General features: G+C 41.3%; 2 protein-coding genes across 2 annotated transcripts; both read right to left on the reverse strand.

Moving 5' to 3' along the window:
* Nucleotides 1-7,228: 7,228 nt before the first annotated feature.
* Nucleotides 7,229-11,052, reverse strand: LOC124737854 (proline-rich extensin-like protein EPR1). The gene is made up of 2 exons (XM_047248598.1): nt 10,949-11,052; nt 7,229-9,038 (listed from the first exon to the last, which is right to left on the reverse strand). The coding sequence occupies exons 1-2, from the start codon at nt 11,050-11,052 to the stop codon at nt 7,229-7,231; spliced, it is 1,914 nt and encodes a 637-aa protein (XP_047104554.1).
* Nucleotides 11,053-11,174: 122 nt separating this feature from the next.
* On the reverse strand, nt 11,175-45,725 carry LOC124785129. Its single transcript, XM_047254154.1, has 7 exons — nt 45,364-45,725; nt 38,690-38,818; nt 28,693-28,748; nt 13,187-13,265; nt 12,976-13,104; nt 12,570-12,771; nt 11,175-12,333 (listed from the first exon to the last, which is right to left on the reverse strand). The coding sequence occupies exons 1-6, from the start codon at nt 45,589-45,591 to the stop codon at nt 12,574-12,576; spliced, it is 819 nt and encodes a 272-aa protein (XP_047110110.1). The 5' UTR covers nt 45,592-45,725; the 3' UTR covers nt 11,175-12,333; nt 12,570-12,573.
* Nucleotides 45,726-72,089: the final 26,364 nt, after the last annotated feature.

Raw genomic sequence — 72,089 nt, forward strand, 5'->3', positions numbered from 1 at the left:
CACTGGTTGGCTTTACTAGATATACAGGGAGTGATACCGCACAATAAACAGTTTCGGTGCGGCCAGTGGCGGGTCAGACCTAAGCTGTTTTAGCGTCCCTGTTAAAAACTAATCAATCAGTACCTCATAGGGTTAATCCTAGGCTCTGCTCTGCTCTGAAAATACGAAGTTACTTCAAACCTAGTCTCCTAGTGGGTGGCAATGAAGCACACTATTGTAATATTTTGGACAAAAATGCTGTCATTGGCATAAAGTGATTTTGCTTACATAAATTTTACACACACATTTTAATATAATTAATGCTGCACTTGTCTTTACGCTCAAGACACTTACCTCTACATCACTTGCACATACAGCATAGGATTGCTCAAGCAAAACAGAACTTTTCCTCTACAAACTGTCGCAGTCAGCAGTGCTACCAGTTTGTACATACTGCCTTGCCTATAATTCTGGGGGGTATGACCTTGAAAGAAAGTTAAATGTGCAATCACTGCGTGCAGCAGTGTCTGTTGGGTTTGAAATGGTTCTTACTGATAATTTGACACACACTGGTCCCTGGCACTTGGGACCTTTTTGTAGCGGTTTTGGACCACTTCACATGGCTGCAAGTATAACATTTCCTTGAGACATGCTGGACAATGTGTTGATTCACCAATGAATCTTACAACTTCCTTCGAGGTGTGGCACGTCCAAGGGGCAAATGAGAAATATGGGCCTTGGAATGAACATGTGATGCCACATCAGTCGGCTTGTCAGCCGCACTTCACAAATGCTCAGCTCCATGCAGGGGCCATGCAATAGCATTACATAATTGAATCTGTATCCACTAAAGGTCTTAACTTTGTCATGTGCTATCAAGAGCTTGCATTCATTTAAACGTGCAGTCAAAAATTATTAATCCCATCTGAAATAGTTACTCGCTCCCCATCGAAGAAGGTTGCTGGCACTGTTAAGACCTGCACCAAAAACGACAGTTTCATTCTGCCATATCTTACTGTGCTGATTTGATGTGACCAACTAGTACACAAACACCACTTCACTGCCATGACTAACAGCAGTGCGGAAGACTGTCTACAATGCTCCAAGGGGTTGGGGGCTTTATATAATATTTTGTCCAGTGCTATGTTCTGCACACTTCAAAAGCAATAATATTATTAGGATATAGTTCGCAAATTTTTTTCACTTGACATAAAGTGCTCACTTTCAGACACTTTAAGGTTTAATCTTACATTAGGTTTTCCATGGATTTCCTAAACTAAGATGAACACTAAGATGGCTCCTTTGAGGACACATCAAGTTTCCTTCAGTGTCCTTGCCCTAACTGAAGTAATGCTCTGTCTGTAATTAGGTTATTGTTGATGGCGAAGAGTTTAGCTACAATAGTCTAGAAACTTACTTTTTATACAGGGTGGTTCTTAAGTAATTGCACAATTTGTGAGGTAATTGTATACATGAATATAAACCAAGAGGTCCTATGTACATGTGTCCAATTTTTGATCATTACAGAACTGGAGCGGATTGAAGGAATGAATATGAAGACAAGTGTGCATATTACTTAGGTGAAATGCCGTGCAGGACAGTGGTGGGACAGATGCCTGACAAATACTACAAGAGGTATAAGAGTTCACCAACAGACGGCCAGAGCACGAAGTTGGGCCGAGGCAACAGCTGCAAGGTATCCAGTGTACAGTCGTGGGCTGATCAGTGAGCACTTATGAGATCGTATGCGTGTTTTAGTCGAGTATTGTTTGATTCAGCAAATTCATTCTGTCAGTGAAGGTGAACATGCTATTTAAGGCTATTCGCAGATGATGCAGTTGTTTATATCAAAGTAGCAATGCCAGAAGATAGTAAGAATTTGCAGAACGACCTGCAGAGAATTGATAAATGGTGCAGACTCTGGCAGTTGACCCTGAACGTAAATAAATGTAACATATTGCGCATACATAGGAAAAGAAATCCACTAATGTACAGCTACACTATTTATGACAAACAGCAGGAGACCGCGTTTGCCATAAAATATCTAGGCGTAACTATCCAGAGTGACTTAAATGGAATGACCATATAAAACAGATAGTGGGAAAAGTAGACACAAGACTCAGATTAATCAGAAGAATCTTAAGGAAATGTAACTCATCCACAAAGGAAATTGCTTATGAGGCACTTTTTTTGCCTAGTTCTTGAGTATTGTTCATCTATCTGGGATCCCTATCAGGTAGGGCTGATAGAGGAAATAGAGAAGATCCAACAAAGAGTGGCGTGTTTCATCATGGGCTCATTTAGATGGCGAGAGTGTGTTATGGAGATGCTAAACAAACTCCAATGACAGTCATTTCAAGAGAGACGTTGTGCATCACAGAGAGATATACTATTGAAATTTCGGGACAGCACTTTTCGGGAGGAGTCAAACGACATATTACTTCCCCCACACACATCTCGTGTATTGACCATGAGGAGAAAATTTGAGAAATTAGAGCCAATACAGAGGCTTACTGACAATCATTCTTCCCACACACTATTCGTGAGTGGAACAGTGATGGAGGGATCGCATAGTGGTACCAAAAGTATCCTCCGCCACACACCATTAGGTGGCTTGTGGAGTATGATGTAGATGCCCATGCAGAATAAGCAGACATGTTTGCATATTTGGGTACTGTAACAGCAGTGCCCATGCAGCTGTGATATAATGCCAGAGCTGTTTTCCCTGATGAATGAACCCTGTGCTAGGGTTTTTCAAACATTACATGAATCCAGAATACTATCCAGTGTACACGAAACATCAGAGCATGAGGCCATCCAGTCATTTGAGGAAAAGGATGACATTATTGCAATGGTGCAACAGAGTCCCAAAACCAGTACACAGCGCATTAGCCATCAGCTTAATATTCCATAAATGCTAGTTTGGTGTATGTTACATTCCGAAGGCTTGTACCCGTTCCACATGCATCTGCATGCAGGTGACACAGCAACCAGACAATTTTGTGAATGGTTGGCTGTACACAGAGACGCCATGCAGAACACTATTTACAGACAACGCTACATTTACACACAATGGTAGCATGAACACACACAATGGTAGCATGAACACACACAATGGTAGCATGAACACACACAATGGTAGCATGAACACACACAATGGTAGCATGAACACACACAATGGTAGCATGAACACACACAATGGTAGCATGAACACACACAATGGTAGCATGAACACACACAATGGTAGCATGAACACACACAATGGTAGCATGAACACACACAATGGTAGCATGAACACACACAATGGTAGCATGAACACACACAATGGTAGCATGAACACACACAATGGTAGCATGAACACACACAATGGTAGCATGAACACACACAATGGTAGCATGAACACACACAATGGTAGCATGAACACACACAATGGTAGCATGAACACACACAATGGTAGCATGAACACACACAATGGTAGCATGAACACACACAATGGTAGCATGAACACACACAATGGTAGCATGAACACACACAATGGTAGCATGAACACACACAATGGTAGCATGAACACACACAATGGTAGCATGAACACACACAATGGTAGCATGAACACACACAATGGTAGCATGAACACACACAATGGTAGCATGAACACACACAATGGTAGCATGAACACACACAATGGTAGCATGAACACACACAATGGTAGCATGAACACACACAATGGTAGCATGAACACACACAATGGTAGCATGAACACACACAATGGTAGCATGAACACACACAATGGTAGCATGAACACACACAATGGTAGCATGAACACACACAATGGTAGCATGAACACACACAATGGTAGCATGAACACACACAATGGTAGCATGAACACACACAATGGTAGCATGAACACACACAATGGTAGCATGAACACACACAATGGTAGCATGAACACACACAATGGTAGCATGAACACACACAATGGTAGCATGAACACACACAATGGTAGCATGAACACACACAATGGTAGCATGAACACACACAATGGTAGCATGAACACACACAATGGTAGCATGAACACACACAATGGTAGCATGAACACACACAATGGTAGCATGAACACACACAATGGTAGCATGAACACACACAATGGTAGCATGAACACACACAATGGTAGCATGAACACACACAATGGTAGCATGAACACACACAATGGTAGCATGAACACACACAATGGTAGCATGAACACACACAATGGTAGCATGAACACACACAATGGTAGCATGAACACACACAATGGTAGCATGAACACACACAATGGTAGCATGAACACACACAATGGTAGCATGAACACACACAATGGTAGCATGAACACACACAATGGTAGCATGAACACACACAATGGTAGCATGAACACACACAATGGTAGCATGAACACACACAATGGTAGCATGAACACACACAATGGTAGCATGAACACACACAATGGTAGCATGAACACACACAATGGTAGCATGAACACACACAATGGTAGCATGAACACACACAATGGTAGCATGAACACACACAATGGTAGCATGAACACACACAATGGTAGCATGAACACACACAATGGTAGCATGAACACACACAATGGTAGCATGAACACACACAATGGTAGCATGAACACACACAATGGTAGCATGAACACACACAATGGTAGCATGAACACACACAATGGTAGCATGAACACACACAATGGTAGCATGAACACACACAATGGTAGCATGAACACACACAATGGTAGCATGAACACACACAATGGTAGCATGAACACACACAATGGTAGCATGAACACACACAATGGTAGCATGAACACACACAATGGTAGCATGAACACACACAATGGTAGCATGAACACACACAATGGTAGCATGAACACACACAATGGTAGCATGAACACACACAATGGTAGCATGAACACACACAATGGTAGCATGAACACACACAATGGTAGCATGAACACACACAATGGTAGCATGAACACACACAATGGTAGCATGAACACACACAATGGTAGCATGAACACACACAATGGTAGCATGAACACACACAATGGTAGCATGAACACACACAATGGTAGCATGAACACACACAATGGTAGCATGAACACACACAATGGTAGCATGAACACACACAATGGTAGCATGAACACACACAATGGTAGCATGAACACACACAATGGTAGCATGAACACACACAATGGTAGCATGAACACACACAATGGTAGCATGAACACACACAATGGTAGCATGAACACACACAATGGTAGCATGAACACACACAATGGTAGCATGAACACACACAATGGTAGCATGAACACACACAATGGTAGCATGAACACACACAATGGTAGCATGAACACACACAATGGTAGCATGAACACACACAATGGTAGCATGAACACACACAATGGTAGCATGAACACACACAATGGTAGCATGAACACACACAATGGTAGCATGAACACACACAATGGTAGCATGAACACACACAATGGTAGCATGAACACACACAATGGTAGCATGAACACACACAATGGTAGCATGAACACACACAATGGTAGCATGAACACACACAATGGTAGCATGAACACACACAATGGTAGCATGAACACACACAATGGTAGCATGAACACACACAATGGTAGCATGAATACACACAATGGTAGCATGAACACACACAATGGTAGCATGAACACACACAATGGTAGCATGAACACACACAATTCTCATACATGGGCAATAGAGAACCCATAAGACACTAGAGAAACAAGATTCCAAGTTAGGTTCTCAGTGAAAGTCACGTGGTGCAATTGATAACCTGGTGATAGGGCCACTGTTCCTGCTAAATCTCATGCAAACCACAGCATTTGCACATTTCCTGATAGAAAACCTATGTGACAGTACAGCAATGTCAGCAAACATATCTGCAACATGATTGATCACTGATTCACTGTACCAGATAAGTATCCCAGTATCTGAATAACACATTTTCTCAATGGTGGATTGGCCTTGGCAGACCCATTAACTGGCCTGCAAGATTACGTGACGTAATCCCATTAGACTTCTGTTTATGGCACTGTTTATAGAAGGATGTTACGCTATGAAGGTGGATACATGTGAATAACTTGTTTGTCACATCACTAATCGTGTCGCCCACAGAGATGATCGATGTGCAACAACACACTGTCCAATGTGTTGACAAGTGTACTGGGATGAGCAGGGACATTTTGCACACCTCTTGCAGAACAGATTCGACATCTGACCCACCATTATTCTGTCCACCACAGTGCCTACACAGCATTGACGGTAAGTAATATTCACACTTAATTCACAGTTGTGTGTAGTCTCCAGTTCCATAACAATCGAAAATTGGACAGATGTTCATAGGACTTTTTTGGTCGATTTTCACATGTAGAATCACATCACAAATTATGTGACAATCCTCTTGAATCACCCTGTAAAAATCTAGATTAACTGATGCTTTTTATACTGCTTCAACAACTCAACCAAATGTCACTTTTCAACCTAAACTACATCTTGGGATGGGCTACAAATCCATCTGTCATGACAACCTACGTGACAACTTACACTCCAAAAGATATTCACACACGTACGTCACATGCTACAAAAGCAGTAAAAAAAAATTAAAATTTATTAGATGTGGAGGAGGAGATTTTTGCCTTAAGTGATTTAGAGAAATCACAAAAAACCTAAATCAGGATAGCCAGTCACGTATTTGAACCGTCGTCCTCACAAATTTAAGTACAGAGTGCTAACCACTGTGCAACCCTGCTCGATAAAATTTATCATACATCTCAATAAGAATCTGTGAAATGATCATTAAATCTAAGCAAATAAATTGTATGAAATATGTATCATGCTTAAAATTCTGTGATTTGTTTCATTTTGAAAAGTATTTTCTGTATGTATACAAAATGAACAATGTTTCTAACCTACTGAAGTAATTGCACCATTGTAACATATTGTCTGCCAAGGCCTGGCTTACCTGTGACTCAGCATCTCTGCTATATGGTGAACAGCAGTTTTTCCTTGTCACAATATCGATAGCATTGAAAGTAAAATTTATGTGGAAACTGTCAGGAAATTTTGAAATAAAATCAGGAATAAGACAAGGGGTGGTCCATCATCCCTACTTTTTAACTGAAAGTGTTATGAAATGGAAGAATGCCATAAATATTAAGGATATACAACTAGGGAGGAGATAGAGCAGGGGTGGGGGTGGGGCGGAGGAGATAGAGCAGGGGTGGGGGTGGGGCGGAGGAGATAGAGCAGGGGTGGGGGTGGGGCGGAGGAGATAGAGCAGGGGTGGGGGTGGGGCGGAGGAGATAGAGCAGGGGTGGGGGTGGGGCGGAGGAGATAGAGCAGGGGTGGGGGTGGGGCGGAGGAGATAGAGCAGGGGTGGGGGTGGGGCGGAGGAGATAGAGCAGGGGTGGGGGTGGGGCGGAGGAGATAGAGCAGGGGTGGGGGTGGGGCGGAGGAGATAGAGCAGGGGTGGGGGTGGGGCGGAGGAGATAGAGCAGGGGTGGGGGTGGGGCGGAGGAGATAGAGCAGGGGTGGGGGTGGGGCGGAGGAGATAGAGCAGGGGTGGGGGTGGGGCGGAGGAGATAGAGCAGGGGTGGGGGTGGGGCGGAGGAGATAGAGCAGGGGTGGGGGTGGGGCGGAGGAGATAGAGCAGGGGTGGGGGTGGGGCGGAGGAGATAGAGCAGGGGTGGGGGTGGGGCGGAGGAGATAGAGCAGGGGTGGGGGTGGGGCGGAGGAGATAGAGCAGGGGTGGGGGTGGGGCGGAGGAGATAGAGCAGGGGTGGGGGTGGGGCGGAGGAGATAGAGCAGGGGTGGGGGTGGGGCGGAGGAGATAGAGCAGGGGTGGGGGTGGGGCGGAGGAGATAGAGCAGGGGTGGGGGTGGGGCGGAGGAGATAGAGCAGGGGTGGGGGTGGGGCGGAGGAGATAGAGCAGGGGTGGGGGTGGGGCGGAGGAGATAGAGCAGGGGTGGGGGTGGGGCGGAGGAGATAGAGCAGGGGTGGGGGTGGGGCGGAGGAGATAGAGCAGGGGTGGGGGTGGGGCGGAGGAGATAGAGCAGGGGTGGGGGTGGGGCGGAGGAGATAGAGCAGGGGTGGGGGTGGGGCGGAGGAGATAGAGCAGGGGTGGGGGTGGGGCGGAGGAGATAGAGCAGGGGTGGGGGTGGGGCGGAGGAGATAGAGCAGGGGTGGGGGTGGGGCGGAGGAGATAGAGCAGGGGTGGGGGTGGGGCGGAGGAGATAGAGCAGGGGTGGGGGTGGGGCGGAGGAGATAGAGCAGGGGTGGGGGTGGGGCGGAGGAGATAGAGCAGGGGTGGGGGTGGGGCGGAGGAGATAGAGCAGGGGTGGGGGTGGGGCGGAGGAGATAGAGCAGGGGTGGGGGTGGGGCGGAGGAGATAGAGCAGGGGTGGGGGTGGGGCGGAGGAGATAGAGCAGGGGTGGGGGTGGGGCGGAGGAGATAGAGCAGGGGTGGGGGTGGGGCGGAGGAGATAGAGCAGGGGTGGGGGTGGGGCGGAGGAGATAGAGCAGGGGTGGGGGTGGGGCGGAGGAGATAGAGCAGGGGTGGGGGTGGGGCGGAGGAGATAGAGCAGGGGTGGGGGTGGGGCGGAGGAGATAGAGCAGGGGTGGGGGTGGGGCGGAGGAGATAGAGCAGGGGTGGGGGTGGGGCGGAGGAGATAGAGCAGGGGTGGGGGTGGGGCGGAGGAGATAGAGCAGGGGTGGGGGTGGGGCGGAGGAGATAGAGCAGGGGTGGGGCGGAGGAGATAGAGCAGGGGTGGGGCGGAGGAGATAGAGCAGGGGTGGGGCGGAGGAGATAGAGCAGGGGTGGGGCGGAGGAGATAGAGCAGGGGTGGGGCGGAGGAGATAGAGCAGGGGTGGGGCGGAGGAGATAGAGCAGGGGTGGGGCGGAGGAGATAGAGCAGGGGTGGGGCGGAGGAGATAGAGCAGGGGTGGGGCGGAGGAGAAAACTGAACTACCACAGTAGTTTCTGCCTTAGTTATGCACACATCTGTTACTCTCAGTGAAACCTTTTTCAGTGAAAAAATGAAAATTTGTCAGATGTAATGACATTGAGACCAACTAATTTTCTATTCTGCTCCTATCGATCTCTTCCATATGGTTGCACTGCTGTGAACATAAAACGAGAACACTAATATAAAAGATTTAATAACAAAGAATTTATTCGTAAGATGCTGGAATCTTTCGATTCCAATACTAGTCAATTCTTGGACAATCCACAATTGCTGGAATTGGAATCTAAATGACAATCTTAACTAAAATAATTATGCATAACCTTTTTTTACTCTTAGGTCCAGTTATTCTAAGGAAATATTAATACTACTGCTATTATTGCAAATAGGTAGGAGATGAAATTTTCGAGCGAGTGGCTGGCAATTTCAGGTAAGTCATGCAATTCTGTGGGTAATTTAGTTAACCAGAATTGCCCATCTTTCATGTTTATGTGGATGAGTGAGCCGCAACATAACCTTGTCTTTGTGTTATTTACAGTTTTATAGACGATAGGTCACTGAACAGCTGCAAGAAGGTTAAGAGAAAGGTACCTGTTAGGAGCTTTTTTAATTTACATTGGAAATGAGTATCTTGTAAATATTATTTAAAGGAATACAGTCACATTCAAACAACATGGGAAAGCGTATAAAAAGTATTTCAAGAGCCCTCAGAGTTCGAAAACAGTGCTCGAGTTAGGTACAGTGATTGAGAACAACCTTTTAGTTTTTTGCAGTGCTATAGTATAAGTAGAAGTACTACCTAAAGACTAACTATTTAACATAAAGTATACTTTATTTCAAAAATTACTTTTATACTTTAGTGTCTTCTTATGCACTACCCCAAGAATCAAATATGTAAGAATCCAATTTATTACTCCCAATAACTCTCACCTAAGTCTCAAGCAGATTTTTCGAATCTCTAAAATGCATAAATGCCTGGGAATTTTGAGCATTTGCCCCAACTTTTAAATGCCCAGGTGTTTTACACCACTACAAGTGGCTATAAAGAATTTTCAATCCTTGAAACTAGGTAAGTAAATTGTAGGATAAGCTAATGTTTATTTTGTTAAAGGGATGCTTGAATGCCTTTGCACTGGGATATATACATCCACTATTAAGCCAAGACATGGAGGCACTGTACATGAAAATTCTTTGTTTCCTGAATTGCAATCAAGTCAGATTTAAACTCTGAAGAGTACCAGTATGTGCGAAATGTGTAATAACATGAGCAATAATTCCCAGATCCTAAGAGCCCTCTGCAAAATATGCTGTTCTTTGCTTTCCACAACATTCTTCCTATTCACTCCTGCTGCATATACATTTTATGTGCACTGGCCCAGAGTAACTGGTGTAAAGATTTGTAAAATAAGCAACACTATGTCCAGTCTTATGCCAACAAAAGAGCAAAACACACACACACACACACACACACACACACACACACACACACACACACACACACACAGAACTGAATACAAATGAAAGGGTTGCAGTGGGCAAACAGACAATGTGGTTAGCTTTTGAAGTGGTGTTCGAGCGTTGCAACGTGTATTAGATGGGCAGGATATCCGATGAACAAAAGGGTGAAAACTGAACTACCACAGTAGTTTCTGCCTTAGTTGTGCACACATGTTACTCTCAGTTCAGTTAAGTGGTGCCCTTGCTCATAACATATTCTACCAGTGCTCTTATTTTATTAAATACTGATTATTAGACTTCAAGAATGAAGGTTTAATTTTAACATGACACTGCCACTGAGGTCACTAGAGAAAATCCTGGACTGGACTGATTTTGAGGTACTAAACTGCAACTGCTCTGGCAGTCACCTTAAATGATTTAGGGATGGCAAAGAAATCATAAATAAAGGTAACTGAATGGAGAATGGTACGTAACGACATAGCTCTCGAATAAGAATCTTGTTCCATTAACTGTGATATCACTAAGCTGTTCAGATGGTTCTCTCTCCTTTAAAGCAATACTGCTCATGTCCATGACCAATTCTTTCGCTTTTATAGTGTGATGTGTAGAAGATTACCTGGTATTGCAAGTATTAGTTTATAGAAGGGAAATTGGCAAATAAAAAAATGTTATTAATCAGATTAAGTTCCAAATTCTAGATTAGTAACATGTTTAATGATAAAAGCATAGGCCACATAAATGAAGTACAGACATACAGAACAGAATGTACATGGAATGATTTGCCAGAAAAAAATTGTTGCTTATGTTCCAGTAAATAATATGCTGTAACACTGACTATTCACAAATATATCAGAATGAAAGTAAAACAGTAAGATACAGGAACACATCACTGAAAACACAGGGTGTACCATATTTCCAATTTTACACATTTAGAAGTTCCAGAGGGGACATTGCAGATAAAATGTTATCCAGTGACGTGTGAAATTTCCAACACCATATGTCCAGTGATACTGCCTTAGTTTGTACGTAGATGCCATTCTGATCATTGTTATTGTTGATGTAACATCTGAAGATTTCCTGGACTCACATGAAGTGCTCAGACAGATTTCAGCACACTTTCAGCTTCAATGTATGGACAAGTATCTTCAATGAGTGTATGGGCCATAGATCTCTCCGTCTAATGATCCAAAAGCACTTTATTCTCCTGCAGGAAGTTCTAGTAGAGCTCTTGGATGGTATGTTACTGAATATTCAACTTTGAAGTATGCACATATATTTTGCAGAACCTGTGCAAAAAATCTATGCTGTGTTCAAGGGACGCCAAGTTCATGTGAACCTTATGCTTGGCCACCATGGAACCTACTTTTGATTTTGTCTATTTTTTTGTGTATGGGTACATCAGCAAATGTTTTACAAAAACTCCTAGTCAACTGAAAATAGCTGGACAGGCTTTGAATATGGCAGAAATGATTCACTTTACACCTGACTGTAGAAGAAGTTTGTGCGTATTTTATTTGGGCAGCAAACATGGAGGTCATATTTAGCAGTTTTTGTAATTAACTACCTAAAGAAATATCAGTAGCAGTGCAAGGGTTAAAACCACACAGGTCAGTTACTAATTACAGAATAGTTCCTATGCTTAACTGTAACGCCTACATCAACCCATAGAATTATTTAATAGGAATTTTGGAACACCCTGTTTATATTTTCATCTCATTTAGGAGATAAAATTTCATTACGACTCTTCTTTAAAGTATGGGGCACCTAGTTACAAAGCATATCAACTCAAAAGTGATGCTTTATATAAGCTGACTAGCACAAATTGTCAAATCTGCAGAAACAGAGGGGGCAGTCCTGAAAAATAAAAAGTTACAGTTTTTACAGTAAGCAATATCAGTACAATACATCACACTTAACAAAAAACCTTGAGACCAACAAAAGGGAAATTTCTAGACTGGGGAAAGAAAATCTCAAATGCAAGCAACATAATTTTAAGCCATAAAAAATTTCTAGTGTGTAAATGAAAATGTAACATTTTTCATAAAACCTAACAGGATACTGGTAAAACTTACTGCAGTATTTCTACCTACCATCTCACTGATTCGGGCAGAGATCACTGTCTTCAAAATCTGATACAACTTCTGCCATGTTTTCCAAAAGTGCATCATACTGGCCTTCTGTAGCAATACGTTCAGGGCCTTTGAGAGCGTGCATTTTAATGAATCTTTGAACAATTTGTGGTTGCACTGCAGAAAACGTCATTCGCCATCCCCAAGCAAGTAAAGCCAATGGCTATAAACATTTTAACCACACAAATGAATTATACAAATATGTAATCAGTATCATATGTTTAAATACAGTGTAAACAAATTTAACACTAATCGACAAAAGCATATGGATTATTACCCAACTACGCAACATATTTTATTCCTTTAACAGTTACTACTAATGACCGAAAATTAGTGAATTTAAGTTAAGCCAGAATTATGTACTTACACGTTTGGAATCCAACAAGTTATATGGAGAAATAATATGTCTTCGAAGACAGTTCTTTACCAACTGTTTAAGTGCTTCTACCTCTGATGGATCAGCACAAGGGTGGTAAAGCATTACAATACCACCATGCTGACAAGAAAGCAATAAGCCAATTATAAGAACAACAAATGTTAATTGCTAGATAGAACCACTACCTTGGTAGCATATTTACCTCCAAGCTATGCAACCACCTCTGCCTTGGAACAAACTTATATTCTCCATAGATTGGCCAGAGTGGACGATGTGGACCACTGATAAGTTAAAACAAGAAGGATACTGATTGAGTGGTTTTCATTATTATGTAATACTAACAATACACTTTATACAATATACATTTCACTTTAAAAAAATGATGCATACTATTACAGCTCTTAATAACCAGAACACATGAGTTAAATTTAATCACTATGCTTTTGACATTCAATCCTAAATTCTGCATAGGAATACATTTGTCATTTAAACATGACATTGCTGAAATTTTATCAGTGCTCTTGAGAAAAGGAGTGTTTTACATAAATAACTCAAGTAAGTGTTTTCTTACATTAAACAATGGAAAATCCAGGATGGAATGTAACAATACAAGAGAAGGAAAGTTGCTACTCACCATATAGCAGAGATGCTGAGCTGCAATAGGCACAATAGAAAGATTCACACAATCATAGCTTTCGACCATTAAGGCCTTTGTCAGCAGTAGACACACACACACACACACACACACACACACACACACACACACACACACGTGTGCAAGTTGCGCTTGCTTGAGTGTGTCTACTGCTGACAATTATACAGAGCACAGAGGCTCTAGAGAGCACTGAGGGAATCTGAACATACATTTAAAGAATCTGTGTCACCCGATGTACAGGGTGCACTGATAATGGGTAACAAGCCCTGCAGTAAAAATTGAATACTGGTCTAAAAGGCGACACACAAAAATGCTCTTCACTAGCAAATGTACATCCTACACCGTGTATATTTGTAGATCCACTCAATGTGAATGAATGTGCTATCTCGCCAGCTGCATGTGAAGCTCCAGAAATACCAAGTGAGTGATGGAAGCCGAAGTAGTGTCATTTGAATGTGGGGTAAATCACAAGGGGCACAGACGTCTGCTCAAATCGCAGGGGGGAGGGATACAACTCTCAATCAGGAAAGTAGCCAGTAACACAAGGTGAAGCTTTCAAGGCAGAATATGAAAGTGAACTCCAGAAAGCAACAAAGAAGCAGGACTTGCCTCATACTGGCAGTCGACAGAGTTATCAGATAAGCTCAAGATGGGTAGCTGGACAGGGTACAATTGTCAAGTGTATCTGCAAAGGAGAACATCACTCCATAATGACAGCAGTAGTCTGTCAGCTTCCACATAGAGACTCAAAAACAGACTGGTGGGAAATGCACTGGTGGACAAACTGATCCCACGACCATGAATCTTGTTATGGTGATTTAAGATGGACAGTCGTGCAGATGAATATAGGATATATCTGTCACCTAGTTTCAAGTATACTAAGCATTGATACAAATTAAGGACTGTCCAAGTCCACTCTCCACGACATGCCACATGGAAGCTGTAGGACATTCAGAAACTGGACACAGCGATCTGTCAGGTAGGGTATACACGGTCTGCTCAAAATATTCTGGAACATTCGTAATTTTGTGCCAATGGTGTGTTGGAACAAAATGCAGTTTGCATCCCTGCACACACCTGTGTTTAATGTGTAACTGCCAGAAGTTTCACTGTTGTATGTCAGTTATTGTTCAGCACTATATAACGAAGAATGTTGTATCACACAGTTTGTGAATTTCAAGATGGTAAAGTTAGAAGAGCAACAGATCTGCATTAAATTTTGCGTGAACCTCAAGAAAGCCTTTACAGACACACATTAAATGATCAGGAAGCCTACAGTGATGAGGGCTTAAGCCGTACTCAGTGTTACAAATGGTTCCCATGGTTTAAAAATGGGCAGATAGAAGTTAAAGATGACCTCATTCACGATACCCTTGGACATCTCCTGATGTCAGGAATGTCAATGAAATTGTGCATGCCAATCTAAGACAGACTGACAGAGATTGCAGAAGAATGTAACATTTCATAATTTTATGAAATTATGACACAGCATCTCTGAATGCATTGTGTTTCAGCCAAGTTTGTCCCATGGCTCATGAGTCCAGACCAGAAAGGCCTTCGCCTCACAATCTGTGAAGAGTTTTTGGATCACATGAATGAGAATGAGATGTTCCTTAAGAGAATAATAACTGGTGATGAGATGTGGGTCTATGGTTATGATATTTAGACCAAGGTTCGATCTTCACAATGAGTCGGGAAAGATTTCCGAAGACCAAAAAAAGCTTGTCAGGTCAGGTGAAAGCCATGCCGATAGTTTTATTTGATTTTGAAGCATTAACTCATCATGCATTCATGCTGCAGGGATGAGCTGTCAATCGATAGTACTATCAGTCTGTGTTGCAACACCTGCGAGAAAATGTGCAAAGGAATGTGGTGAGACAATTCCATGCCCTTGCATCAAAATAATGCTTATGTGCATTCATCCTTGTTGCTACATGACTATACTATTGCACAAAAAATGAAATCACTGTGCTGCCTCATCCTCCATAGTCTCCAGTCCCCTGGAGACTATTTCCAAAGTTCATAACCTGTTGAAAGGATGAAGACTTGTAATGGCAGATGAGATGAAAGAAAATTTGCATGTGGCACCTTACACGTCCCAGCAGGAGACTTACCAAGACTGCTTCCAGACATGTTGGGAGTGGTATCAGTTGTGGAGGAGATTACTTTGAAGGAGACCACACACAATAAGTAAAGGTAAGCATAGAAAAAATTTTGTGGACAAAGTTCTGGAATTTTTTGAACAGACCTCATATGAGAATAAATACATACTTTTTTAAATGTTAACTCCCACAATTTTGCAGTTTCAAGATACAAAAGAGCAGTTGGATCATATGTAAGGATTGTAGAAGGAACTCATTTCATGACCAGACAGTTTTACAGATAGATTTTTCACAGGAAATATGGAAACTATTTTTATTCTCCATGAGCAAACGGGTCGAGACAGTTCTCAATTCACTGCCTGAGTGAACAGAGTGCTAGAGAGGCCTGGTGGTAGAAGATCAACAATGGGGTAGTATGCTGTAGCAAGTAAGGTATGGTCAGCACCACATCTTGAGGTACATTGTTCTGAAAAAGTGTTCAATAGAGCCAACGAAAGTGTGCATTAGAAATGTGTTTTTTTAAAAAAACTCTGGAATGAAGTGGGACATCCTGCCTCTGAAGCCACATCTGTACACTGTGTGACACGTGTGTTCTCCAGCAAGTCTGACAGGCCTTTTCCAACATATGTTAATATAATGAAGAATGTGTGTGTGTGTGTGTGTGTGTGTGTGTGTGTGTGTGTGTGTGTGTGTGTGTCAATGCTAAGCAAGCTTTCATTGGGCTTCAACAGGGTAGCAAGACATTCCAAACTGAAAGAAATCAGGCACAAAAACTACTGACAACAGTCCCAGATGATGAAGTTCTCAGATACTCATTCTGGAAGAATGAAGGTGGAATATGTCATTGGAATATATATCTACCATTACTTTGTTGACGTCATTGTACTACCGTATGGACTACAAGACATTTTTTTCTCTTTAAAAAATTGCCTCCAAAACTGAGGTGCGTCTTTCACTCTGAATTAATATAAAAAGGTCTAATGTTTGATTTAAAATTCCCACCGGTCTTAAAAATGGCCATATATTTGATGCTTCATGAAACTTATCAATATCTGGCAACATTGGATTCAACTGGCAGAAGCAGCATACCAATGTGACTAACATGCGTTGTGGGGATTTACAACCTTTCTAACACTGTCTCCCTCCCACCCTGCCATCATAAACCTAGACCACTGTCCAGCCTACGATGTATCACTGCAGTCTATAGTACCAGTGAACTTGAATTTAAAGTGATTTGTGTTATCAGTTAACAGTGCAATATTTTTGTTAGTAGCTAGTTTCGTAATGGAAAAAATAGATATTCATATGATCTGGGCTATATATTTCCAAAAGTAATAGCATATGCAGAACAACATGGAAAGAGCAGATGAGCGACATTTCGGCCCTCCACCTACCAAAGAAACCATTCGCAATTGGCAGACTAGTAAAGTACTGAAAACAATGAGAAAGATTAAATCTGCAAATAGAGGACTGAGTGCAAAATGGCCGAAACTACAAGATGACCTACTGAAATGGATTTAGGAACACTGTCAAAAATGCATTGGAATTAATACAAAAATGACTCAAATGCATTGGAATTAATACAAAAATGACTCAAATGCATTGGAATTAATACAAAAATGACTCAAATGCATTGGAATTAATACAAAAATGACTCAAATGCATTGGAATTAATACAAAAATGACTCAAATGCATTGGAATTAATACAAAAATGACTCAAATGCATTGGAATTAATACAAAAATGACTCAAATGCATTGGAATTAATACAAAAATGACTCAAATGCATTGGAATTAATACAAAAATGACTCAAATGCATTGGAATTAATACAAAAATGACTCAAATGCATTGGAATTAATACAAAAATGACTCAAATGCATTGGAATTAATACAAAAATGACTCAAATGCATTGGAATTAATACAAAAATGACTCAAATGCATGCTCATAGGCTAGCACTACATTGCAACTTGACAGACTATGGGTGGAGTTAGTTGGTGCTACAGGTTTATGAAGCCTCACAGTCTTAGAATGTGAACCAAAACATAAATATCTCAGAAAATGCCACAAGACAATAAAGAGAAAATATCTTTCCATTGCTTTATTATTCAACATCAAACGAAAAACAGTATGGAACTAAGCCAAATAGCAAATATAGATGGAACTCCTCTGACTTTTGATGTGCCGAGTAACAGAACTGATGCCCTGAAAGGTGCTAAAACCATCAGAATGAGGGGACATGAAAATACATACTACACTGTTGTCCTTCCATGTTGTGCTGACAGCACTAAACATAATCCACTGGTCACTTTCAAGTGCTAAATATGCTGAATCCTCTTTAAATACGACCAGGTGGTGGTGTTCGTACATGACAAGGGTTTGATAGACGATGCTGGTATGAAATTTTAGATAAGGGATGTGGGAGACAAGGAAAGGTGCTTTAATAAAGAAGAGTTTTCTTGTGTAATTCAGTAGCAACTTGAAAAATTCCATGAAAGAAAAAGAGAGACAGAGAAATACAGAACTTGCTGTTATTCCAGGATGACTTACTTCAAAACTGCAACCTCTTGCTGTCTTGATAAATAAACCACGTACAGTGTATATGAGAAGAATGGAACAAATGGATGATGGATGAAACTGAACATGAATGTAAGCTGAAGGGAAATTTAAAAAGACCTACCATCAAACAAGTGTCACTAAATAAAACAGTCATGGTCTAGAGTGAGAGAAGACATTCTTGAATCTTTCAAGAAGTGTGACATCAGTTTGGTTTTGCAAACTAATTTTTTTATTCTGGTTTTGCACTCTAATAAATGGTAAAAATATTTTCCTAAAAAATTGCTTAAAATTAAGGTGCATCTCTTAGTCCATAACATTATAGTACATAAAATATGGCATTTGCATCTAGTGGAGACAAATACAGCAACAAAGGAAAAACAGTTCAATTTAAAGGAGGCCTGGAAATCAGAACATAATTAACTAAAATAATGTACAAACAATATATCAAAAGGAAAATAGCAAAAATTAACAAGTTATAGAACCAGTGTAGTAGATTTTTTTACATAGTACAGTTTAAGAGGGCAACTTGGCAGACAAGGGAAAAAAATGTCATCTAAACAACATTATAGAAACTAAATGCAGATTTAAAAATGTAGCTTCTAATATGCATGAAAAGCATGTTTGGAGTCTGTGTGTCTTGTGGCAGTGTAACATGGTTTTCTAAATCAAAAACTGAGGGTTGGTCAGTAACGAAATGTTAGGAATTACTATGAGAGGCAGGACAAGAAAAATGTACCAGGGAACAATCAAGAAGATATAATTACGGTACTATAAAAATGAAATGCAGGTAGCAAGACATCATAAGAAGCACCCAAGATTTTGACCTAATGAAAGGTGGGTAAATTACATTGGGAAACTTGCATGACAGTTTAAAGGTGGCCTCTATACGGCAACTGATGTTAAATGGCTCCTGATAGTGGTAACTAATCATGTTGTACTATAATTTTACATTTCTGTAAAACAAAGTGTCCTACAACATTTTGTAAAATTACTGTAAAATAACCTATGAAAAAATACTGTTACTGCTGCTGCTATATGGCTACTGTGCTAGCTGATGAATTCACCATCAGGAATAAAAACCTAAGCAATTCAAAAGCCTAAGTCTTACATCTAGCCTGGTCTAGTCCATTTCATCTGTGACAAAGTAGTGAAACAATGTTAGATTTTTTTATTTAACCAGCCACAATCAGCCATAACCCCCAGCCAGTTTACTTACTGGCAACACTGCCAGCAAAGGTTCACTGGGCATAGGAGTACCATGTAGGTCTCCTTGTTTGCTACATCAACTTGCCCTTTACCTGATTTGAGTGCACACTAGCATGTATCACAATGAATACTTCTCACTGACTGAAGCAGAAGATGGTGCTGGATGGTTTGGACTCTCTCCTGAGTATTCGCAGGTTGCTGTGTCAATCAGTATCAACTGGTACAGCTTAAAGAGTTATTAAAACCAGGCAGTTTGAAGCACCAAATAAAATAGAGCATTATTTCAAGACTAGTAAGCTCTACAGTTCTGCCTTCTACAGCCAGAAAATGAATTCAAACTATTCGTTCTGAACTAGATTTGAAGGTGGTGCATAAGAAAGAGGAGTATTTCTGCCCAAACAATGGTGTCCACAAGATCAAGCATCTTTGGCATTTGAATTTAGCAAGAATCATTATCTTCTACCCTGCTACTACTTCAAAATTTCTTTGGAATTTATGGCAAAATAATGTCCAGAATTCTATGCCAACTGTGTAGCTCTAACATTTCCCCACAAAAAAGAAACATTCTGAATGTAAAATGGGAGAGCAATAAGTATGTTGTAGGCAGTTACATAATTTAAAACTGGCATCAGTTTCAAGATAAACATTAAGAAGTAATTATTCCTATGTAAACTGACTCAACTTTATTGACTACAACTTCGGCTGGTGCAAAACATTGAGAAAAATCTCAATTTTTGGTTGCCCATAACAAACACAAACAGACTACACTATGTGAGCAAAACACTCCTCTTCGAGATTGTGTTTTACTGAATGGAAATTTCAACATTGCCAGCTAGGAAAAACACAGAGCATGGTCTAATTAGTGAAAATTCAGAAAAACAGATTCAACTGTCCTCGATTATGCACAACCGATGACCAATAATTGCTTGTCTTCAAGCAAATTAACTTTTTGCATAATGGGTAAGAAAAAAGCACGCTTCCATGAAGAGCCAGTCATCATTCAACTCTTCATACACTTCTGTAACCAATCGGAAACTGCAGTATTGGTATCAGATATAAGGTGAATTTGTTCATCACACGAAAAAGAGGCTGTAAGGATATCTATACACGTTAATGCTGTTTAATTTATGGTTAAAGCAAGATTTCAAGATGATTTTTTGCTACCCAGATGACCCAAAAAACAAATGTTTAATAACAAGTTTGTTTTAAGAAGATACATCAAGTAATGGACATCATTTAAAATTATGAGTGACAGTCAGTCTGCCATATTCTTATATATTTTGTACACGAGATTAAGTTTTTCTCAAAAGCAGTGAGCAATTTTCTTTACTACTACTATGATTTACTGTTATTCAAACTTATTTGATGCAACTTAACAGCCGTGAAATATTCTGCAAACTGTCACTGACTTGAAAGGACAAATGATATCTGCAATAATGTAGTTTTATGCTGATGTTTCAAAGAAACCCCAATATATTTTTAACTGCACTTGATATAAGGAGGAGCAATTAATCCTACCACATTAAACTTTCACTCCTTTTAAAGAGAGCAAAACAAAGTTATATAAATACACTATGTGATCGAAAGTACCCAGACACTGGCTGAAAATGACAAGTTTGTGGTGCCCTCCACCGATAATGCTGGAATTCAATATGGTGTTGGCCCACCCTTAGCCTTGGTGACAACATCCACTCCAGCAGGCATACGTTCAATCGTGCTGGAAGGTTTTTTTTTTTTTTTGGTGGGGTTTAAGGGCGCTCAACTACTGAGATCATTAGCGCCCAGTCACAGTTACTAGAGCACATGGAATCTAGTAAAACTCAAGCGGAGGGGGGGGACACCAGAAAGGTTTGATAAAGATGCAGATAAAATAAGTAAAATAGTTAAATGTCGTCGGACAAGCCAGTCAAAGTTATAAAATGCAGAACACGAGCAGCTGCTCGAGCGTCATCAGCTAAAATAGCCTGTAAAGTAGATGGCAGGGACAGGACAACACGAGATTGACTAAAGCGGGGACACAACAATAAAACATGGCGCACTGTTAATGCCTGACCACAAGGGCACTGCGGGGCTGGGTCACCGGAGAGCAGGTAGCGGTGGCTAAACCGGCAATGCCCAATCTGCAACTGGGTCAGCAGGACCTCCTCTCGCCGAGATGGTCGGGAGGAGGTTGTCCAAGCAGTTGGGAGGGGTTTTACTGCCCAGAGCTTGTTTCCTTGGAGGGATGACCAAGCATCTCACCACAACGACACAAGCCTCTTACAAACATCCCCACGAACGCCAGATGACGGGACACAATGGGAGGCTGGCCGAGGCAGGAGGACTGCAGCCTTGGCTGCAGCATCCGCAGCCTCGTTCCCAGGCACTCCTACATGTCCGGGAACCCACAGAAAGCGGACAGGAGAACCATTATCAGTGAAAGAATGGAGGGACTGCTGTATCCGTTGAACCAAGGGATGGACCGGGTAGGGAGCTCCAAGGCTCTGAAGAGCACTGAGTGAGTCAGAGCAGAGTACATACGATGAATGGCGGTGGCGGTGGGCATACTGTACGGCCTGATGCAGAGCAAAAAGCTCGGCCGTAAAGCTGGCACATTGGTTGAGGAGCCGGTATTTAAAGGTGGCAGCCCCGACGACAAAGGCACAGCCGACACCATCATCAGTTTTGGAGCCATCGGTGTAAATAAAGGTGTGACCGGCAAGTCAAGCACGAAGTTCAACAAACCGTGAGCAATACACTGCAGCTGGAGTACCCTCCTTCGGGAGTGAGCTGAGGTCGAGATAAATATGAACCGGAGCCTGGAGCCAAGGTGGTGTCGGGCTCTCACCCTCTCTGACAGCGTAAGAGGGATGGCCGAGCAGACGAGTAGACGAAGCTCCCATAATCCAGCTTCGATTGGACTATGGACCGATACAAGCGAAGCAGGACAGTGCGATCCGCTCCCCCAGATGAACCACTAAGAACTCTGAGGACATTAAGGGAACGTGTACAACGGGCCGCCAAATAAGAGACATGCGGAGACCAACACAGTTTCCTGTCCAACGTGAGCCCTAGAAACTTAGTTGTTTCCACAAATGGGAGAACAACGGGACCGAGATGTAAGGATGGCGGAAGCAACACTTTATATCGCCAAAAGTTGATACAAACAGTCTTCTCTTCAGAGAACCGGAAGCCATTTGCCACACTCCACGAGTATAGGCTGTCTAGACAATGCTGAAGGCAGCGCTCCAGGAGGCATGTTCTCTGGGCACTGCAGTAGATCGCGAAGTCATCGACAAAGAGAGAGCCTGAGACAGTAGGTGGAATGCAATCCATAATTGGATTGATCGCTATGGCAAAAAGGGCTATGCTCAAGATGGAGCCCTGAGGCACTCCGTTCTCCTGGAGGAAGATGTCAGACAATATGGAACCCACACATACCCTAAACTTTCGATCCGTTAAAAAGGAATCAATAAAAAGGGGCAGGCGACCACGTAGGCCCCACCTGTGCATAGTGCGGAGGATACCTCCTCTCCAACAGGTATCATAAGCCTTCTCCAAATCGAAGAACACGGCTACCGTTTGGCGCCTTCGCAAAAAGTTGTTCATGAATGTCGACAAGGTCACAAGGTGGTCAACAGTGGAGCGGCGGTGACGAAAGCCGCATTGGACATTGGTAAGTAGCCGTCGAGATTCAAGAATCCAGACTAACCGAGCATGAACCATGTGCTCCATCACCTTACAGACACAGCTTGTAAGAGAAATGGGGCGGTAACTAGAAGGAAGGTGTCTATCCTTCCCAGGTTTGGGTATAGGAACAACGATGGCGTCACGCCAACGCATGGGGACCTGACCTTCGGTCCAGACGCGATCGTAGGTACGAAGAAGGAAGCTTTGCCCACCGGAGAAAGGTGTGCCAGCATCTGAATGTGAATGGCATCTGGCCCCGGAGCAGAGGACCGGGACAGTGCAAGCGCACGTTCGAGTTCCCGCATAGTAAAGGGGGCATTATAAGTTTCCAGATTCAGCGAGTGGAAGGAAGGTCGCCGAGCCTCTTCTGCCTCTTTCCTGGGAAGGAAGGCAGGGTGGTAATTGGCGGAGCCTGAAACCTCCACGAAAAACCAGCCGAAGGCGTTGGAGACAGCCACAGGATCAACAAGGACCTCATTACCTGAGGTCAGGCCAGGTACCGAGGAGTGGGCCTTAATGCCCGACAGCTGGCGCAGGCCACCCCATACGACAGAAGAGGGAGTAAAACTGTTAAAGGAGCTGGTGAAAGAGGCCCAACAAGCTTTTTTGCTGTCTTTGATGACTCTACGGCATTGCGCTCGGAGTCGTTTGTATCCAATAAAATTCGCCAACGTAGGATGGCGGCGAAAGGTGCGTAAAGCACGTCGTCGAGCACGAATAGCGTCTCTACAAGCCTCGTTCCACCAGGGGACAGAAACGCGACGTGAAGAAGAGGTAGTACGAGGAATGGAACGTTCGGCAGCATTGATAACAGCAGCCGTGAGGTATTCGACCTGACTGTCACAACTGAGAAAATCGTGGTCCGGAAAGGTCGCCAGGGAGGAGTAGAGTCCCCAGTCAGCTTTCGGTATGTTCCAGCTCAAAACACGTGGGGATGGGGCGTGGTGCAGGAGACGAACGACACAGGGGAAGTGGTCGCTCGAATAGGTGTCAGAAAGGACATACCACTCGAACCGACGGGCAAGAGTGGTATAACAGATCGAGAGGTCCAAGTGGGAGTAGGTATGAATAGAGTCCAAGAGGAAAGTCGGGGCGCCAGTATTGAGGCAGACAAGACTGAGATGGTTGAAGACATCCGCCAAGAGTGAGCCTCTTTGACAGGATGCAGGAGAGCCCCAAAAGGTATGATGGGCATTGAAGTCGCCAAACAATAAAAACGGCGGGGGAAGCTGAACAATCAGGTGCATCATGTCAGCCCGACTAACAGCGGATGACGAGGGAGTGTAGATGGTACAAACTGAAAAAGTAAAAGCAGAAAGAGTAAGACGGACAGCTATTGCTTGAAGTGGGGTGGTCAATGGGATGGGATGGTAATAGACATCGTCCCGAATGAGCAACATGACCCCACCATGAGCTGGGATACCGTCCACAAGGGTGAGGTCGTACCGCTCCGAGGTATAGTGGGGAAAGGCAATACGGTCAGTCGGGCGCAACTTGGTTTCCTGGAGACCAAGGACGAGCGGACAGTGCAGGCGGAGGAGCAGTTGTAATTCCTCCCGATTAGACCGAATACCTCTTATGTTACAATGTAACAAGGCCATCGCTAGTCAAAAAAGAGGGGGAACGACACGGGGGAATAGCTGGTCACCTCGACAGCCGCGGAGGGCCAGGTTTCGAGGGAACAATCGGCGGGAGGCGGATCCTGTTCCATCAAGTCGTTGCCAGCTGCGGCCGCTGTCCCTGGTTGTGTAGGAGGGGCAGCATTGTTTGCCGACAAGAGGCCAGCTGAGCGCCTGGCAGCAGAGCGTCCCGGCGAAACTGAGGACGGCCGGGAGCAGCGACTCACGGATGGAGCGTCAGACGAAATGCGCCGGGGTGGAAAGGGGGATAGAGACTTCTTCTTGGAGGCCTTCTTGGAAGTCCGAGGAGGCACAGGGATGGTGGGCTGGACCCGAAGAAGGTCCTCACGCGCGGGATCCGTTTTGGAATGCCGGACCTCGGAAGCTGGGGTCCGGAATGTTTCCCCGATGGAGGAGGGGGGGGGGGGAGGGGGAGGGGGAGGGGGAGGGGGAGGGGGAGGGGGAGGGGGAGGGGGAGGGGGAGGGGGACGGGGACGGGGACGGGGACGGGGAGGGGGAGGAGGAGGAAGGAGGAAGGGTGGCCTCTGCGGCAGAGGGGGCGGGGGCCACGGGAGAGGAGGATTTGGAAGGGAGGGATTTGGGAGGCGGAGGCAGAGACCCCGGATGGGGGTGGAGGCGGAGGGGGGTCAGGATAGGGGTGAGGATACTGCGGAAGGAGTGGACACAACTGAGGCAAACGAAGTGGTCAACGGCACGGGATGGAGGCGGTCATACTTCTTCCTGGTCTCATAATAAGAGAGACGATCCGAAGTTTTGAGTTCTTGTATCTTCTCCTTCTGATATCTGGGGCAGTCTGAGGATCTAGGCGAGTGGATGCCAGGGCAATTAACGCACCGAGGTGGTGGGGTGCATGTATGTTCCTCACGAAGAGGACGTCCACAGTCGCCACAAAGAGGCTCAGCCTCACACCGTGACGACATGTGCCCAAAGCGCAAACACCGAAAACAGCGCATAGGAGACGGGACGTAAGGTCGCACGTCGCACCGGTAGCACATCACCTTTACCTTCTCCGGGAGAACGTCCCCCTCGTAGGCGAGGATAAAGGCCCCGGTGTCGATGCGACGGTCTTTGGGGCTGCGCTGGACTCGCCGGACGAAATGCATGCCTCGGCACTCCAGGTTGGCCCTGAGCTCCTCATCAGATTGCAGCAGGAGGTCCCGATGAAAAATAACCCCCTGCGTCCTATTTAGTGCCAGATGCGGGACAATGGACACTGGGATGTCCCCTAGGCGGTCGCACGCCTGGAGCGCCGCCGACTGTGTGGTGGAGGTGGTCTTTATAAGAACGGACCCCGAACGCATCTTGCTGAGAGCCTCGATTTCCCCGAAGATGTTCCCAATGTGCTGAACAAAGAACATGGGCTTGGAGGTGGCGAACGTCCCCCCAACAGTTCGAGAACATACCAAATAGCGGGGGAAGTACTTCGCCCCAAGCCGGCGGGCCTGTCCCTCCTCCCAGGGAATGGCCAAGGGGGAAAGGGCAGGAGAACCAGAGACAGTACCTTTCCTTTTGAAAGACTCTGCCGCAGAGCGACCTGATACGTGTTGACGTTTCATCTGCGAAACGTCCGCCCGGATACCACCCACTCCGACCAGGGGCTCTCCCCACGGGCGCCACCCAGCCTCAGCAAGGGCCACCTGGCAGGATGACCGTTGCCGGGAGTCCTGATGCCCCAAGGAGACGGGCATCTACTCCTTGGCCGACGTGGGGAGCGTGCAGCTCAGGTATCGGCAGTACGATCCATGTGTTGTCAGGGGGCTACAACCTAGAGGGTACATGACGACCCCACCACAACGGGCTGGCTACCGTGCTGGATTTCTGGTGCCATGGAAAGTCCATCATGATCGTAGGCGCAGATGGGGACGCACTATGGGCGTAACCTGCACAACCCATCAGGCGTTTAGGCCCAATTTGAGGAATAGTGGGTATGGTTACAACGCCGGTACAATGCTGAGTGCCAAGGTCTTAGTGCACTGAGGACCAGTGGTACACCACGTAAGGCGTCCTTCCCCAAAAGGCTCGTACTTCTATAGAATTTTGAAAAATGGAGGTCACACCCCAAGGGGGACCATCACATGGAAGGCCGAAACGGTTGAAACTCCTTTTAGTCTCCTCTTACGACAGGCAGGAATACCTCGGGCCTATTCTTACCCCAGACCCGCAGGGGGAGGAAGGTTTCTTGGGGAATGGCAGCCCATTCTTCGCAGAGTGCTGCACTCGGAGGTATCAATGTCGGTCAGTGAGGCCCGGCACGAAGTTGGCGTTCCAAAACATCCCAGAGGTGTTCTATAGGATTCAGGGTAGGACTCTGTGCAGGACAGTCCATTACAGGGATGTTATGTAACCACTCCACCATTATGAACAGTTGCTTTATTGTGTTCAAAGATGCAATCGCCATCCCCAAATTGGTCTTCAACAGTGGGAAGCAAGAAGTTGCTTAAAACATCACTGTAGGCCTGTACTGTGATAGTTCCACACAAAACAATAAGGGGTGCAAGCCCCTACATGAAAAAAACAACCACACCATAACATTACCGCCTCCGAATTTTACTGTTGGCACTATAACATGCTGGCAGATCTTCACCGGGCATCTGCCATACCCACCCCCTGCCTATTTGCCATACCCACACCCTGCCATCAGATCGCTGCAGTGTGTACCGTGATTTGTCACTCCACACAACATTTCTCCACTGTTCTATCGTCCAATGTTAATGCTCCTTACACGTGTGGCTTATGAGCAGCCATCTACTATGATATTTAAGTTTTCTCGCCTCCTGCCCAACTGTCATAGTACTTGCAGTGGATCCTGATGCAGCTTGGAATTCATGTGTGTGAGTCTGGATAGATGTCTGCCTATTACACATTATGAACCTCTTCAACTGTTGGCAGATTGTTAGTCAACAGATGAGGTCTGCCTGTATGCTTTTGTGCTGTGCATGTCTCTTTACGTTTCCACTTCACTATCACACCGGAAACAGTGGACCTAGGGATGTTTGGGAGTGTGGAAATTTCATTTACAGATGTATGACCCAAGTGACACCCAAACACCTGACCATGTTTGAATTCCATGAGTTACGTGGAGCACCCCATTCTGCTCTCACGATTTCTAATGACTACTGAGGTCACTGATATGGAGTACATGGCAGTAAGTGGCAGCACAATGCATCTAATATGAAAAACTGATGTTTGTGAGGGTGTCCAGATACATTTGATCACACAGTGTAGCAACATCCGAAAGCCACATGCCAGTGAAGATTGCCATGAAAGATGGAAATCAGAATCAAACCATGTAATGATACAACGAAAAATAAATTTAACATTGTAAATTACAGGAGGAGACTGTTCCCTATATATTAGTGAGGTTACAGGGACTCCCATTCACTTATCACCTCTTAATTCTGAATGACAAAAATATAATCTGTTACCGCCCTGCCACAAGATGAAACATGTGGAGATCTTAAAATACTATTATGAAATTCTTAATTTTGCATAAAAATTAAGATTATTGGAAATATTTGATAGTCAACATATAAATGAAACTGCCAAAAAGCAGTTTTATATCTCAGAATATGGATTTTAATGTGCAGACAAATAAATGGAAGTAATAGAAGTAGCTCTACACTTCTGCTGACAGTATTTAAACATACAATGTGTGGGGTCTACGTAAGCAGACTTGTTAAGTTACTTCAAGCTATGAAATCTGGATATAAAGAAGCTGCGCATATGTCACTGTGTAAAATGATTAACGAAACAATCTCATTGAAAACAATAACTGCAATGGCAGATGAAAAATTTACACTTGCTGCACCACCTTTTACACAAACCAGATTATAAACACATCACTCCTTCATACAGAAAAATAAGATAGATACTTACAATGTAGGCAGGTCTCTGTCATACTCCAAGTGTTTATCCATGCAATAATGCTGCGCCTACAACAAATAGAATTCTTGTTATGCTATGCAATTAAAAATAAGATTGTCATAAGTTTGTAAAGTGTGCACATTACCAGGGAGTTATAGAAAGTATGATGAAGTACACAGATGGAAAGCTGAGTTATGACTGATTATTGTGTGTTTAAAGAGAGTAAACATACTAGTCATCAGTCCCTTGCTTCACTGGAAATTCACATAATGCAAAACAAGAGAACTGTCTGCTCAGGAGTCTGACCTCACTGCAGTTGAAAATTTGGGTAGATTGTCAGATGGTCAGAAGTGAGGAAACCCAAGCAGCTAAAATTGTAGCCAGCCACTGAAGGATAGACCAAGAATGGTCATGATCAGTACATTTGAACTGTTGTGAGAAAATGGAAACTGTATGGAACCAGATAGCTTTGGGTTAAGTTGTTCAATAAATAAAATATGTACATAAAAATTTAAAATGCATGACAAGGCAGAAAGAAAGTAGCTTCAATCCACATGGAACATACACTGCAGCAGTGGAAGAAAGTAGCTTGAAGCCACTTTGGGCATACACTGTAGCAGGGGGTACTCCCCACATCGAACCTTGACACCTAATGTTTAGATGCATCACATTTTGTTACAATATCTGCTTACCCCTCAGGAAATGCGTGAGTATTAGCTGCTGTATCATCACCCACAAGTATCTTGGGGCAAGAAGGTAGACAGGTTCATGGCTTGTCTCATATCAGCCAGCAGACCACACTGAGAATATGGGTATCATGAGGTATGCACAGCTGTATTGGGAGGAGCCCTCTTGATGTAAAATAAGCTCATGGGTAAGTCTGGTATGGCTGATACATAGTCAGCACAGTATGACAGCATCATTCCAAGTTGCTTGGGTAGAAGTATGCCACATCTTGGTGGTCCCTTTGATTGCCCTCAACTAATCGCAGGTTGTGGTAGTTGGCCATTTCACATCCCATGTTTTCAAAACTGGGTGCCACTGTTGCAATCTAAGGTCTGTGCTTGGTATTCTGAGTCTCAAGTTTTTCTCATGTGGTTGCTTCTTTAGTTAATTTGAAAGGTAAGTTCATTTCCTGGACTGCCTACAGGGTTCAGTGTCCAGACAAATGTTACAGAAATTCACAGCTGTGGAGGTCAAATAAAAGATATTTGGTGTTAGAGAACAAAATGCTTTTGGGGTACTACTCAGATATGCCTTTTAAGCAGCTCAATGGTTGGGCTGCAAACCAGGTAGTCCCTTGTGAGAGTTTTAATGTATTGTAGAGTCTGTGGTATGACAACCAACTCTGCAGCATATACACTGCATGCACTCAGGACAGAATACCTCTCATGTCCTCTTGTTTCAGTAAAAGCATAATCAACCCTGTCATTGGCTTTCAGTGTAGATGCTTGTTGAATTGGGGTAGTCATGGAGAAACAAATGGAGTAAGTGTCCAAGAACAGATTGTCAGTATTTTCCTTAGGGGCATGGAAGAGGTCCACCTGAATCATAGTACAGGGTACACATAACAAAAGATGCCAAAAGGAAACTCACTACACAGCCAAGAAGGGGTTGTTTGAGGTCTTTGCACAGTCTCCCATACCCCAGACTCAGCAATTCGTAAACAGTGACATATCAGTTGTAAAACAGGATAAATTAATAGATGGATAGGCATCAGACAGACTGTAACCACATATTTGTCAAGAGTGGTGAGATACCAGCGTCTCTGTGGTGAGATACCAGCGTCCTTCATGAGGCTGCCTGTGAGGCTCATAGAAGCCTCCAGCTGCCAATCACACATCACATCAATAGTGGGCAATGTCTAAAAAGCAAAGTGCTGATTGTGCTGCCAACCCATAGGAAACATTTCATTAGTCCATGTGGGATAAAATAAAAGCTTTGTAGAACTGCTGAAGAACTGAAGCCTGCACCCCATGAGGTATTGTTAAGAAAACTGAGGGTTTAAAGTTTCCTCATAGAAGTTGACTTGAGTGGGCTTACATGTAGTAACCATGTTAACTTTTGCCAAAAGATCTAAAAAATTTGAAAGTTTCAAGAACTTCACGTAACTTGTTACCAGTATGGAGTTGCAGGCACAGACACACAGTCCTGAGTTGACGAATGTGCAGGACATAAATTTCTGAGGAAGAAAACCAATATCCACTATTCACGACCTAATAACATACTATAACATACTTTCTATATGGCACCCTACAGTTGGAACTCTTCAGTGCATAATTAAGTAAAGCTCTAATACAGGCACAGTTTGTCCACATATATTAATGTTGAAAATGTGTGTCTCACTACAGTCCTGATACCATTGATTGCAATGGCAATGAGTGTCACACTCAGAAATGATCTCCAAGGAACTCCCAATTTCTTGTACTATTTGGTTGCTGAGGATTGAATCTATCCAGACCCAGAACAATCAAAGGGATAGGAAATTCTGGATAAAAATGAGTAAGCAGACCCAAAAGCTCCACTCATGCAGTGTAGACAGGATGTGGCAGTGCCAGGTGGTATTTCTCAACTTTTTCATATCACAGAACATAGTTATCAGGTGCTGGCAAAGCTGAAAAGCATTGCACACTGCAGATTCCATATGAGTCATCAACTGGTAGTATGTGGTGGAAAAGAAAGCCTGAAAACCACTTCGAAATTGTGATAAACATCATCTGGCTTCCAGGCACCAACACAATCAGCAGTTGACCACTCTTTCAAATAATTAACACAGTTTGTTCATTAAAGAGGCTGGTTGATAATTAGTCAACTTTTGAGAGCTTCTCCCCAGTTTCAGGATAGGAATAATAATACCCTCCTGCCATTCAGAGGGAACATCCCTTTCCACTAAACACAATTGAAAAATTTGAGGATGTGTGTTATGCTGCTGTTGCTGAATGTGTAAGCATTTGATTGGGGATTTTTTTTAGGTCCAGGGGCTACGTCTCTAAACAATGTGTAACTGCTGTGCAACTCCCAATCACTAAATGGAACAAAGTACGATTCCAGGTTTGTGTATGGAAGGATAAGTAGTTTTGTTCCACTACACCTTGCAAAGTCAGGAAATCAGGATGACAGTTACTGCAAAATATTCAACAATGGCCATGAGATCAGTATAAGAGTCCACTGAGGGAGATTCCAGGAATCACTGTACGATGGGTGGCTGCAATGTGGCCAGCTTTAGTCTCTACTTGAGATGGCTTTTTTGGGGTTTTAGGGCACAAAAAAATCTAAGGTTATAAGCACACAGTATAGAACCATAGAATGCTGGGACCACAAGGGTAAAAAACCGTTTCGAGGTCCAATACAGAAAGGAAGAAAAAACAAATCTAAAATGTCGAGATGTTACAGAAGACACCAGAGTCACCAGGTAGAAATCAAATCTCTTGTCATATTACTGCTTTTTTAAAAAACTTTAAACCCAAGCCACAGCTCGCACATCATCTGCTAAAATGTCCGCAAAACGGGCAGCAGCCCGACCCTGAGACATAAATGGCTAAAATAAGGGCAGTGGACCAGGAAACATCCGACTTAATAGCTGGCTACAGAAAGGACAGCTGGGTGCAGGGTCGCCATTCAACAAATGGCAGTGACTAAAGTGGCAGTGCCCTATTCGCAACCGAGCTAACATTACTTCCTCATGGCAAGATGGTCGGGAGGAAGTCGACCAGGCTGTTGGGAGAGGTTTGACTTCTCCGAGTGTTTCCATGAAGGGAGCACCAATGGTCATGTCAAAGTGACGTGATACACTGATAGAGAAAACTACGAATATCTTGCGAGGGAACAGAGTAAGAGGTGGGCCGACCGAGGTGGACTGCAGCCTTAGCAGCATCATTCCCAGGCACACCAACATGGCCAGGAAACCCACACGAACATTACTTAGGCTCCCCCATCTGGGAACAAATGGAGGCTGTCCTGGATCCATCTAATGATGGGGTGGACTGGATCTGGATCATCCAGACTCTGAAGGGCACTGAGGGAGTCAGAGCAGATCACACAGCGAGTGAGCTGGTGCCTCCGGACGTAGTGAACAGCCTGATAGAGGGCAAAAAGCTCTGCGGTAAAAATTGTGCACTGGTCGAGAAGCTGGTATTGAAACTTATCATCCCAACGACAAAAGCACAGCCAACACCATGGGTGGCCTTGGAACCATCAGTGTACAAAAATAAGCTGTCGGCAAGTTGTGAGCGAAGTTCGAGAAATTTTCGGCGACCGGTCAGCTCGGGAGTTGAATCCTTTGGGAACGAGCAGATGTCAAATTGAACACAAACCTGTGCTTGAAGCCAAGGTGGTGAAGGGGTCTCACCTATTCAGAAAGTGGCAGGAAGTAGGAACTGCAACTGCTGAAACAGATGACTAAAGCGGACGCTGGGAGGCCGCAAAGAAGAAGTGTACATCTCGTATTGGCAGTCAAGAATGTAATCAAAAAAGGGTCAAAGGTTGAGTGGCCTGGCATGGAAGAAAGCCAACCTGCATACCTACTGAGTAGGATGTTGCACTGGTATGACAGTGGTAGTTCACCAGCTTCTGCATATAGACTCAACTGGGCTAATATGGAAGGTACCACTAGCGAGATGGATCCCCAAATGGTGGATTGTATTTGGATGGCATAAGACTGATGGCCATGCAGAGGAGTAGACAATGCATACACAATCCAACTGGGAGCAGACAAGAGATCGATAGAGGTGGAGGAGGACAGTCCTGTCAGCTCCCCAAGAGGTACCACTCAGTACACGAAGGACACTGAGGGACCGGGTGCAGCGTGCACCCAGGTAAGACATGTGGAGAGACCAACTGAGTTTCCTATCGAACATAAGCCTTAAGAACTTCGTTGCATCCATGAACAGGAGAGCATTTTTGCCCAGTTGTAAGGTTGGTGGAAGAAACGTCTTCTACTACCAGAAGTTGACGCAAACTGATTTGGCAGCAGAAAAGCAGAAACCATTTGTGACACTCCATGAACAGAGGTGGTCGAGACACCATTGGAGACAGCGTTGCAGGAGAAATAGCAAAGTCGTCAACGAAAAGAGAGCCAGAAATGTCATCTGGAAGGCAGTCCATAATTGGGTTGATGGCTAAGGCGAATTGGACGACACTCAGTACGGAGCCCTGAGGCACCCAGTTCTCCTGTGAAAAGGTGTGGGATAAGGAGGAACCCACACGTATCTGGAAAACTCAGTCTGTTCGAAATTCCCGGATGAAAGTGGGAAGACTACCGCAAAGGGTCCCATGTGTGCATAGTACGCAGAATGCCTGTCCATCAACAGGTATCATAGGCTTTCCCCAAATCAAAGAATACGGTCAATGTTGACGCTTCTGCAGAAAATTGTTCATGATGAACGTTGACAGGGTGACGAGATGATCAACTGCTGAGCGGCGCTTTCGGAACCCACACTGAGCATTAGTGAGAAGATTGTGTGGCTCCAGCCACCACACTAATCTACCATTGATCATGTGTTCCATCGCCTTACAAACACTGCTGGTAAAGGAAATTGGATGATAGCTGGAAGGAAGAGATTAACTTTACCAGGCTTAGGTAGGGGAACAATAGTAGCTTCACATCAAAGTGTGGGAAATACACCGTCAGTCCAAATACGGTTGTAGGTATCGAGGAGTAAGCATTTTCCTCGCAACAGGAAGATTCTGCAGCATGAGGATGTGGATTGTATCGGGCCCAGGAGCAGAAAACCTGGATGCGGAGAGAGCACACTAACTCCCTCATAGTGAAAGGAGTATTGTAGCATTCTCGATTCAAAGAGAGAAAAGAGATTGCACGAGCCTCCTCCACCTCTTTCCGAGGAAGGAAGGCAGGATGGTAGTGGGTTGAGCTGGAAACCTCCGCAAAGTACCAGCCCAAAGCGCTGGAAACATCTACAGGGTCGACTATGAAGTTTCCCGCCACAGTCAGACCAGGGATCGGGGAGTGGGCGGTAGTCCCACAAAGCCGGTGCAGGCCACCCCAAATGAGAGAGGATGAAGTAGAACTGTTGAATGAGCTGGTGAAGGAAACCCTGAATGCTTTCTTGCATTCCCTGATGGTGCGGTGGCACTGTGCACGTAGTTGCTTGTAGCGGACGCAGTTCGTTAATGTATGTGACAGTGAAAGACACAAAGTGCACATAGTCAGGCATGAATCACATTGCCGCACTCCACAGTCCACCAAGGGACAGAGATCTGACAGGGAGAAGTAGTAGTACGAGGGATAAAGGATTCAGCAGCTGAGAGAATAACATCCACGAGATGCTCGACCTGATCATCACCTGCCAAGGAGGAATCGAGCCCCCAGTCAGCAAGAGAATTTCGCTGTGGCAGAGTATCACTACACAGGCGAGTCACACAAGGGAAGTGGTCACTCAAGTAAGTATCAGAAAGAGCACACCACTCGAGGCATCGAGTGAGCTGGGCAGAGCAGATCGAGAGGTCTAAGTGGGAATAAGTCTGCAAGGAGTCGGAGAGAAACATGGCTTTGCCAGTGTTAAGGCGCACAAGATTCAAATGAGTGAGAGCATCTGCCAAAAGAGAACCTCTCAGGCAGGCAAGAGGCAAGCCCCAAAAAGGATGATTGGCAATGGTGTCACCAAAGAGCAGAAAGGGTGTAGGAAACTAAGCAACAAGCTGCATCGGGTCCACCCTAGTGACAGCAGAAGACAAAGGGATATAAATGGTGCAGAGGGACAAGGTAAATTTGGGAAGGAAAACACAGGCAACAACTGCTTGCAGGTGGGTGTGCAAGGGGATAGGACAATGAAAAACATCTTGTAGAAGCAGTATGACCCGCCAAGAGCAGGAATCCATGCTATAAGGGGAAGGTCCATCCGTAGCGACATAAAATGGGAAAGATCAAAATGGTCTTGCGGACGTAGCATGGTTTCTTGGAGACAGACTACATGCGGGCATTACAATCGCAGGAGCAGCTGGAGGTCCACTCTGTTAGACCGAAGGCCATGGATATTCCACTGTAAAAGGGCCATAAAATTTAGGAACACCGGAGAATGAATAAGAAACACTCACCTCGACAACCGCTTACGGGGAGTTGTCGAGGGAGGACGGCCACTGGAATCCACATGTGGAGGATATTCGTCCATTAACTCAGCGGGATCAACGGAGCTTCCCCAGTGTCGGTAAGTTGAAAAGAACTGACGAGTCTCGGGGGAGAGACGGGGGGGGGGGGGGAAGACCGGTTGCCCTTTGGACGATTGTTTTGACTTTTGGAGATTTGCAGAAGATCCAGATGGCTGCAAACTCAAGGTACGCAAGAAATCTTCCCGGGAATAATCCTTTTTGAACTGATGGTTCACAGGCTGCGTTGCAACTGTCTTCGACGGTGAGGTCAAAGAGCAGGTAGCAGAATCTACAGCCCGGGAACCGGGAGACGGAGTGTGAGCTTTAAGGCGAGGCGACGTTGCCACCATCGAACTGAACTATAAGTCAAGTTTGCACAGCTATGTTTTTGTGGGACAGGGAGAGGCTAACAGTGCTGTAGCTTCCAGATGAAGGGACATTCGGTTTACGGCTCACCAACAGTTTCTGGGCAACAGGAAAAGGTACCTTGTCCTTCAACCTTATCTCCTGAACAGCCCACTCATCTTGGTAGACGGAACACGAACGAGAGGAAGCAGCATGTTCTCCATTACAATTGACGCAGCGGGGGGAAGGAGGTGGACATGTGCCCTCATGTGCTTCTCTGCTACAAGTGACACATTTGGCTGTGTTTTTACATGACATGCTGGTATGATTGAACTGGTGGCACCTATAACACCTTAACGGATTGGGAATGTAAGGGCGCACAAAGATGACTTCATAGCCTGCCTTTATCTTGGTAGGAAGCATTATCTGATTGAAAGTCAGGAACAATGTGCAAGTGGGCACCAAATCGGCAGCTTCCTTCTTCATAACTAACAGCAGTAACGCCCTGATCTGATAGATAATTAATTATTTCATCCTCCGTCAAACCATCCAACAGCGGGGTGTAGATAACACCGGGGGACGAGTTCAGTGTCCTGTGAGCCTCCACTTTTATAGGATATTTGTGGAGGATTTGGGCCTTGAGTAGTTTCTGGGCCCGGAGAGCACTTTCAATTTCCAAAAGCAGAGTTCCATTGTGGAGACTAGAGCATGACTTCACAGGGCCGGCGATGCCATCCACGCCTTTCTGTAGAACAAAGGGGTTAAGAGCAGCAAAAGTCTGGTTTTCGTCTAAACTTAAAGACTACGAGATATCGAGGCACAATAGGAAGAGACACTGAGGCAGGAGCCTCATTCCACTTTCTTTTATGTGAAACACTTTGAGAAAAGAAGGAAAATCAGTCATTGGGAAGGAGTCCCCCACAATTGCCAGCATCTCCGATGATACGCTCCTTCCAGCCAGGGACCCTCCAAAGGAGAGCCTCCCCACCTTAAGTGATTGTTCTTACCTTAGGTCACACCTTCCAAACGACAGACGGAGGGAACAATCAGCAGAGTAGGAAGATCTGGCAATCACTCCTCCCTGAGCCCAGACTGTACTAGGGGGTACGTGTGGGCCCTGCATGCCAACCCAGCATTGGGAATTACCCGTCACCCAGTCTCCTACTATGCATCAAATGTGTGGGTGGTAGTCAGGCACACACAGGGAGGAGAAGGGAGGGGCCGAAAGAAGGGAGGGGCCGAAAGAAGGGAGGGGCCGAAAGAAGGGAGGGGCCGAAAGAAGGGAGGGGCCGAAAGAAGGGAGGGGCCGAAAGAAGGGAGGGGCCGAAAGAAGGGAGGGGCCGAAAGAAGGGAGGGGCCGAAAGAAGGGAGGGGCCGAAAGAAGGGAGGGGCCGAAAGAAGGGAAAGACAGAAAGAAGGGAAAGACAGAAAGAAGGGAAAGACAGAAAGAAGGGAAAGACAGAAAGAAGGGAAAGACAGAAAGAAGGGAAAGACAGAAAGAAGGGAAAGACAGAAAGAAGGGAAAGACAGAAAGAAGGGAAAGACAGAAAGAAGGGAAAGACAGAATGGCCTCAAACACTGCAGCGGAAGAAAAATGGGGGGCAAGGATAGGGCAGGCACCAGGGATAGGGCAGGCACCAGGGAAACCAATTGTATTGTAATTGTAAATAGTCTTCATAGGTTGGACTGAACCTAATGATACTTTATGTTGGCCATGTTTGACACAATGGTGTTGTGGGATATGACACCATGTACATGCAAATGGAGAACAGAATACTGGTAAATTTGTGTGTGTGTATAATATTCTTTTGAATGTGACTAACCGATTCTTAGTATAGTCCCATTATAGATTAGGGTGAAAGGGGACAGTTAGGTTCAAGTGTCAGCATATCCAATGTGTGAATATGAAATCTTAATTGTGGTGACGTACATGTTGGTAGCATTGTCCAAAGCCAAGGGTGCACTGAAAGGTAACTAACTGATTAGGAGTTTGCAGAGCAGTATTTAAAAATTCAGTTAATCACATTTTTGTGATATCTCTAACAGACGATTTGGCAAAACTGACAGCTGCTGGTTGCATAAACAATGTTTATATCTAGTTGACATGCTTTAGAGCCTCCATTTTTGTCCCCATATTTATGAAGATTAATTGAATGTAGTAACCAACGATTTCAATTTTCTATCGCCTGCCTTCTTGCTACTGCCATTGAGATGATTGACACCATTGGCCTCACTGAATTTATTTCAGACCTAATAACACTCAAAATCTTCCTTGCATTGCTTTTGGAATTTTGAATATTTTGGCCTACTACAAGAGTTTTGCCTTTTTGCTGACACATTGAAGAATTTTCCGAGACTGCTTATAGAGCATTTTAAGTCTTTATTAGAGCTAGTCCTCTGCATTAAATGAAGGTCTCCTCTTAGGTCCCTTGTCTCCACTTTCAAAAACAGGTTCATTTTGAGTCATCCTGTCACTAATTACTATAAATTTCAAACAGAGAGGAACAGTAAAATCCTACCAATCTTAGTATTACCCAAACACTGGTACTGATATACTTACCACATATGCCTTTGGAATGTTTTCCTTTTCAATCAATGGTGGAGAGGTTGGATCTGGAATGTATCTGTCTTTAGGAGTGAAGCATGTATAGTTCACTGGAGAGTAATTCCAATCTACTGTCAGGTTTGTCTGTAGATAAATAAGAGGAGCTCATTAACATAAAATAAAACTACATGGATACAAGTTTAGTGTACAACAATAAGTCAAAAAAGATGCAAAGACTAAGATTTAATATGTAATTAAGTAGTTCATTGGAGAGATTAACACTAGAAGGATTGCACCTGTCGTTTTGACAGGTGCTTGACTACCAGACAGTTTTTGTAAATGTTTTATTCTACATTTCCCATTTCTTTACGAGTTAATATTTGTGAGGTACATTAAGCATTTAGGGCCTTTCTGAGAAGTGGCACAATGAACTACTAGAAAGATCACCATCCATCATTTTGACTGGTACAGAAGCACGAGAAACGGCTTTCGGACCTGTCCACAGATATCATTTGCCTTCCTGGTTGGTTTATGGCATTCAGCAGAAGTAATGGGGGGAAAAAACACCATCTAAAACTGATACCAGTATGCTAGTTCTTAATAACTGGTGATTTTTCAGTATTTATTTGGTCTTGGTTGTAGTAGGTGTTTTTATTCTTAACTGATAATCAGGTAAAATCTATGATCTCAATTAGTCAACAGCAGTAGTAAAACTTTTTGTTTTAAAGTAAACCTTTTCTTAAAAGATATACTTTTTATTTGCAAATTTCCACTGCTTTGAAATATTGGTTACAGAAAATGGGAAAGTGTTCTGCTATTTTAATACCAATGTTGACAAACGAGTAATGAACACAAGGCATAAGAATTGGTACAGCACTGCTGGGACAATAAAGTACTTGTTACTAAGTGTCATGGCCTGTAGGATGATAAGCACGTACATGCAAGTGTGCCGGACTTGCCCTATCTTGTCTATAAGGCAGTTTCCCACTGTAGTTCAGTATTATTTGTATTATGCATCATGGCACTAGGTAGAGAGGTAGTGTGTTTCAGCTCGATGAAAGTCGTGTTTTACTTGATATAGTGTGTTAAGTGTAACTAGGCAGTGCGTAACTGAATTCTGTGCAAATTTTGCGACAAATGGTGTCATTTTTGTTGTGCTGAAGTGTCAGTTGTGCAGATAAAAACAGTAAACAGGCACGTCCAACTAACACGGTGGATGAAAATGCCTGTAGACTTGCTTCACGTCGAGATGCCCAGGAAGAAATGAACCTTGTGAAAGTTCATTCAGAGTTACAAGAGGATATTAAAGATCTCCAGTTAGAGAACACAAAACTAAAGCAACAGGTTTGTGCTGCTGATTGTAATATCAGGCATAACGAACTTATTCTTAACTGTGAAATACCTGTTCAAGCACACAACGATGTTAGGCCTTGGGAATATGTTTTGAGAAAAAGAACATTCACAAAGAAAATCAAAGACTACGAAAGCAACTTTCCCCCTTTACAAAAAAAAAAGGTTTGAAGTGCTAACTAAATCTGAAAACAATGACTCAAAAGTGTCAAATTACAATGGAAACAACTGCAAAACAAACGAAAAGGAAGAATCCAGTTCTGTGAATTAAAAAAGTCTTGTCAAAGTCTGTAAGCAAACACAAAATAAGGATTCTTTCAGACAGCCACAGTCATGGTATGTCCAGTATATTAAGTTCCATGTAGGATGACTCAACGAAGTTTGAAGTGGAGGGGTTTATGAAATCTGGAGCTTCTCTGACATGTGGGTAAAAGTGACTTCCCTGAATGGTCTAAAGATTTTGTTGTTGTAATTGGAGGATCAAATTGTGTTAGCAAAAAATCAAGCACCTGATGCAATCTCTGCCCTGAAGAGAACAATAGCTAGACTCACTCATACAAATAGCACCTTAGTGAACGTACGACATGATTTGACTGAAGCTTCATGTGTAAACAAAGATCAAAAACTAATATTAGATACAACCAAATCTGATCATTTTAATAATGTGACAGTGATAAATGTAAGCACTTTTAAAAGACCATTACACAAAACATGGACAGCACCTTAATTAGCTATAACAGATGAAAGAAATTTCGAGAAGAATGAAGAGACTTCCCAATTTGTAGGAAACTGAGTTGCCAGTAGATTTGCCAAAATTTGAATGGAGAACTATTTATGCTAAGGATATATTGAATGTTGTCAAATCATTGAGCGACTCCAGAACTGAGGACATCTATGGTTTTTCTAATTTTATCATAAAGAAAATAGACACTATATGCAATCCACTGTTCTATCTAATTAATAGGGTGTTTACAGAAGGAACATTGCAATAGCACCTATAACATCCAAAATTATTTAAACATTAATGAAGGACCAATTAAATGTTTTTTTTTTTTCTTGCAATCCCCTACATAGGGCCCAATATGGATTCCGAAGTGGGCTATCAACAATAAAGCCAGTTCAGGAGGTTGTATTATCAATATTACATGGTTATAAAAATAAGGGAACACCTATGCAACTTTAGTAGGTTTACCCAAGGCATTTGACACTGTCCCACATAGAATTTTAATTAAAAAAACTTGGAAAATATGGAATAACTGCTAAAAACATACCTGATACACAAAACCAAATGGTAGTTATAAATTCAAATAAATCTGACTGCCTCAAGGTGAAATATGGAGTCCCACAAGGATCTGCAATGACCCTTTCTTGTTTATTGTGTACGTGAATGACCTGCCCAATTTATTACCATATAAATCTGTAATTAGGGTCGACAGAAGCGTCCGATCCCACGCGTCGGCTTTGACCCATGACATAAGGGTGTTGTCTTGTGTGACGTCATGATGGCGCGGAGTTTGGTTTGAGTGTGGCTGTCTCCAGTTCTGTTTTATCTTATTTTATTTACTTTCCTGATCTGTTCATTCTATCTCGTGAGTTTTTTTTAAAATTTAAAAACACTTATTACTTATTTTAATTATCTGTTTCCTCCAATTTCTGTTTTAGTTTATTATATTTATCTCTCTGATCTGTTCGTTCTATCCCGTGAGATTTTTTTTTTTTTAAAGACAAAAAACACTAATCAGCTACTGAAGCATCTTTATCTTCTATGGGTTGCAGGGGTTACGACCCCTGGGGAGGTGGGTGGGTATTCATGCATGGCTGTCTTCACTTACACGTTGTAGCTACGCAAGGCGTCTAAATTTGTTTATATTTAGTTTGCCCCCACCCAAAACACCCCATTTCCCGTGCTTGTCCCATTAGTGTCATTAGGCTTCTTGTGGAAAGTGTGTGTGTGTGTTTTTGTTTCCGCCATATTTGTGACGTCATGGGTCAAAGCAGACAGGTGGGATCAGACGCTTCCGTATTTCCCTGTAATTATGCCAACGACAACTTTTATCACGTCACATAGTGACGCGGATGTTGTCAAACAAATGAACAACTGAATGATGGAAAAGGCAGCTCAGTGGTTCCATGAAAATAGACTGTCATTAAATAAAAACAAAACAAACATCCTCTTTTTCCCCTCAGAGTAATAACGGATCACATGAACTCAGGCATTCAGTAAAATTGTTTGGCATATATCTAGATACTAAATTATGCTGGAATACCCACACAAAGAGCTGTGCGCAAGAGTTCTATATCTCCTTAGGAAACTTAAGGACTGTGTCACTAAATAGTGCATGCTTATGGCATATTATGCCTTTTTTCACACACATTTCGATCATGGAATAGTTCTTTGGGAAACTTTGCTGGGGGCAAAAGATGTCTTCCTCTGACAAAAGAAAGCCATTAGGTATATTTTTGGTTTGAGCAAATTAACTTCTTGCAGACAGTGCTTTATCGAGCACAAAATACTTACAGTCCCCAGTCTATATACACTCAAAGCACTTATGCAAGCCAAACAATGCCCACAGGTATGAAAGCAGTTCGGATGTGCACTCATATGAAACCAGAAACAGGAACTTATTAGACATTCCTTGGACACTTGAGTAAAGTCCAAAATAATTTTGTACATGCTGGCAAAACATTTATTAATACTATCACACGGCACAAGGGAATTGCATGAAAATAAATTTAAAATGGCGGTAGAGACATGGCTGAAAGAGACCGCATTCTATAGTACAACCGAACTCATACATAATGAAAAAATATGATGCTCTTTTATATTACAAAAAATGATGCTTTTTTATCATAAATGTGATTGTGCACTAACAAAATTGTAACTTATGATACACAACAAAATTTGTCTGTGCAACTGATGTAACAAAATTAATTATGGATGAGTACAAGACATGCAATATTTATTTAATATCTTTATATGTTAACCTTTCATATAATCACTTGTATAACCATCTGTAGAATTACGTAACAAATGACGCCTTATATAACAACAGTTGTCTAAAGGCAAATAAATCCAATTCAATTCAATACAGAATGACACCATCCCTATTCTAAGTATTTTACAAAGTGAGGTATCAAAGTACAATGCTCGATTTGTGACACCATTATCAGAAAGCTTCATTCAAAATTTCCAGCAAAAACTGAACGTAGCTGATCTGTTGCCTGTGTGTACTCAGTATGCCTTTATCTGCTTGTAGTTCTTGAAAACCAATTACTTCGCAAGAAAAATTGTTTTCTCCAACCTCAGCCATCACTTTTCTCAAAGTAGTAAATGGCAGATGAAGTTTTCTTTTATTTTACTTTTTAATTTAATACTTTGATTCTATGTATGTTTAAACTGGAGGAGACAAAACTTTTCAATTTTTGTTCAATTTCCATGTTTATTACAGGAAAGAATAGTGATAAAAAACCACGAGTCAGTTATTTCAGAAACCACATCTTTTGAGTGGTTTTTAACATTCAGGTTACTGACATTAAAAAAACAAAAATAACTGAAAACCGGTTGTTCCAGCAATTTATGTCACCCCTATTCTGTTGACCATTTGTCGACAAGGAAGGAAATGCTGATGTGATGCATGCTGTTGTTCACCGATTTCAGTTCCTTCATAATGATGTTTCTAATGTGGGGTTACATTCCACGTGAAAATATCACTGTAGATGAGCAACTGTTTTCATTCCAGCCTAGTTGCTCTTTCATTCAGTGTATGAACAACAAAACAGACCAGTTTGGATAAAGATTTGCCTTGCAGTAGGTATGAATTCTAGATACCTGTGAATCCTGGCAAAGATGGGCAACACTGCACAGGTGTTCTTTATACAGCCCTTTGTTTCCACACAAAGAAATATCACATGTAGTTTTTTCACAACCAAATGCGATTCAAAAAGTGACATTTATGTGTACAAGCATTGTACGCACAGTGAAGAAAACTTGAAAGGAAAACCCTCAGTCAGCAAAATCTGCTGTAGCATCTTTACACCCAACTATACTTTACAATTTAGGTGACATGACTAACATGGTGTCAGGGGAAAGAGAACAAGAGGAGGGTAAAGTCATAGACCAAGAGATTAATACACTTAGCAGATTCAGAAGGATGTAGGTTGCAGTGGTTACTTGGAGATGAAGCTTGCACAGGATAGAGTAGCATGGAGAGCTGCATCAAACCAGTCGCTGGACTGTGGGTCAGAACATCACCTCGGATGGAGTCATTGTCAGATGCAGAAGTAACATCAAGTGTATCCCTGGGAAGTGTGTTGGGACCCTTGCTATTCGCTCTATATATAAATTACATTGCACACAATATTAATAGTAAAACAGTAGCTTTTTGCAGGTGATGCAGCTGTCTATAATGAAGTACTATCTGAAAGAAACTGCATAAATATTCAGTAAGATCTTCATAAGATTTCAACGTGATGCGGAGATCAACAACTTGCTCTATATGTTTAGCAATGTAAAATTTTGAACTTCACAAAACGAAACAATGTAGTATCCTATGAGTAAAAAGTTAGGGAGTCACTGTTGGAATCGGCGAACCCGTACAAACACTTGGGTGCAACACTTTGCAGGGATATCAAATGGAATGATCGGACGTAGTTACAGTCGTGGGTAAAGCAGGTGACAGACTTCGGTTTATTGGTAGCATATTGGCACAGTGCAATTACTTTACAAAGGAGATTGTTTAAAAATTACTCGTGCGATCTGTTCTACAATACTGCTTAGGTCCGTGGGATCCGTACAAGATAGGAATAACGGGGGATATTGAACGTATACAGAGAAGGGCAGCACTAATGGTACAGATTCATTTAATCTGTGGGAGAGAATTACAGAGATACTTAGGAACTGAACTGGAAGATTCTCGAAGGCAGACGTAAACTATCCCGAGAAAGTCTATCAAAGTTTCAAGAACCGGCTTTAAAGGATTATGAATACACTACAACCTCCATGTATCACTCACATAGGGATCACGAGGATAAGATCAGGATAATTGCTGCACGCACATAGGCATTCAAACGAATCTTTCTTCTCCCGCTCCATACGTGAATGGTACAATAAGAAACCCTAATAACTGGTACGATGGAACATAGGGCCTACCCTCTGCCACGCACCTCACCGTGGTTTGCCGACTATAGATGCAGAAGTTATCCTTTCTAGATCCAGTAGTGATCAGGACTACGTGGTACTAATGGATTTATCTTCCAAGTTGCACTCAACAATTTAGGAACACCAATACAACGGCAACAGACGACAACGAGCTGTTAACCAGAATTAACTATATATTTACCTCTGCATCATCACAGAACCTCGAAGCAACGCCCATTTTAACTCCATGTTTAGCATCCTTTAAATTATGATTCGCATCATGAGCAGCTTCCGTAGTTCTTTCAGGCAGCCACCGTCCCGTCCAAGTTTCTGGTTTCGAGGTTGTCATGCTCTCGCATGGTTTCATCGCCATTATTACTAAAAATGCTGATATAAGGAAACACCATTCCGTTCCATGGCCGACGACCATTTTTTCTGACTTACGCACGTTTGAAAAAGTTATATAAAAAAAAAATGCTCTTCCGCAGTTCTTGATTGTGAAGCTTTCCTCCCACCTGTCACTTCTGAATGTGTCGAAAGCAGACGCTCCGAACTGCGCACGCATCTGAGCAAAGACTATCGCATCAAACTACCTGAGATGTTCCACTTATGCAAGTGACCGAAGTTCGTCCACAGTGTAACATAAAGGTCAATTCACACTTAACGTAACGTCTCCGTCACGTCACGGAACGTCATGTGCAACAAGATCGTCCGAGCATTCGCACAACCCGGAACGTCAACGTAACGTCCTGTGAAGTCACAGAAGATTCTCACCAGTGTGGCTTTATTTATTTGCAGTTTGTGTGACGACAGACGAAGGAACTGCTGGAAGGTCGAAGATACCTAAATTCAATTTTATTGGGAACATTCATATTTTACTCTTTGATGTGTTATATGTATGGTAGTTTATGTTTTCTCCTTGATCTTCGTTATAAACATCGTTGAATGAATGGTCTCCAAAAATGTGTGTTCCTGGCAATATGGTGCATTGCGTATTTGATTAAAAGGTCAACTTTATAGTCTCACAGAGGACTCATTAGAGTCAATATCTAATAAGTGATGGGCCCAGGAGAGGTTAGCGAACTTTCCACTTTCCATACCAAAGAAATAAACTGACAAATCAAGGTTACATAATTTTCGCGTGTGTTCAATGTGTTGCTGTCTTTTTTTTTTTTTTTTTTTTTGGCAGACAAACTTTCAACATTTATTTGTTTAACTATCTTAACGTATTCAAGATGGCTTTGGGTGGACAATCACTGTTTAACTTTGAAAAGTTGACCGTTATGACAAACTACAACGACTGGAAATGTACCTCAAACATGAGGGACTATGGGACACAATTGCTGGCACTGACGAAGACGAGAAGAGTGTACAGGAAGCATTATCAAAATTATGTTTATCTGTAAATTCATCTGTGTATCCAAAACTTCGTGGAGCAACGATTCCTAAAGAAGCATGACAAAATTTACAATCTGCATTTGAAGATAAGAGTTTATCTAGTTATATTGGGCTGTTGCAATGCTTAATGAATGTACGATTGGCTTCTGAGAAAAATATGGAGGCGTATTTGTCGAAAATTATGTCACTTGCTCAACAAATTCGAAGCATTGGTAAGAAAATTGACGATGATTTCGTAGCTGCAATATGCTAAGTGGACTCCCAGCAGATTACCAACAGCGCCGGCTTTAGGGTGGGGCGACTCGGGCGGTCGCCCAGGGCGCCGGGGCCCAAGGGGCGCCACGTACTAAACGCATGTAAAAAAAAAATTACAATTTACAATCACCCATTTCGCGAAACTAAAATATTATTCAGTCTCATTCAACATGCGTCGCTAATCTCACGAATGCGCGATGAATTCGGGGTAGCAGAAGAGAAATCATGCTGAATGCAATCTTCGTATTGTCTGCAACCATCCATGTTTGACGCGGGTTAGCACGGGCTCTACCAAAGCGCCTCTCTTATTTGTTTCAAGAACTGCAACAAGGAAGAGCCCATGCAGCCGCACCATCTCTCGTTTACAACAGAAACTACCGGTCGCTCCAAATAAAAGAAAATACAGACTGTGAAATATACATTACATTATGATTTAATTAATACGAATGTATTTATACCGAATATTTGTAACTTAATGACTCATGTACATTAATTAATAGATCATGCAATGCGTGCACTGCATTCATAGAGAATTCTCCCCTAACTTACTGAAATAATACAGCGCCACACAATGTTTGTTAGACTGCATGTGTTGGCAGCACTACGATTTGCACCCGCATGTCAGTAATTGTCAGTAAGAGTTGGAGGCAGCGGTCATGTTTTCGTGGCTGAATAATTGTGAGTGAAACGAGTGTCGTGACTGTGTCAACATTTTAATTTTCTGGTAGGTGCGAAAAACATTTTTATCTTTCAGTTCAGGTTTTTTTCTAGTTACGTCTACTGATAGGTTAATTTCTTTATTTGTTATAGATTGAATATTGTGGTCGCGAAATAGAGCAGTGTCCAAGCAATAATTTGTCAAATTATTAAATCATGCCAGAAGAGAAGGAAATGATTAAAAAAAAGCTTTCTGGTTCAGAAAATCGGAAAACAAAAGCTGAAAAAGAAAAAGTTCTTGAAGAAACTAAAAAGCACATGAATATTTATAAGTACCTTAAAGGAAATTTTAAGGTAAATACTTCAGATATTGAATCAAAAGTCCATGTATCAGCAAATATTTCTTCAGACTGTGAACAATTATACACAAAAAATATACAATCACCTATTGAAGGTGATCAAATTGACCAGCGCAGTACATCTTTGCATGAATCCTCTGATATTTCTCCAAGTCAAAATCAACACATGACATCTGTGGTCGATGAAAGTATCAACGTTCTTGCGATAAAAGAATACAATGTTTCTGATGTAGGTACGTGGCCAAAAGTACTTAATGCTAGAGATATAGATCGCATTATAATATGTGGACCCTCACAAGTATGTCTAAATAACTTTCCAAAAGATGAAAATGGGCGTCATTTCTCTTCAACTCATTACACAAGAAAACTATCAAACGAAGAAACTATCAGACGACGGTGGCTAGTTTATTCTGTATCAAACGACAGTGTCTTTTGCTTTTGTTGTCGACTGTTTGATTTAAAGTCAACTACTAATTTGACTACCACTGTGGGTTTCAGAAATTGGAAACATTTAAGTGAAGCTCTGAAACTGCATGAAAATAGTCCTAACCACAAAAAAGCATTTACTCAATGGACTGAAGCTGAAATCAGGTTTAAAGCTGGATTAACTATTGACAAGGAAGAACAAAAGCTAATTTCTAAAGAAAGTTTACGATGAAGCAATGTGCTTCAAAGATTGATGCACATTACTTTGTATTTGGCTGAAAATAATATGGCATTCAGAGGGTTATCAGATAAATTATTTACCCCAAATAATGGAAAATTCTTAGGTCTTGTAGAGTTATTGGCAAAGTTTGATCCAATCATGGAAGAGCACGTCAGACTGGCATTGAATGGTGATTTGGCTGACCATTATTGCGGCAAAAATATACAAAATGAATTAATACGAGGGCGGTTCAGAAAGTAACCTCCGATTGGTCACAGTGGGGGTTGTGGGGGGAGTAGCGACGCCATCTGTGCGTTCACGCACTCAACAGGTCAGTCGGCATCAAGCTGTGGTCGAGTGAACGTCGTACCTGCGCTAGTTTAGTTTTTGTGGCAGTTTGAAATGTGTGCTGCAATAGAAAACCCCGCCAAATGTGAAGTGCGTGCTGTCATAAGGTTTTTTACAGCCAAAGGATATTCTGCAGCAGCTATTCATCGTGAGCTTTGTGCCGTGTACGGACCAAGAGTTATGAGTGAAGGAGTTGTCCGTGAATAGGTACGTTTATTTAAAAGTGGACGAGAAAACGTTCATGATGAAGAGAGGAGTGGTAGACCATCATTGGTGACTGACGAACTCGTTCAGACAGTTCATGCAAAAGTTCGTGAAAATCGACGTTTCTCAATGTCGGAGTTGTCTACTGGTTTTCCACAGATTTCTAAGACTCTCTTGTACGAGATAGTGACAGCAAGATTGGGTTACCGTAAGTTCTGTGCACGATGGGTGCCCAAACTTCTTACCGACCACCACAAAACTCAAAGAATGGCCTCTGCATTAGACTTTCTGTCACGTTATGAGGACGAAGGAGAACCACTGTTAAACAGAATCGTGACCGGTGATGAAACCTGGATTAAGTACGTGAACCCTGAGACAAAAGAACAATCAAAGATGTGGGCACATTCAAATTCGCCTACCAAACCAAGAAAAGCCTCGCAAGATTTTTCTGCCAGAAAACTGATGGCAACGGTGTTTTGGGATGCCAAAGGGGTGTTGTTGGTTGAATTCATGGAACGTGGTACGACCATTAATCAAGACGTGTACTGTGGAACAATAAAAAAGTTACGATGGGCTATACAGAACAAACGCCGTGGTATGCTGACTTCCGGTATCGTTTTTTTGCACGATAACGCCCGTCCTCACTCTGCTCGCAGAACAACGGCCCTTCTTGTGTCCTTCAAGTGGGATGTTATCAACCATCCACCTTACAGCCCAGACCTGGCGCCAAGTGATTATCACCTCTTCATGCATTTGAAGAAATGGCTCAGGTCACAGCGGTTTGATGACGACGAAGAGCTCAAAGATGCGGTCACAGGCTGGCTCCAGGCACAAGCGGGTGATTTTTATGCAGAAGGAATTTCAAAGCTTGTGAAGAGATACGATAAGTGCCTCAATCGCTATGGAGACTATGTAGAAAAATAGTGCAAAGATGTAGTTGTAAGATGTATATATTAAAATATTTTTATTTAACTTTCTGTATTTTTTTAAATCAACCGGAGGTTACTTTCTGAACGGCCCTCGTAGAACTCATGGCATCACACGTTATGTCTACAATCGTATCCCGCATAAAGGGTTCAAAGTATTATGCAATCATAGCTGACTGTACTCCAGATATAAGCCACAAAGAACAACTTTCGATAACTTTAAGATGCGCCGACATAACAGAGGATGGCGTAAGTGTAAAAGAACATTTCATCTCATTTCTGCAAATAGATGATACAACCAGTGAAGGCCTCACAGAAAGCATTTTAAAAACATTGAGTGATCTTGACCTTAACATTAATGACTGCAGAGGACAGGGCTATGATAACGGCGCGAACATGAAGGGGAAAAATAAAGGCGTCCAGAACAGAATTAAGAAGTTAAATCCACTAGCTTTTTTTGTGCCATGTGGATGCCATAGTTATAATTTGGTATTGTGTGATGCGGCAAAATCATCAGTAAAATCCGTGACACTGTTCGGAATGTTACAAAAAATGTTTAATCTATTTGCTGGATCGGTAAATAGATGGAAAATTTTGACCGACCATTTGAAGATATACACCCTGAAAAATGTAAGTGACACACGCTGGGAAGCTCGAATTGATAGCGTCAAAGCGGTTCGTTATCAATTATGCGAAATGCATGACGCTTTGGTTTCCTTGGCCGATGCTACTGAACAAAGCGATGCTGCGGTGTCACACGAAGCGACAACACTAGGAGGACAATTAAAAGACTTCAGCTTCATTGTTTCTCTCGTGACATGGTATGATGTTCTGTTTCAAATTAACGTTGTGAGTAAAGCAAGTCAGTCACCCACAATCAACTTTGTCGAGTTTATGGGAATCCTTGACAAATGTTGCTCTTATTTGGAAACATATAGACAAACAGGTTTCGAACAAGCTATTGTAACAGCAACTGAACTGGCTTCGGATCTTGATACGTAGCCATTATTTAAACCACAAATGCGATTAAGACGTATTAAACGCAGGCCGGGTGAAGAGGCTGTTGATGATCAAATAACTGACCCAAAAAAGAAGTTTAAAGTAGAGTTTTTCAATGCACTGTTGGACACCGTGCACATATCCATGAAAGAAAGATTTGAACAGATGCAAGAATTTTCTGCGACATGGAGTTTCTTGTTTGACATTAAAAAAAATCAAAATAAAGAAGAACTAATACAATGCTGTTCTAAATTACAAGAAAAGTTAACTGTCAACATGAAGTCAGATATTGATGGAAATTTGCTGTGCGACGAAATTTTAGGCCTGCAACACTATCTCGAAGACAGCCAGGCAACGCCTATTGAAGCCTTAAACTTCATAAAAAAGCATAATCTTCAAGAGTTATATCCCAACATCTGGATAACGTTACGTATTTTGCTAAAAATACCAGTGACTGTCGCAAGCGGCGAACGCAGTTTTTACAAACTGAAGTTGATAAAAACGTACTTGTGGTCTACAATGTCTCAAACAAGACTAATCGGTTTGGCCTCACTGTCCATTGAAAATGAAGTTGCAGAAAACCTGGACGTTGCTAATCTGATCAGAGACTTTGCCGACAGAAAACCGAGAAAAGTAAAATTTTAGTCGTTTATAATTGTTTTTCATTAGGCGTAATATGTTTTGTGTTCAGATGACTGACAGAAAATATAGGTTTATGGCTTACAGTTATATTAAATTCAATAAAAATATGGTACCCAATTCAAAATTAGTGTTTTTTCGTTATACATATTACCTCCTATATATAAAAATCAATTGTTGTGTGTTCGTCTCACCAAAACAAAGAAATGGCTTGACCAATTTGAATAATTTTTGTTTTGTTTTGTTCGCTTTAGTACAGGGGTGCTTCAGAAAAGAAAAGAAATATTTGGTATATACGAGCCTGTTTCAACCACATTTTACGCATCTTTTCTTTGTTTGGAATACGCAAAAACAATTTTCTGGAGTTGTTGTAGATGTACAGTGTAGTATTACGCAATATTTTTAGACAATTTCCCAAAACGTGAATGCCCAAACAATATATCACTGCTATACTGACTGTTACGGCAGCGACTGACGTCACAGGCTACACAAGACTCACATGGAGCGTCTTAGTGGGCTTTCAGATTATTTGGATTTCATTTCCATTTAAAAAAATAAAATACTCAAATTTACGATGGAAAAAACCATGTTATGATCATAAGATGACGCCATTAACTACTTCAGACGATTTCTAGAAAACAGTCAAATACCGTGTTGCAAAGCACTGTCAGGTTCGCTATTTATACAATAATGGGCCCCAACTGGACGACTCACCCGGGGCACCTGGATGGCTAAGGCCAGCCCTGATTACCAACCCTTGATTATGGCAATTGAGAATTCGGGTTTCAAAATTACTAGTGATTTAGTAAGTCAGCGATTAATTCAAGAATCGACGAAATGCCAGTTTGCATCCACAAATGAGACCACAGATTCGGCGCTGGTAGCTAGTAAGCAGGACAGTAAACACCAGTGATGTTCTAAATATCAAGCCTTTTAAGTGTTATAAATGTCAGAAACCTTGTCACAAGGCGAATGAGTATAGAACAAAGAAGAAACCAAATAAATTTTCAAATTCTGCGAATGCAGTGAGTACTGAAAACGAAACTGTGTTAATGGCTCTAACTGCATCTTCACATCATAGTGATGACTGGTACGTGGATTCCGGGTGTTCATGACACATGACGAATCAAAGAGACTCGTTCAACACTTTCCAATCGACCACAGCTGCTAAAGTGACAGTAGCAGATAATAGCAATCTTAAGGCTATTGGAGAAGGTGATGTTCATCTTCGAGTTACTTGTGACGACAAGACTAAACAGATAACTCCTAATGATGTTGCGTTTGTTCCAGGCCTTGCTTACAACCTACTGTCGGTTAGTCAGATGACAAGATGTGGATTGTTGTGTGTATTGTTTGACAATGTGCAGTGTGGTGTATACAATAAAAGCGATGTAATTGTTTCTGGAACACCAGTAGCAGCTACAACTCAAATAAATGATATGTATCGATTAGATGAAGTGCATCATTACGCAAATGTTGTAGAAATTGACAGTTATAAATTGTGGCATCTAAGATTTGGACATTAAAATCGTGTAAGCATGATTTTGTTAAAAGAAAAAATGGCTGATGGACTGAACTGGTCGAATGTCAATTTAGATCCATGTATTCCCTGCATAAAAGGTAAACAGCCTCGACAACCTTTTCCTAAAACATAAGGTAGAAGAGCAAAAGATCTACTTGACATTGTGCATTCTGATGTTTGTGGACCAATGAGCATGGCTTCGTGGGGAGGATCACGATATCTTCTGACTTTTACGGATGATCTATGAAGAATATCTTTTGATTATATGTTAAAAGGTCAACTTTATAATCTCACAGAGGACTAATTAGAGTCAATATCTAATAGGAAGTCTGTGACACATTTATCGAATTCAAAGCACGAGTAGAAAATGAAACTGGTCGAAAAATCAAAATACTTTGAACAGACAGTGGAAACGAGTTGGTCAATCGGCGCATGAAGTTATTTTTATAGACGAATGGAAAACAACATGAAACAACAACTCCTTACAGGCCAGAACAGAATGGTGTTGCAGAACACTTAAATCGGACAATCATTGAAAAAGCAAGATCAGTGTTAACAGATGCAGGTCTAAGTAGACAATTTTGGGCTGAAGCTGTAAACCAGTAATTTATTTGAAGAATTGATCTCCAACAAAAGCTGTTAAGAATGTCACTCCTGAGGAATTATGGAGTGGTTGTCAGATAATTTTGACTCATTTACGAATCTTTGGATGTCGCGCATTTGTACATATACCAAAAGAAAAAAAGGACGAAATTAGAAGACAAATCTAAGGAACTTATCTTTGTTGGCTATCGCAAAGATTCTAAAGCATATCGTCTGATTGATCCAAATTCATCAAAGACAGTTGTGAAAGCCCGTGATGTGCAATTCATCGAAAAACTCAAAGTGCACTTGTGGAAACAGTATTCCAAACAGTAACCCATTTGACGATAATCGTATAGACAGTCGTGAACTAGCGCCAACTAGAGCCGACTAACATCATTGAAGAGACAGCTGAATTCACACAACCTGCTGAAGTTGACAGAAATGCAGTTTATCTTGAATTAGCACAAAGTGACACTGAGAAAACAGTAAATAGCAATGTACATAGTCACACGGAAGTTGCGCAGCCAGAAATGCAACCAGAAATTAGAAAATCATCATGTGAAAGAAAACCAAATACTAAATATTTTAATCATGATTTTGCTTGTCTTGCTTGTATTTCTGAACCAAATTCGTATGAAGAAGCAATGAATAGTGATGACTGTGAAAAATGGAAGGAAGCCTTAGATAATGAATATAAATCATTACTTGAAAATGAAACATGGATTTTGACTGATTTACCACCAGGCAGGAAGGTAATTAATTCGAAATGGGTGTTCAAGGTGAAAGAAACGTAAAGTGGTGAAATTGGACGTTATGAGGCTCGTTTTGTAGGGAAAGGTTATTCCCAAATACCAGGAAGAGACTTTGATGAAACATACTCGCCTGGTGTTCGTCATTCTTCACTTCGCATCCTGTTAGCTTTATCAGCTGAATTTGATTTTGACATTCAACATATGGATGTTCAAACTGCGTTCCTATATGGTGATCTCGATGAAGAAGTTTACATTCATCAACCTGAAGGCTACGTGAAGAAGGGGGAGGAGATGAAGGCTTGCAAGCTGAAGAAGGCAATTTATGGTCTAAAACAGCCATCACGCGTTTGGAATATGAAATTAGATGTGACATTACATAAAATGAACCTAAAGAAGTCAGAATATAATTCTTGCACTTACTTCAGAATTGAGAAACAAAATATACTCACTATAGCTGTTTATGTAGACGACTTGATCATTTTCTTTAATAGAAATAATAGGTGAAAGAAAGAATTGAAGAAAGGATTAATGAATCAGTTTAAGATGAGAGATCTTGGTGAACGTAGTTGGTGTCTTGGCATGAGAATAAAACGAAAGAGGAAACAAGGGACGATTAGTATTGATCAAAGCAAATATGCAGCAAACATACTCAAGAAATTTGGAATGGAACATTGTAATCTGGTTGCATATCCATTTGAACCTGGTTCAAAGCTGCAAAAACGTGAAAATAAATTGACAGATGAGGAAAACCTTGTGTTACATCACATTCCTCATCAGCAAGCCATAGGATCACTATTGTATTTAGCTCAAAGCACAAGACAGGACATTGCATATGCTGTGGGGGTTCTAAGCAGATTCGATTCTAATTATCGGAAAATCCACTGGGAAGCGGTCAAACGAATTATTTAAAGGCACAGTCAATGTAGGACTAACTTTCCGAAAAAGTGGAAGAACTGAAATTGAAGGTTTCTGTGATGCTGATTATGCATCAGACCTCCATCAGCGGCTATCAACGACCGGCTATATCTTCAAGTTAGCTGGGACAGCAGTTTCCTGGACTCCAAAATGATAACAAACCGTCTCTCTATCAACTACAGAAGCAGCAGCAGCGCAAGAAGCGGTATACCTTCAAAGATTGCTTCGTGAATTGTGTGTTACGCATAGTGAAAAACCAGTAAGTGTATGCTGTGATAATAGAGGTGCCATTGCACTGAGTCACAATGGTGTGCATCACGCCCGAACAAAACACATTGATGTGAGGCACCACTATATTCGTGATTTAATTAAAACAGGAAAATTCAGTGTGAAACCTGTAAGTACCAATAAGCAGCAAGCTGATTTTTTGACAAAGGCACTGCCTAAAGGTAAACATCAGTGGTGCTGTCAAGCTGTGGGACTTTCGTAGTTCACGAATTGACATCTCAAGAACTTGTGGGGGTGTTGGGAACATTCATATTTTACTCTTTGATGTGTTATATGTAGGGTAGCTAATGTTTTCTCCTCGATCTTCGTTATGTACATTTTTGAATAAATGGTCTCTAAAAATGTGCATTCCTGGCAATATGGTGTACTGCATATTTCATTAAAAGGTCAACTTTATAATCTCACAGAGGACTAATTAGAGTCAATATCTAATAAATTTAAGAAGTTTGGCAGTGATCGCGATAGCACTTGATGAAGAAACAGAAGTGCAGTGGAGGAGGATGTTGGTTAGAAATATGTTGAAATGTAGAGACAGCGACAGAGAGTTCCATATGCTATACAAGGAGCTGGAAGACGAGGAACAGTCCTTCTTCAAGTATTTTAGAATGTCGAAACAGCAGTTTCTTTTTCTTGCAAAATAAGATCCACTCCACGATTACAAAAAAGGCCTCGAGGATCAGACAACCAGTATCACCACGGCAGAAGTTGATGGTGTGTTTAAGGTAAAATCAATTGGACATTTCCGTGAAAGTGTTTTTTCTGTCACTTCTGTTATACACAGGTTATCGTAAACTACTTGTATTAAACATATTTTTAAATTTTCTGACCACATAGACTTAAGTTACTGTACAGTTTTAGTTAATGCTATTCCACATGTGAAACTTGAGCAAAGTACAAGCAACTGCGTCTGTTTCCTTTTTTTCCCACTCTGTGTATTAACACAGTTTTAGTTCTCAAGAAGTACTTTGCAAAAAATAAGTGGTGTTATACAATACCTCTTGTTGGCAGTTTATAAATTTTTGCCATTTGAACCAATATGGGATAGTTTCTTGGGTAAGTCCCACACGGGACTTGATGTAATACTTGTTAACTCTGTCAAGGCCACTATTACACTCGCTTAAGCTCCACCATCTGTACAAGAAATTTGTCTGAGTTTGCGCACTCTCTCTATCTCTGTCTCTGTCTCTCTCTCTCTCTGCATTATAGATAAACTATGACAGATGGGAAGAATGGAACTTCAAAACTTTTGAAAATTTAATTTGTATACTAATGTACATGCATGTTCTGTCACATATAGCAAATTGTGAAAAGTTGTGTACATTGTAAGTTATGCTAGATAAGTTTTCTATATAGCTGTTTATTCATGGTGTTCAGCTTCGAACTTGGACATTCAACTGTCCATTGTATAGTGAAAGACATCTGCCAGGCTATAATTGATACAATGTTGCCTGAAGTAATTCCAACTCCAACAGAAAACGACTCGAAATGCATAGCACAACAGTTTAGGAATGTCTGCAATTTTCCCAATTGTATAGGTGCAATTGATGGGAAACATATTGCGGTTGTGGCTCCTCCAAACAGTGGATCCCAGTTTTTTACTTATAAACATATTCTATAGTTCTTCTTGCACTAGTTGATGTGAACTATAAGTGGGTCTTACAGTAAAAATAGTGATGGGGGCATATTTGCCCATTCCAAGTAGGGGAAAGATTTGGAACTTGCCAAATTGCAAGTGTCAGAAGATAAGAGACTTCTGTACTGCTGTTGTAGTGCCACATGTGATTGTTGGTAATGAAGCCCTCCCATTAAAACATTATGTATTAAGACCGTACCTGAAAAATCAAGCAAGTGGAGATATTAGCATGACTGCTTTTAATGCCAGGCTATCCAGAGCTCGTCGAGTCTCTGAAAATGCGTTTGGGCAATTGGCTCAGAAATTTAGAAATTTTTTTAGGAGAATTAACGCAATGCCACAGAATGTGGACAGGATAGTTATGACGACATGTATTTTACATAACTACATTAAAGAAAATACTCCAGCAAAACTTGAAGCAGCAGATGGGACCCTCATGCTGCAGGACAAGGTGGTTCTGCCACATCATCCGCTTCTATTGTGAGGCAACGGTTCAAAGATTTTTTTAATTCCCCTACTGGTGGACTCCCATGGGAGAAATTTAAATTTGTGCTCAAAAAGATTCCAAACAACTTCCTTTCTTTGTAATAATTATGAAAAATCCGCTTCGAATGCACAAACTACCTGGTGTTTACCTAGGTTTCAGCTTGGGTAACCACACCTTCTTCAAGTATGGTTACCCACACTGAAACCTAGGTAAACACCAGGTAGTTTGTGCAATCGAGGCGGATTTTTCATAATTATTTCGATACTTACGATTGCTGACATGCTGCAATGCTGAAAGTTCTTATATCCTCTCTTTGTTTCTAAAAGAAAGTAATTCCACTATATGTTACACTGAGTGACTGCCTATGTTTGTGTGTAAATTATTCTGGAACTTTTTCCTAGTACCAGATCACTTGAAGTGTTCAGCTGTGAGTAATTGAAGATAACGTTTGGAGAAAATGGGTGTCATGTATTCAACCATTTAATACTCTGGTAGCTTCCTGCTTCATTGGGACAGTGATAACTGAACAATAAAGAAATTGAAATAGTACAGTTTTGTGTTTTATTCATAATTATTTATTCATAATTAAGTGGCCAGATACAATTATTCCCCATCCCTAACCTGGAAATTAGACTTGGGCAATACAATTTTCCATATATGTTTTGCTTTGAATTGGAGTGAAAAAGTAATATCATTAGGAGCATATACATTCTCACTATGAAAAGGAATTCGTATAACTAGAAAAAATCTGTTGTCACTGTAAGGGATTAACATGATTAATAAGTATGTCTTCCTCTCTCAAGCTATTCACCCTCCCCAAACTCTATCCATAAAAAAAGAGCCTAGCCTAGCTTGAAAGAAAATCCCTTTTTAATATGATGTAAAGTGACTATTGACTAGGATTTTTGGTTCTCTAAAACTCTAGTCACCAGCATAAATAAGTCAAACACAATAGAAAATACTTTAGGTTTAAGGAAAGATGATCATGTCAAAAATTTGGTTGGTAAGACAGAATTACATTTTCAAAAGATTTTTTAATTAATTCAATTTATACATACAATCAATATTACAGGTTGTAACAAACAACACTGTTCAAGGTGAATTATCATTTATACATTCCAGTACTTGCTCCCTTTCAGGGCAGACACTATTCCATAAAATTCATCTTCAGCTTTTATCTGTCACATTGGGGACAATGTTTTTATACAGGCACTTATCCCTGAAAGAAAACTATCAATATGATTTTTCTTTGTCTGTGTTGTTAGAATACAATTAATCAGAGAAGCTTATGCAGATTCTGCAATTCTCCTCTTTATGCCTCTTGCATTACGCTTTTGCACATTAATTGTCTCTGGCCTCGAATCACTGTCAATTTCACTGCCCAGAATAGGCGATAAAGACATATCCTTGTTTTCTTCCTTGTCTGAACAGATGTCAAAAGTCACATTAGTAGCTGTTTCCTGCTCCTGCATGTATGGGCGCAGGAAAGCCGTAACCTCCCCATACTTCCATGGGTTCTTGGGCATGGCACCTTGGCCACTCCTCGCCTTTTTATCAACACATTTTTTAAATTGGTCTCTCAGTGATGCCCATCGTAGCTTGCATTCAGGGCCTGAAATCAGAGAACATATACAACCATTAACATAGTGCATGGAGTAGTCAAAAGATTTTTTAAAAATGACTTAGAGACCCTCCAAACATTTAATGAGAACACAACCTATGGTTTGCTTTCTTTTATTTTTATAGCTTTCCAGGAGTATGAGATAGTTTTCATTTGCTATGCTGTTAAGCAGCACATAGTCTTATACTGTGCTAATTTTCTGCAGCACTTTTGCAAATGAAATGAGTTATTTCCTAACAACACCATAACATAACTTTTGCTATATTTTATAGTATTGTTGCTAACAAAGGAATGCATTTGGCAAGTGTCTATAAAAACATATTTTTGTTCAAAATTTTTCATGTGTAAACACACACTACAAAAATTTCAATTATAGCCTATACACAGCTGAAGAAACTTTATAAGCCTAATGTAGTAATGTATAAAACTACAAACAAACATATTTGTATCCTGTGGACTATTTCTGGCTCCAAATATATAATAGAATAGAACAAACAGAGATTCTTTAAAAGCTAGCTACCAGAATGATTGCCTATGTATTTCATTGTCACATAGCTTCATTTTTACAAATGAATTAATGCAGTCAGTGACTGTACATTCTGTGATCCCTTTAAAAGTTTTTTGATAACTATCCAGTAACAGGAAATAATAAAGACTTTCATAAATGTATCTGTCTCAAATTACAAATAACACCCCACAAATGCGCCTTTTATATATTAAAAGTGTTGCTTCCTTCTGTTGAAAACAGCTATAACACTTTTGTAATTTAAAAGATGCGCATATGTGCGGCCCCATGTCCATTTTCATTCACTGGAAATTTCCAGCTTGGCTACACGGCGTGTTCTTTGCAGAAATATTAACAGAGTGGAATGTTTCGAAATTACGGGAACAGTGTTGCATTTTATGAAGCACGTCTTTTACTTTTCGGATTTGTACACTGTACAGTATAAAAATTTCTGCTAAATTACCGAATACTAGGCACAGAAAAATACTGGAAATATTCAGCTCAAAAAATCTGACAGACTATCTGCTGTTCTAAGCAGGATCCACGTGCAGTACACAATTTAACAGACCCTGAAATGCTAGGTTCAAGTCAATACAACAAAAATTCGGTTAATTAGCACTGTTATTTATGTTGCTGGCGTTTGTAAAGCTTAAAAAAAGGTAGTATATAAAGTTTTTACCGTGGCACATTGCATACGATAGTCCACTCGTAGATATTTATCGTTGTACTGAAAACTTTCGCACATACATGTGAGTACCATTTAAAATTCCTTACTAGAAAGTGTTTCATTTGCCTGGACGCCCCATCTCTAATGCAATTTCCTTCCACAGTGATTCTTTCTTAAGGGAATCACTGTATCTACGATCGCTCATGTTGTACAGCTCTGAGTGTGAACGAACTAATTCTATTAAATACTCGTCGAAGTCAACTGTCTAAACAAAAAACGAAATAAAATCAAATAACAAGCACAGGAAGATACATGTAATTAGAATAAATAACAAAACGCAACTTTGAGGAATAAAAAGTGATTCTTACATAACCAAGTAATTTTTACTTCTCCTATCTATAACTTCACTCTTTCCAAGTATTTACATGGCTCGAGCAAACATGCAGGCGGTCCTTTACAAGAACCAGAGATGTACATCACGTCCACTCGCCGTCATGAACGGGAAACATTCTCCAAAAGAATGCGTGACGGTGACGTTACGGAGACGTTCCGGGCCGGTGACGTCGAGTGTCGACAGCGCCATTAGAAACGCAGGGGAAAATGTTTAGACGTGACGGATGTGACGCAGACGTTCCATTAAGTGTGAATCGACCTTAACAGTCGCAAAACTCACTTCTGTAAAAGTTGTTACCGTTTGACAGTTGGAGCGACACTAGCGCTCCAAGCGGCGAGAAAGGAGATCATCAGTTGCGTCGTAAGTGTGATGTTGGTTTTTGATCCCTTTCCTACGTGATTTAAGAAATATTTGAATTATTTTTTTGCCTCCAAGAGTTTGTGTAACATCAGAAGGCAGAGATATTTCTAACAAGATTCTAAAATAAGCGCAAGTTGGGATAAAAGTCATCAATCCAGTGGCAAGCTACAGCACATTCGTGAAAGAATACTGGTGACGTTGGACAGAACTGCAGTTTACCACGTTGATATCAAAGGAATATAAACACACAGAGTCACACATAAGAAGCACATCATGTATGTCTACATGCAAAAGGGATCAACGCCCCATATGTCGCTATGTAGCCCTACTGTGTTTTAATCATTGTCACCTGTTGCCACAAGTACGACCTTCATCTTTATATCATTCTAAGTGGGACAAGATACTGCCAAATAGCGGGAGAAATATTCTGTGCATGTAAACCCGAGGTTGTCAAAGCCAACAACACTGTCAAATGTGCTGTCATATGTTAAATTTACCATTAGAGATATTTTGTCCAATGAAATATTCACTAGTTTATCAGTTTCGGAGAAGTGTTGTACCTTTCACTTTAAAAGGCGGAATATATCATCATTCATCCCACATTTTATTTGTATGACAAAACCTGTATGCCTGAGTGGTGTAATATAATAAATTTAGAGCAAACAGCATATTTTCGTCAGCTCATCTTGCAGCATGTTTCTCTTTAAAATGCATGCTAATATGCTTAACACCAAGTCAAGGGCATCTGTTTTTAAATATCGGGTTCCTATAGTCTTCAAAATTTGGAAAATTGGAAATTATGGGACCAAAGAGCTTACACACTACTTAACCTAACTGAAACTAATGTACGCTAAGGACAACACACACACCCATGCCCAAGGGAGGACTTGAATTTCTGACGGGGGCAGCCGTGCATACCGTGACAGGATGCCCTAGACCACACGGCAACCCCATGTGGCTCATCAAATTTGTTTGCCACCCTTCACTTGATCTTTCTGCAACAGTTCCTGTTTCTATCCCACTCAAAATGATAGTCATTTTCCTTGTCCTGCAATAGTTTTGCACGACCTGACACTTCACACAATTTTGTAAGACACGAATAACTGCACTTAACCACGTCATCATCAAAGCAGGTCTATATTGACGATTCAGATGAGTCTGGCACTGATATATGGAGAGTTGAACTGGCAGCTTCTGTGCCATAGGACTGTTTTACAGCTTTAGACGAATTGTCGAACCTTTGTGGCAGTTTTCTCTTCACCGCCAGTTGAAGTGGATTATTTGGGATGTCAAAAGTGTGGGTTACTGCATTCCACACGAGTTTATTACGAACTGGTTTTGATCGAAGTGTAGCGAAGAAAACTTAACAGTATTATAAAGGTAAGCAGGATCTTTTTCTTATAAGATCTTCTCGTCCGCTATTCACTATCCATTTTCTGCTCCTAAAACGAAACATTAATCATTAACACATTTACAGTTTGCAAGCGAATCCCGACGATACAGTTTATTAGCACAATGGTGTATATCTCTAAGCTTCCTTAGGAAACCCACAGAAAGACAGATGAGATGTCTTCTTCTTGTTGTTGCTGCAATTTATTGCGCTACAGACGCTCTCGTTTGTAAAACCCATTGCACAAAGAAAAATAAACAACTGTTCACTTCACGATCGCACCGAACTCAACAGTTTTATTTATTGGCCGCTTGACGCACTGCTGGGGCACTAGGCAACAAAACTGAGGTGAAGTGTCACCACTGTTACGTTAGACTGTTGTATGTCTGGAATTGCTTATTTCTAATGGGGGACAAACTTACCTTTGATAAAATATTCAGGTAGAAGAAAAAATATTCCACAACCTCGTTTTCTTCTATGTTAAACAATTCATTTGCTGGAATGTATAAGGCTAATATTAACTAGTTTGAAAAATATTTGTTGCTGCTATGATGATTTTTATCACACAGAGTTACCTGTTGTAGCAATAAATAAGGGAATAAATTTATTTAAGGCACATATTTAAATTACAGGAAAACTAAAAACATTTATTTAATGTATGATAGTATTTGAGTGCAATAAATTTAATGTAAAATATATATGTCTGTCTGGAGCATATTACCACAGTAAAATTACCATACACAATCATGATATGAATTACATTTAGATGATAACCAACTAACTTACAATTTCTGAATGTTTTTGAACCTAAACCAAAGAATATTGTTAATACTATCTTCATAACTCTAAGTGTTCACAAAACTGCTTGAAGCACATACAAAAGGTATTATAAAACATCTTATGAATGATGACTGACCACTTATCCACAAAATTATATTAAGTTTATAGAAAAATCAGTGCAAAACATGTTACAGAAATGATTGATTTTAGTCACTTTTCAGTCATCTTTACCCACTTCTGCTATAGATATGTCTTAAGCTTGTTATAAAAAATAGATACTGTCAGACTGTAATATACTTCATAGTCTCTTCTTCTTGTTAATAGGAACTTTCCCATCATATACTACTGTTTGAGGAAAGCCGATAATATTGTTGGCAAAATATGTCTTGGTTTTCACTAGTGTAAACGCATGGAATTTGAGTCCTCTGGCATAGGACCTAGCAACTACTCCCCTTTTCTTTTTTGAGCTGTATTTATAGCACAGAAGCTAATAAGAAGCAAATGATACTTTATCCTCTTTTCTAGTGTGTCTTCCCATTGTTTTGAGGAAGATGATGACCTTATTACATAAAAAGATAAGGCATGTTATAAAATTTCTCTGTTTCTCTTGTTTGTGCCACATAAACATTAAAGCGACCAAGACAGCGAGATTTGGTGATAAGTGACACATACTGATCTGGAATAAGTCCTCGGTTACCCATATGTAACTTCCTTTTCAGGACACTTAAGACATGATGAGATGGTAGATAAGAGTGCCCTCCAGTGGGGAAACAGTGGTAGATTTTATTAAATTTGCCACTGTCTATGAAGAACATAGCACTATTATAACAGTACGATTGCGATTTTGGCCACGGCATGCACAGCCGAAGAAGTAGAGTTCTCTCATAGCGTCAAAGTACTCAATGTTATGATATAGAAAGGCACTCACTTCATTAGGACCATTCTTACCTTGGCCCTCATTATAACAATAAAAAGTACCCCCATCTGCTTTCATAGTGTGTATCTCAAAAGCGCATAGCATACTTAAAAGTAATCAAACTTACATTTCTTTCGTTTTGTTGCTTTTTTTTCATCATTATCTGAAACTACAGACTCTGAGCAGCTCATCTTAATTTTGTAAGTGGAATAGTTAATCAAAGTTTCGAACAAAAATCACCAATTGGTTTAGTTTGGTTCCAGTTCTGTCACAAGTTTATTTCTAAACTGTGACAACTCCTAAAGTTTTCAATGTCAACGAACTTTACCAACAGCCATACCCTTTAAGATATTTTATTTTATTCTGAAAGCAGCCAGTTTCAGCAATTCACTTTGCCATCTTCGGGCTCCATAAGCTTTTTTCAAATCAATGAACTTATCGTCTAGCGCCATATAACTGGATGTCGTGAATTCCATTCATTGTGCAGCTGGCTCATATGGAAACATAACAGCAAGCGTTGTTGTCACGCTTTCATATGAAGCAGCTGCACAACAATTGAAATTCATGATATCCAGTTATGAGGGTAATCCCAAAAGTAAGGTCTCCTATTTTTTTATAAGTACATCGACCCGTTCATTTCTACAATGGTTTACATCAGTTTACAGCTTGAACATTTAGCTATTTTTCGACATAATCACCATTTCTGTCGATGCATTTTTGTAGACACTGTGGTGGGTTTTGTATGCCCATTTCATACCAGCTCATCGCCATGGTGTTCAGAATGTTATGAACCTCTTCATTCACCTCGTCGTCGGAGCTGAATCTCTGGGACCACAATGAATGCTGACAGGTACTGTGAGACTTTGAAAAAACTCAAACAGGCAATTCAGAACCGGAGAAGATGAATGTTGAGCCAGGGCATACACATTATCCATGACAACACTCGCCCACACATCACTCGGCAAACTGTTGCTCTCCTGCAGCACTTTCAGTGGAACGTAATCACCCACCCACCCTATAGTCCTGACTTGGCGCCCAGTGACTATCATCTGTTCCCTGGGTTAGATTAGATTAGATTAGATTTGCATTCATTCCAATTGACCTGTAGTGAGGAGGTCCTTCAGGATGTAGAACATGTCAGAAAAACAATAATACAGGCCAAATATTTACAACTGAAACAAATAAGCTAATGTACCATTCCATTAAAGGAACATTTGGCTGGAAAGCGATTTAGCTCTGACGATGAGGTGAAAGAAGAGGTTCATAACTTTCTGAACAGCATGGCGGCGAGCTGGTATGACATGGGCATACAAAAACTGCCACAGTGTCTACAAAACTGCATCGACAGAAATAGTGATTATGTCGAAAAATAGGTAAATGTTCAAGATGTAAACTGATGTAAACCATTGTAGAAATAAACAGGTCTATGTACTTATAAAAAATAGGAGACCTTACTTTTGGGATTACCCTCGTATATGGTGCTATACACTAAGTTCATTGATTTGAAAAAAGCATATGGAGCCTGAAGGTGGCAACGGAATTGCTGAAACTGGTTGCTTTGAGAATGAAATAAAATATGTTAAATTGTACAGTTGTTAGTAAAGTTCATTGACACTGAAAACTTAATTTTGAATGTTGTGTAAGAAAACTGATTTCGAACTTTTACTAGAATTTCTTTGTTTTTATGTTTTTAATATTTCGATTTAGTACTTTAAAAATTTGCAATTTAATTTTTCAGGAAATATGGATTGGCCTTTAATATTTAAAATTCATTAGCTTAATCCTTATCACATTTTAATAGTGATGGACATCCTTATAGTGTGTTAAAATACTAAGAATGCAGAATTAAAAAAGAAGTTAAGTGAAACTTCCTGGCAGATTAAGACTGTGTGCCCGACCGAGACTCAAACTCGGGACCTTTGCCTTTCGCGGGCAAGTGCTCTACCAACTGAGCTACCGAAGCACGACTCACGCCCGGTACTCACAGCTTTACTTCTGCCAGTACCTTGTCTCCTACCTTCCAAACTTTACAGAAGCTCTCCTGCGAAAGGTAGGAGATGAGGTACTGGCAGAAGTAAAGCTGTGAGTACCGGGCGTGAGTCGTGCTTCGGTAGCTCAGTTGGTAGAGCACTTGCGCGCGAAAGGCAAAGGTCCCGAGTTCGAGTCTCGGTCGGGCACACAGTTTTAATCTGCCAGGAAGTTTCATATCAGCGCACACTCCGCTGCTGAGTGAAAATCTCATTCAAGAAGTTAAGTGTCAATTTACGTCTAAATTCCCCCCCATATTTTTTGTAACCTGAAGTAGAGATTTAAAAACACGTCTTTCCAGAATCACTACAATCCATGAGGTGATCAGAGACACTTTACTTGTCTGCCTCAGGCAAATACAGCTGCACACAGAGTTTTTATTTTTAGAATTTTTATTTGTTATATATATACCCCACCACTTCTGTAACAAACAATGCAATCTAACATAAACTATGCAAGTTAAAGTGAAAAGACCTCAAAACCATCTGAAATCACCCCATTTGATGCTACAGTACCATTACTGATTCTCAGAAAGTACAAATTTATGTACTGATAAATCTATTTCAGTATACTTCATTCTGGCAATTGACTTTCCATGACAACTGGCACATGCCCAATACTAAAATATTATTTGGATCTTTATTTAAATGATACTGTGGAGTACAGGAAAAGTATTACTTTTACAGGGGAACTAATGGATTATACATACTTCCAATGGTTAAGTGTAGGTTTCATATAATATAAGACAATATTTTGGACAATGTGACAAGTTTGAGCAAACAACTCAATGAAAAATATTTTTTGAAGTATTATGCCATATGCCATTAGTAGAATAGGAAGTCAGCAGAAAATCGTATGAAATAGGAATTTCTGGAGAATCTCAAAGGAAATGGAGTGAAGAAATATGCAAGTATTTGACAGCAGACAATGTCAGGATACCTCTGGAGCACCTAGCAAAAACGAAAGATAGAAAGGCTGTCATAAGAAAGAGGCTTTTGACCTGGATCTTTTATTAGAAATAAAATAGAATTTAAAGATTTCATATTGTTTAGCAAGTGTTTGAAGTTTACATATTATACAACAAAAATGTATTTAAGGCTGACAAGTATGATATCTCTGTTCTTCATCTACTGTTGCCTACTGGGATACTTATCGATATATTTACTACTCACGAAGATCTCTGATAATTTTAAATCTGAATTCCAGAATGCTGTTGTTTGTAGTGGGTAGGGTTTCACCCTGATACTTTTAACTAGAAAAAGTGCTGAATTCTTCTGTGATCTCAATATTTTATGAGTAAATAACAATGTTGGTAACTTAGCAAGGGAGAATTTGTATGATTATGAAGTGATATTAAATATTTAGCATATAGTTAAAAAGATTTCTAAAGAAATTAGAAATTGCTGTTAAATGAGATTATCTAGTATTGTTTAGTGTAATAGTGTTAGGTATTAGAAATCATGATATACTGAAATGTGTCACAGCTAAAAAGATTATTTTTTAAAATTAGAAATGCAATTAATTGAGATTATAATTTTACCGCCTAAAGTAACACTATTATGTGATATTAAGCATGCTATAGTGAAATGTGATTGTCATAAAGGAAATTTATGCAACCTGCTGAACATTTACAATCTCAAGGTAGGGTTAAGTTGTTCCATAATGTGTAGATGGCAAATAAAGCGTTTCTCTCCTTAGACATGTTAGGCACATTTTCTCTGATGTTTCAGTATATATTTGCTATTTCATTTTCGCATTGTGTAACTGGAGCCAGCACAAACAAATAGTACTCATCACATCTTTATTGCGACGCCCACTGTCGCCCAAAATCGTCAGTTTATTCCCCATTCCCCCCATGAACCATGGACCTTGCCGTTGGTGGGGAGGCTTGCATGCCTCAGCGATACAGATGGCCATACCTTAGGTGCATCTACAACAGAGGGGTATCTGTTGAGAGGCCAGACAAACGTGTGGTTCCTGAAGAGGGGCAGCAGCCTTTTCAGTAGTTGAAGGGGCAACAGTCTGGATGATTGACTGATCTGGCCTTGTAACACTAACCAAAATGGCCTTGCTGTGTTGGTACTGCAAATGGCTGAAAGCAAGGGGAAACTACAGTCGTAATTTTTCCCGAGGGCATGCAGCTTTACTATATGGTTAAATGATGATGGCGTCCGCTTGGGTAAAATATTCCGGAGCTAAAATAGTCCCCCATTCCGATCTCTGGGTGGGGACTACTCAAGAGGACGTCGTTATCACGAAAAGAAAACTGGCGTTCTACGGATCGGAGTATGGAATGTCAGATCCCTTAATTGGGCAGGTAGGTTAGAAAATTTACAAAGGGAAATGGATAGGTTAAAGTTAGATATAGTGGGAATTAATGAAGCTTAGTAGCAGGAGGAACAAAACTTCCGGTCAGGTGAATACAGGGTTATAAATACAAAATCAAATAGGGGTAATGCAGGAGTAGGTTTAATAATGAATAAAAAAAAGGAGTGCAGGTAAGCTACTACAAACAGCATAGTGAACGCATTATTGTGGCAAAGGTAGACACGAAGCCCACGCCTACTACAGTAGTACAAGTTTATATGCCAATTAGCTCTGCAGATGACGAAGAAATTGAAGAAATGTATGATGAAATCAAAGAAATTATTCAGATAGTGAAGGGAGACGAAAATTTAATAGTCATGGGTGACTGGAATTCGGTACTAGGAAAAGGGAGAGAAGGAAATGTAGTAGGTGAATATGGACTGGGGCTAAGAAATGAAAGAGGAAGCCGCTTGGTAGAATTTTGCACAGAGCACAACTTAATCATAGCTAATACTTGGTTCAAAAGTCATGAAAGAAGGTTGTATACATGGAAGAACCCTGGAAATACTAACAGGTTTCAGATAGATTATATAATGGTAAAACAGAGATTTAGGAACCAGGTTTTAAATTGTAAGACATTTCCAGGGGCAGATGTGGACTCTGACTACAATCTATTGGTTATGAACTGTAGATTAAAACTGAAGAAACTGCAAAAAGGTGGGAATTTAAGGAGATGGGACCTGGATAAACTGAAAGAACCAGAGGTTGTACAAAGTTTCAGGGAGAGTATAAGGGAACAATTGACAGGAATGGGGGACAGAAATACAGTAAAAGAAGAATGGGTAACTCTGAGGGATGAAGTAGTGAAGGCAGCAGAGGATCAAGTAGGTAAAAAGATGAGGGCTATTAGAAATCCTTGGGTAAAAGAAGAAATATTGAATTTCATTGATGAAAGGAGAAAATATAAAAATGCAGTAAATGGAGCAGGCAAAAAGGAATACAAATGTCTCAAAAATGAGATCGACAGGAAGTGCAAAATGGCTGAGAACGGGTGGCTAGAGGACAAATGTAAGGATGTAGAGGCTAATCTCACTAGTGGTAAGATAGATACTGCCTACACGAAAATTAAAGAGACCTTTGGAGAAAAGAGAACCACTTGCATGAATATCAAGAGCTCAGATGGAAACCCAGATCTAAGCAAAGAAGGCAAAGCAGAAAGGTAAGAGGAGTATATAGAGGGTCTATACAAGGGCGATGTACTTGAGGAGAATATTATGGAAATGAAAGAGGATGTAAATGAAGATGAAATGGGAGATACGATACTGCATGAAGAGTTTGACAGATCACTGAAAGACCTGAGTTGAAACAAGGTCCCGGGAGTAGACAACTTTCCATTAGAACCACTGACAGTAGAGATACACTCCTGACAAAACTCTACTATCTGGTTAGCAAGATGTATGAGACAGGCGAAATACCCTCAGACTTCAAGAAGAATATAATAATTCCAATCCCAAAGAATGCAGGTGTTGACAGATGTTGAAATTACCAAACTATCAGTTTAATAAGTCACAGCTGCAAAATATTAACGCGAATTCTTTACAGATGAATGGAAAAACTGGTAGAAGCCGATTTCAGCGAAGATCAGTTTTTATTCCATGGAAATACTGGAACATGTGAGGCAATACTGACCTTACGACTTATCTTAGAAGAAAGATTAAGGAAAAACAAACCTACGTTTCTAGCATTTGTAGACTTAGAGAAAGCTTTTGACAATGTTGACTGGAATACTCTCTTTCAAATTCTAAAGGTGGCAGGGGTAAAATACAGGGAATGAAAAGCTATTTACAATTTGTACAGAAACCAGATGGCAGTTATAAGAGTCGAGAGGCATGAAAGTGAAAGAGTGTTTGGGAAGGGAGTGAGACAGGGTTGTAGCCTGTCCCCAGTGATATTCAATCTGTATATTGAGAAAGCAGTGAAGGAAACAAAAGAAAAATTCGGAGTAGGTATTAAAATCCATGGAGAAGAAATAAAAACCTTTAGGTTCACCGATGACATTGTAATTCTGTCAGACAGCAAAGGACTTGGAAGAGCAGTTGAACAGAATGGACAGTGTCTTGAAAGGAAGATATAAGTTGAACATCAACAAAAGTAAAACGAGGATAATTGAATGTAGTCGAATTAAGTCAGGTGATGCTGAGAGAATTAGATTAGGAAATGAGACACTTAAAGTAGTCAAGGAGTTTTGCTATTTGGGGAGCAAAATAACTGATGACTGTCGAAGTAGAAAGGTAATAAAATGTATACTGGCAATGGCAAGGAAAGCGTTTCTGAAGAAGAGAAATTTGTTAACATGGAGTATAGATTTAAGTGTTAGGTAGCTGTATCTGAAAGTATTTGTATGGAGTGTAGCCATGTATGGAAGTGAAACATGGACGATAAATAGTTTGGGCAAGAAGAGAATAGAAGCTTTCGATATGCGGTGCTACAGAAGAATGCTGAATATTCGTTGGGTAGATCACATAACTAATGAGGAGGTATTGAATAGAATTGGAGAGGAGTTTGTGACACAACTTGACAAGAAGAAGGGACCGGCTGGTAGGACATGTTCTGAGGCATCAAGGGATCTCAAATTTAGCATTGAAGGGCAGCGTAGAGGGTAAAAATCGTAGAGGGAGACCAAGAGATGAATACACTAAGCTGATTCGGAAGGATGTAGGTTGCAGTAAGTACTGGGAGATGAAGCTTGCACAGGATAGAGTGGCATGGAGAGCTACATCAAACCAGTCTCAGGACTGAAGACCACAGCGACAACATTCCCCATTACAAAGAAAATGTTTTTAATCCGAAATTTTACGGGCCCATTCGCTAGGGTGGCACCAGATTCGTCTAGTGTGATATCTGTTTTATCAATATGTATTAACAGTAGCACTGCTTGCTTAGTGGTAGTAGTCAGTGTGCAAGTAGCCTGTTTGTATGTTGGCTGCGGTATAGACTGTATTAATATCGATGTCAGCGCTCTGCGCCCTCAGTAAGAGACTCTGTGGTTGGACAGACTAGCAGTTAGCGAGCAAATAGCTTGGATTGGTGTACTTCTTGGAGACTCAGTGTTGATAGGACCTGCATTGTAAAATGAGGATGGATGTAGTTGGTAATGTTTGACATTGACAACTATATAATTTTTGGAACTGGATGTCACATGAATAAGGTAAAATCCGCTAAATATATTGTTTGCTCTTCAACAAAATCTCTCTTTTGCTACCTGCATGCCTCCTAATAGTTAGAGCCTATAGTAGTTAGAATGCTTTTCTTTAGCTGGCTGTGGTTGCTGCTTGCTGTAATTACTG

This window comes from Schistocerca piceifrons, chromosome 1 (assembly GCF_021461385.2).
Source record: "Schistocerca piceifrons isolate TAMUIC-IGC-003096 chromosome 1, iqSchPice1.1, whole genome shotgun sequence".
In the NCBI taxonomy this organism is placed as follows: domain Eukaryota; kingdom Metazoa; phylum Arthropoda; class Insecta; order Orthoptera; family Acrididae; genus Schistocerca; species Schistocerca piceifrons.

What these genes read in the sequence shown, in the direction of transcription:
- LOC124737854 (XM_047248598.1), bottom strand. Translation starts at nt 11,052, where the DNA reads ATGGACATGAGCAGTATTGCTTTAAAGGAGAGAGAACCATCTGAACAG. An exon ending in TTCGAGAGCTATGTCGTTAC is followed by an intron (nt 9,039 to 10,948) that starts GTACCATTCTCC and finishes TAACTAAGGCAG; the next exon opens with AAACTACTGTGGTAGTTCAG.
- LOC124785129 (XM_047254154.1), bottom strand. Translation starts at nt 45,591, where the DNA reads ATGGTCGTCGGCCATGGAACGGAATGGTGTTTCCTTATATCAGCATTT. An exon ending in GACAGAGACCTGCCTACATT is followed by an intron (nt 13,266 to 28,692) that starts GTAAGTATCTAT and finishes TTAACTTATCAG; the next exon opens with TGGTCCACATCGTCCACTCT. An exon ending in ACTTGTTGGATTCCAAACGT is followed by an intron (nt 12,772 to 12,975) that starts GTAAGTACATAA and finishes AAATGTTTATAG; the next exon opens with CCATTGGCTTTACTTGCTTG.